This window comes from Triturus cristatus, chromosome 2_2 (assembly GCF_964204655.1).
Source record: "Triturus cristatus chromosome 2_2, aTriCri1.1, whole genome shotgun sequence".
In the NCBI taxonomy this organism is placed as follows: Eukaryota; Metazoa; Chordata; class Amphibia; order Caudata; family Salamandridae; genus Triturus; species Triturus cristatus.
Genome location: NC_140582.1, coordinates 1,115,120,661 through 1,115,192,749, shown reverse-complemented (window position 1 = coordinate 1,115,192,749; position 72,089 = coordinate 1,115,120,661).

Sequence of the window (72,089 nt, the reverse complement as noted above, 5' to 3'; positions counted from 1 at the left end):
AAGGCAGCAGGTCTTTGAAGCTTCCCCTTCGTGGACCCAGCCTTTCCTGGGGGAGGAGGGAAGGCACTTCTGTCCAGGATGGGTTTTGTTTCTGGACCCAGAGAGTGAAGGCTCTCTACCCAGGGCTCTAGAAACCTGTCTGGTGGTAGCAAATGGCAGGCAGCCATTCAGGAACCATACCAGGGCTAGTCGTTTTTCAGGGGGCATCTCTAAGATGCCCTCTGAGTGCATTTTACATTAATTTCCACACTGGCATCAGTGTGGGTTTAATGTGCTGACAAGCAAACTTCCCAGGTGTTAGTAAATCTTTTATATAGCTGTGTAGTTCATAATGACCAACTCCCAGACCATATACTCTTTTTGGCTTTACTACACTATTAATGTCTAAGAATGGACTTAGACACTGTAGGGGTTCAGGGCTCATGTACCCTCATCTGAGGCTTGTGCACCCTGCTAGCGGGGTGGCTTACCTAGGCCTCAGGCAGTAGGTTGTGGACATGGCACACAGAGATGTGTGCCATGTCCAATCTTCACTTTTCTCTACATCAAAACACGCAGCCGACAATGGTAGTGTGTGGGTGTTAAGGTACAGAGCCTCTAAGGGTGGCACAATAGGTGCTGCAGCCCTTAGAAGCCTTCCCTGGTCACAGTGCCCTTGGTACCCATAGTACCTTTTACAAGGGGCTTACCTGTGGCCAGAGATGTGCCAATTGTGGGTACAAAGGTACAACTTTGGGAAAGAACACAGGCCCTGGGAGCCTGATTGGCAGGGACCCATGGCACATAAAGTAAGGGTGCATCAGATATCAGGCAAAAAGTGGGGGGGTAACCATGCAAAAAGGGGCACTTTCCTACATCTTGTTACCTTGACTCTGTGCTGGTACAGTCCTGAAGAGAAACCTAATTACTTTTTAGTTTCTCAGGCAGAGCCTGCAGTGCCACTTTGGAGAGTGGGCGGGGGCCCACTCAGAGACAGTTAACAGCTTCATCTGCAGAGAACTCATCTAAGACAAGGGCATAACAGAGGCCTGTGCAGCCCTTGCGGTACGGGGATGGGCCCAACACTTCCGGCGCCCCCAAACTTCAGGGGGTTCCATTTAAGCCAAAGCCGATGAATATATGTGAGATATGGGAGACTCAGGAGCCCCTCATCACATTCTGCAGGGGGCCCCCATCATTTTGGGTTACACCATGGTATATGTTGCTGTGTTGTGGGCAGGGGCGGGAACAGTGGTGTAACAATAGGCCCCGCCGTCTTCACGGTGCAAGGTGGCCCTGTACTCCATGGGGCCCCCTTAGGCACTCAGTACTGGGGGCGTGCCCCCGGCCTAAGAACTGCTGACTGGGTCCAGAGCACGGGGGGGGGGGCCCTCATATACTTTGCAGGGGGGCCCCCGCAAGTTTCATTACGCCACTGATGTGGGATTAGTGGAAGTATAGTCACTCCTTTTATATCATAACAGTGTAAGCATCACTAATAATCCTAGAAATACAATCCTTCAGTTTTTAACATTCATAGGATCTAACAAGAAACTTGAAACATTTGAGGTAATAAAGGCTGTGGTGTCGATGTTTCGGTCTTCAATGGCCAGACAGGTCCGTGAGACCATCCTCAGGACTCAGCGTTGTAGAATAAAACAATCCTGTAATAAACATACTAATCATTACAACCTGTGACACTAGATATTGCCTACTTACAATAAGACAACCACCAATGTCAAATGGAAAATACAGGGCCAAAAATCCCATACTGAACTTGCCATCAAAGTGCTCTTACTTATAAGACGCCTAGTGCAACCCCTAGTGGAAAAGACCTCTGGTGAACCAAACCTTATAACCCATCGTGACCAATCAATAAAACACATACCTTGCTTTCTGTAAACCAAATTAAAAAGGAAGAAGTCTCCAATCTATATATAACTACGGAAGAGAAAACCAAATATAAACTTCCTCCTGCAGCCTTGTCATATGTTAAAAATTGGTAAAAACACAGCAGTTTACCCGATTCCAACTTAATTAAAAACCATCTCCTCTGCACAATATAACACAACAACAAAACAAATTACCATTAGCCCTCATCTCACTACGTCCAAACGAGGAAAACAAAGTTAATTCCCCAGCATACTTACTTGTACTCGCTGTTTAACTGGCCGACTCAACTGTCTGTTCCGAAAAGCAGATACAGTATTCACCTGCTGACTCTAAAGGATAAAGTGTGCCGTTTCCTCAATAGCGCGCCATAGTTAGTCTCAGCGTTGTACATGGAAAAAAGTTGCGTGAAGGACCATAAAAAAGCGGCGGCCATCTTAAAGTGGCTCAACACAAATTAAATATTATAGAAAAACGGATTATAGAAAAATAGAGTTTTTTTAAAATCTCAGGACATTTATATACTTGATAAAAACTCAAAAGAACAGTACAAAGTTCCTTATGCAATGTCATCACCAAACATAAATTAGTGCAAATGAGTATCACCAAAGAACCAGGCAGCCATATTCAAGTAGGTTGAACAATGGAAAAAGTAGATATTAGTAACATATATTTGTCATTGGTTGTATTTTAGTTGAACAAAGACGATCTTATAACTATAGATACTATTCAAGTACTCTCTTATAGGTAGGAACCACATTACGAAAAATCCTTAAAATAATCAAACTCAAATGCTACCATTCTGTCAGGAAAGGGATGAAAGTCAATGTGTCATACAGCTTAATTATAACAGAAAGTCTCCAAGAATGTAAAATCATTCATGGGCTGTTAACACACATATCCAAAATACAGTGTCACCAAACTTTAATACAAAGATCCACATTAGGGAAGGCATTATAAAGTAGCTACTTTCTGCCATTCCACAAATTGATTGAGAACCTTTTCCACAGTTTTTGCCCACCAAATCCACCTGTTCTCTTTCATTGTAAGCAGGCGATCTACATCATGTCTGCATTTTAAACATTTAACCAAGTCCAAGCCAAACCATTTCATTTGGATTGGAGCATGCACCTGCAGCAAATAGTGATCGACCTATAATGCATTAGCCATTTTGCACCTTATATGTGATTGATGTTGCACTATGCGTTTTTTTGACTTCTTGTGTTGTTTTTCCTATATAATATAAGGAACAAGGATACTCAATGCTATAAATAACATTTCTGTAACAACAGTTTGAATGGTGTTTCAAAACCCACTATTTTTCATTCAAGGTACATGTTTTTACTGTGGCGCAGGCTGAACAATTCCACCAAGGGTAATGACCAGCTACAGGTTTTAGGCCCGAAGATGTTGTATCGATTTGGGTTCAGGATCATTATATGCCTTGCCCAGATAATCTTTCAGCTTATTGGGCCTGCAGCACTGATTAGGTCGACCACTTAAGTAGCACTTTAAACATGTCTCAGGCCTACCATTGCAGACCGTGTGTGCAATTTTGAACTTCCATTTCAACCTGGCAAAATAATCTTTTTCCAGGCCCAAACCTTTCTTTTAATACATATTAATCACCCTTTGGGTAGGCTTTGGTCACCCCAGAGGGCAGGGTGTATGTAAAGCAGGATATGCACTATGAGAAACCAGGACCTGTTTGCAGAGTCACCTCAATTCTTGCCCCCATATTGACTACTAGATGCTGGTTTTCTGACACTGATTGTGCCCTGGAGTATGCTAACCAGACCCAGGGCCTGTGTCTGATTAAATGTACATGGTAATTAGGTATAATTACAATTGTTACAGTCAAGCTACCTGTAAGTCCTTTATATATGGTAGGGTCTGAAGGCTCAGTGGATTTAATGTACTTGAGTGTGCACTACTGTGGTGCCTGTTGTCATTTTAAAAGCCGGCCATGCATTGCATCCTGCTTTTGTTAGCTTAAATTATATGCAAATATGACATTTGGAATTAAAGGTACTTCCAAAGTCTCAAACTACCTTATTCTTACATATAAGTCACCCCTAATGTCTCCCCTAGGTTGCCCAGGGGTAGGGTGCCTTGTAACTATACGCAGGGATATTATAAAATATGTTTTATAGGCCCTGGTGAGGGAAAGATTGCCAATTGCATTTTTCCCATTGTAGCACAATGGCTCCATGGGCTAATATGAAAAGCATATAAAGAAGTTGTAGAACTTTCTTTTCTGTAAGCCAAAATCCAGCCTTCCAGCAGCCCTGATCTGATTGGTCAGCTTCTGTCAGGCTGAGCCAAGCTGTCTTAATGAGGTGTGAAGTGGGCTGCCAACAAACAAAGGATTTCCTGTGGAGGAGAACTGCAAGCTGCAGAGCAAAAGGCAGAAAAGGGGTGGAGTAGCCAAATATGTCATCAAAGAGGGAAATACAGTTTAGGGCAGCACAGGCTAACCCCCACATCTTGCACCCACATCAAGAGAGGAGCCCCTGTAATTAGATTAGATGAGTGGCTGGAAGGGAAGTGTTAGTAAAGCTTTGCCACACCAATGAGATGGCTTAACCAGTTCTTAAACTCCAGGAAAAAGTTAATCCACTTTGGAATTTAGAAGAATGATGCTACCTGGGTTAAGAATATGCCAATGATATTCCATACTTTGGAAGAACTGGTCATGCCTGAGGATGGTACCCTGCACCCCTTTGGTCAGGGGTGGCATACGCTTGTCACCCAGGAGCACTGGATAGAAATGGAAGAGCTGCCTAGCAACTCGGGACTGCACCTGCTACACACTTGGAACCAAAGCCCTAAGGACTTTGTCTTGCAACAGAAAGTGGAAGGAGTGGATTTCCTGAAAGGAACAGGTTAACTGAGCTCACCTGCACAATTTTCACCAAGAAATTCCCAGCCTGACGTGCGTCCAGTCAACATTTTAGGATTTGGCCAGGTACATTGTGGGAAGTGTAGTCCTATCATCCCTAGGGGCATCTCAGAGAGTCTAGACCCCTGGATTGGTGTTGTAGACACCTTGAACCCTCAAGGAGACCTTCTGAAGAAGACGCAGAAGTTTGGAGAAATTTGGAGCAACTATGGTAAAAAGCTCAATAAGTGAACCGACCAGTTGTTGAGAGTCAAGCAGGTGACGTCAAACCATGACCCGGCCTGGATTTCAGGTTCATCCAGTGAAAGCTCTGGAGCTCCAGCCGTTCACAAGACTTCCAGGAGTTGACCAGGGCCTGGCGCTGAGCAAGTCAATGATGTTAATGTGGATCCAGCCTGATAAAGTGCCTTTGCTCGACAACAAGAGGAAAAAGCTCAGATAAAAGTACAAAGGATACAATAGGACCCATGCCTCCCACTTACTGAACCTGACCAGGGCTCCATCGCAGTTGACGATGAACTCTGAGTTTGTCCAAGTTAAGCAGGACCAGATGCCCGAAAGTGGTGCTTTGGTTTTTAAAGCAGTAGAACGTTTATTCTTTAAAAATTAATTTCTCCAGTTCCCTACATTGGATTTTCATTGTTTTGGTATCTATTTGTTCATAAAAATATAACCTATTGTTATGAATTGGTGTGAAATTGTATTGTGTCTTACATTTTTTATTTATTTGTGTTTTAAATGCTTTGCACACCTGTCTGCTTGTTGCCAGCTACCAATGGTTGAACAGGGGAATAATTTATTGAGACCTTGACTGAACCATTTGTTGTGTTTGTGGCTTTATTACTAGTGATAGATCCCTACTTATCAATACTAATAAACCATTTTCTGACATGTGCTTTTAACTTTTACATGTCGTAGTAGTGAAAAACTCCTACATTTATTCTTTTACTACTGCAAGGCCTACTTCTCCTAGTGGATAACATTGGAGTTGTCTTTTTACATGTTTTAAGTGCATTTTGCAAATGGGAAAATATAACTAGTTTATGTTTTATGTCCCTGGAATCACAATTCAAAATCCTAGCTTTTCATGGAGTCAGAATCTAAATTGCAATTCGGGAAATGTCACTTTTAGAAAGTTTGTATTAGGCTACATGAGCAACCCTTAAGTCCATGGGACTCTAAGTATGAACAATAATCAAGCAGCAATGGTATACAATGGAAAGTGTCCAAAATGGCCACAGGAAAGGAGCTCTAAGATTGGGCACTGGGATCTCATCCCCAGTGTAAATGCCTATTGCCCCCCATGCCCCGACGAGAACCAGGACTCACCAGAACACAACAGAAGGGGGTGAGCCAGAATCACGTCGTACCCTCTACAGGAAACAACAATCCGCGCCTCGATACCTCCAGGACTGCAACTGATGCCTCGGCGGGATTGTCTTGGCAGACTCCACATTAGGCGATTCTAGGACAGCCCCTCATTGGACCACCGAGAGTCCCGAAAAACAGCTGACCACAGCAAGGCACGGCAACTTCAGAAATGAGGAGAAACAAGCACCGAGCCAATTCTGATCATCGTGGCATAAACGCAATTGCCTGACCTAAGGATTGCTGTCCGTGGCACCTACACAGAACTCTCCCTGATGAAAACACTGCGCCGGTCAGTACCGGAACAATCCCAGAGAAGTGGTCTTCTCAATTGACCACCGTAGCAATTCGCCTCTGACCAAAGCATCGAAGGGAAGCGTGCCCTTCAGAAAAAAAGGATTGCTGACCCTAAATTGGTGGCTCCCTGAGTTCATCTACCTCGGACGCACGATCTTTAACTACAGCACGAGGAGCGATACTTTGCCACGCTACGCTTCTACCCTGCTGTCCCAGATGTGCTCACTGCCTGAAATCACTGGGGTGCCGGGCACTTAGATGGCCGCCCATCAGGACAGAAATGACTGATCCAAAGATGGTGGTGAAACAAGTCTACATACCGTCAAAGCGATCCCCATAACAGTGCGAGGAGCAATACTGGAAATACATAAACCCATATATATTACCCTAGAAGAACTGTAAACATCGGTCCCAGAAGCTCCCGCAGCCTTAAAATCACTGGGGGCCTGGCACTTAGGTGGCCATTCATCAGGACAGAAATGCCTAACCCAAAGATGGTGGCGCATCGAGTATTCATACCAGCAAAGTGCAACCCATTACAACAGCGCAAGGAGCAATACCTGAAATATACAAACCCAAACGAAGAAGTGGAGGACAGTTGGAAAGGAGCTGCTTGATGAGCTGCAAATTGCTGTCTGATGAGCTGGAAATATAATAACCCAAACTAGGAAGTGGAGGCCAAAATAAGAGGAGTTGCTTGATGAGCTGCAAAATAGCTGTTTGATGAGCTGCAAAGAGTCTCCCCATCGTGACAACAACATCCCCTCCCACTCCCATCGAGAACAAAAATTCAGCTCCAGTGAATCTCCGAAAAAGAACAAAGACAGGGGCTACTCACCGACACATTGGCACCTGAAATACTTTGTCATGAAGCGCATACTCAAGAACAAGAGAAACAGGTTATGTGACCTCGCTGCCTGACCTCGAAAGAGCAGACTCCAACCCACATCAACCACTCATTACTCCGATCAATGCCCTCTACCCCACTCACTACCTCCACTGCCCTCATCATCCCTCTGATCATGTCAACAGCCAATCACAGATGCGCGGACCCCTAAAAGCGGAAGGCGCACCACACTCCATCCCCTCACACCACGTGATGCCTGTCCCCAAAATAGTGGCTCCCGACCAAATTTAACCTACACCATCTGGATTAGCTCCTGACTCCCCCCACGGAAACGTAACTAACCTGTCCCAAAGGGAGCTATCCTCCTGTCCAACTATGACAAAATACCATCTGCCAGGCCAACCTCCATCAGCCTCTCCACACCAAATTACCCAAAAACACATGGTCCAAACTCCTTCTCTATCAGTTTCCCCCCCAATCTCTCACCAACAGCGAAAAGAAACTTGAAACACAGGCTGATTAGACAGCACCCAGAAACACTATTCGCGGACATATATCATTGCTCCTCCAAAGGACAGATGAAAATGGATCTCATTTTCCATACAGAAAGAACCGAAAATTAGAACTCCATTCTCAGATCACAGTTCCACATATCCAAAACAACTAACACTCCTTACAGCTACAAACTGATGATCTCAGCCCCTAACCGCCCTATGCGGAGCGGAAACACCTGTGCAACCATCTACTCTAACGGCACAGTCCTAATTCAAGCCAACAATAACAACCTAGATGCATTTGACTCCCTCTTCCCCTCGCTACGAAATGCCAACCTCTCACGCACATCTCACGCCAGACCTACAGCCTAACCCTGTACAGCCTAACCCACCAGGACAGCCCACAAACGAATCCCACGTACCTATGCCAACTCCGTCAACCTTTACTGCTAGACACCAACCGCACCTCTGTCCACCCCGCACAAAACATGCACAATACATTCCCCCTTTCCAATACGAACTGAGGTATGCCATGAATAAGGCTCTCCAACCCCCTCCCGACTGTCCCCTACACCCTCCCCCTTCATATCATCACCTCCAACAAACTACAAATGACCCCAACCCGCAGTCAACGACTCCCAACTACTTCTCGCTACCCACACGCAAGGGGACGCTGAAATCACGACACGATCCGCCTCTCCCCATACCCGCGGCCCCACACAGAGTCAATACTGACAGCTCAAACACCAAAAGACAACATAGCAACGACCAGCTCTCTCCTTCTCGGGATGACCCCGCCCAGAACACTCCCACCCCCACCTCAGAGGAGATGACGTTAGAAACTTTAATTCTAGGCCTTAACGAGATCTTACTGAACCTCGCCACACTCCAAAAGCCTAGCCAACGCCCTCACCTGACTCCCACATTTTCTAGCTCCACACACCAAAGGCCTTCCATGGCTCTTTGCCCCAGTTGGATTTCAACCCCACTCTTGAACCAGACACAGAGACCCAAAAGAACAAGAGCTGCAATGTCCACGAGCCAAGCATCGGATCTTGCCTCCTCGTATGACACCCCCTCTACTGACACCCCAAAATCCAAGATCCAGGTTATCACTGGATTCAGAAGAGACTACTCCCCTCCGAGATCCCTAAGACCTCCTGCCTTCCTCACTAACATCCCCAGGCCCCCCTTAATGAAGAAACACAAAAAAGAGGGGACCTCCATCAACTGCATGCTCATAAACTGTAGATCAGCCACCAAACATGCAACAGAGCCGGCAAAATCCTTCCACACCCATGACATAGACATTACATTCGTCACCGAGACATGGCTAAATGAGGTCTCTCCTCCAATCATGGATATGCTTGTGCCCCCAGGCTTTGTAATCATCAACAAAGACAGAAAAGACCAACGAGGAGGGGGTATAGCAATCATACACAAAAATAACATCTCTGTGACGGAAACTGACACCTTCAACTACAACACCTTTGAATGCCTAACCACTAACATCAAGACAAGTGACAACAAAACACTACTCTGCCATCTCCTCTACCATCCGCCAGGCAACATCACCGCATTCGGTGAACAGCTGTCTGACCTGACTGCTCAATGCTCACTCCGAGACTCAAACAACTTAATTCTAGGAGACCTCAACCTACACTGGAATGAAGAAAACAACTTGATAATCTTAACCCTGAATGATTTTCTACACATCAACAACTTAATCCAGCACTGCTCAGAGGAAACTTATAACAGAAGATCAATCCTAGATGCCATTATTGCCCAACGCGACACAGTCACGATCAACCACATCCTGCCCGTTGACTGGTCCGACCACCACACCATCCTATTCCACATCAACCAAACGATCCTACACCAACCCTCCATGCAAGATCCCCCCAAATGGGTGAGAAATCTAACTCAGATTCCCCTGGCTAACTTGGAAGAAAGGGTAAGCTCTCTCCTTCCCATCTACACAGTTGATCTCTCCACAACAGATCTCACCTCTCACTACAACACAACTATGACATCCATTCTGGACAAATTAGCCCACTTGAAACTGAAAAGATTCAGGAACATTCCCTCTAGATCCTGGTTCAACACAGACAGAAACTCTGAAAGAAGACATCTAAGAGCTACAGAAAGACTCTGGCAGAACAACCCTTCCACAATCCTCCGCAATCAACTCAAAACAGTACGCAGGAAGTACAAAAAACACACCAAGAACGAAAAACTTCATTTTTCTGCAACGCTCTAGACTGCGCAAAAAACAGGCCCAAAGAATTCTTCAACCTCATTAGGCAGCACACTTCTGACCCCTCTGCATCCTCAGTTCGGGCATCCAAAGACATGTGCAACAACTTTGCCAACTTCTTCAACGACAAAATCACCAAGATTGAGCTTTCACTGAATGAGAACTGCATTCCTCATGGCAGAGCCTGGCACCAGGGACAGAAGACATCACACCCAAGCACCCCACAAAACTCTGGAAATCCTTCAACCATCCCGGAAGCGGAAATAGTCAAACTGATCTCCACCTCCAAACCTTCATCTCACGTCCTAGATCCTATACCTGACCAACTGGCCCAAAAAATTAAACTCTCCCTATCCCCGCTCTGGAGCAAGATAATAAACAGCTCCCTGAGAACCGGAGTCATTACTGAAAAAACAGGCTTGGACACCAATGAATTGAACAACTTCAGACCCATCTCCAATCTCCCTCTCCTATCCAAAATCCTGGAAAGGTGCGTTCTCCTACAACTGACTCAACACATGGACAGCATTAACCTTCTAGACCCCCACCAATCGGGCTTTAGAAAAGGCTGCAGAACAGAGACAGTGATCCTTAATGTCATAGGCGATATCCACAAGTCACTCGATAAGGACCAATGCCGCCTTCTCATTCTCCTGGATTTATCGCAGCCTTCAACCCGGTTGACCATAATCTACTCATTAAGGTTCTTCAAGAAAAGGGTAGGTGCAGATGAGGTGGTTTTACATTGGTTCTCCTCCTTCCTCCACAACCGCATCCAAAGAATAAAAATCAAAAACTTCTTGTCCGACCTACACCACGTTAGGTCTGCTGTGGTTGTTGTTTACTTGTTTACCTTTTATGCCACTCATGAAACGCCCTGACTTATTCCATCAATCATCTCCGATCCGTGTACTGAGTGACTGTGAAGATACTATGTCACTGTGGTCATCATGATGGTGTTATTCAACTCAGTCTGCAGTGTACCAAGTGAGTTCCCTTCCTATATTCAAAATGCAATGTATCGGCCTGCAGTATTATTAAAAATACATTCAGGGAAAAGTGACTTGAGTTACTTTTAGTGATTAGATTATTACATAAAGTACACAATGAAGTAACTTCATGCACAACAAACAACAACAAAAGCACTCAGTCAGCGTCCAATGCATGGCATCATTCATTACCTGTTCCTTCTCATCTTCAGTTAATGGGCAGTCTCTTTCGGATCAGAACGGAGGATAGCTATAGTAGTCATCATCAATCATGTTCCACTTCTTTTGGAGGGACTAGGAAATATTTTCTTTTTTCTTCTATTTTGCATCATCCAATCATCATCTGTCTTCTTGAGGGCAATGGATTTAGGGAGATTCAGGAGGATGGAGGAGCAGGATTAGGAGGAGTATACTGTGAAATGCAGACAGCTGAAACTTGTATATGGTAATAAAACAATTAGAAGACGGTGGTGATGGATTTGTTGTGATTCAATGTTTCTAACCAGAATGACAGACACACAAATAAAAGAAAATAAGGGCAGAAGACAGTAAGAAGTGCAAGCCTAATTGTCAGGGAAGTATAGCTCGTCCTCAAACTCTGGGGGTTTAACCAGAAGTAGGTAATCATCATCTAACACACCACTTCCGTCACCTGAGCCTCTGTCCTCATCTTCCTCCCTTGATTCATGTATTGTGCAATTAGGTGGTAGAAACTGCTGATTCATTTTGATCATGGTTAACCTCTCCACGTTTTTGGGCGAGAGACTGGTCCTTCTCACTGTTACAATGGAAACAGCAAGACTAAAAACACGTTCAGAAGAGACACTTGCGACAGGGCAAGCCAGATAGTTATCGGCAGCCTGCTGAGCAGTGGCCATTGGCCCCTTTTCCCATACCAATACAGCAATGGGTTTTGATCAATGTACACCTCTGTTGGGTCGTCCAGATAGGCCTGGACCATCCGCTCAATGTTCAGGGGTGCTAAACTTTTTTCGGGCTCTTTTCTCGTTGCATCAGCACTGGACTTACCAATGCCTTGCTGTAAATACCAATCCTGTAACGATTTTAGTGGGCCAAATGATCCAGTTCTTGCTGTTGTCAATAGTGTTGGTGACTGTTCTGAGCCAAACGCACTGCCCTCAGGCTCCGAAGTTGAACTTGACGCTGGATGCCCTGCTGCAGTACTTGTTGTGGGTTTATCTAGCGGGCTTTTAATTAAGGGTGGGCGAATATTGCGTAATCGCGTTACGCAAATCTTCGCGACAACGGCAAAAATTATCGCGAACGCGCGGAAATATCGCGAATACGCGGAAGTTTTTGTCCCGCCCTTTCGCGATGTTTTTTTCGTGATCGCGTTGGAAATGTGTCGCCAACTTGCCCATGCGGTCGCTAATGGGCGCAGCCATCTTGTTTTCACTTGTCCCGCCCGCTCGTGATGCTATTTTCTGGCAATGCATGCTCGCGCTTGTTCGCTCTAGGTATTTCCTGTTTCGGAACGCGAATTGCGTGTTCGCGATGCTTTTTGCATGCTAAGGGGGAAAATATCTTGCGAACTTGCCCATGCGGTCGCAATGGGCGCGGCCATCTTGTTTTTCACTCTGTGCTATGGTTCTGGGGCCTGCTTTTCAATCCTCCCTAAATCTTTTCAATCCTTTGCTTCTGAAACCTTTTTTTTGATCATTTTTATTTATTATCTCTCTCTCTATTTTCCTGACTCTATATTTTTTGTTTTTTAACTACTTTTTCACTCTTTTTCTATTACCTGCTTTTTTCATTTCTTTTACCTACTTTTTTAATTTTTACCTTTTCTTTTCTGCCCCCGCCTACCCCAGAACCATGGCAAAGGGCCACAGGGGGCATTGCAGCCTGAGCCGCAACGCCTTCCTTGCGGAAGGCGGCGCCCACAAGGGGTGCAGGCACGGGCCATATTTGGGGAGTTGGAGTTGGCTGCACTGTTTTTTTTTGTGCAGCGCCACCTCCCCTTAACCCTGGCAGCAGGCGGCAGGCCTGGGTCCGGGTACGGGCTCCGGGAGCGTCGGCAGCGGTGGGGGAAGGTGCGCTGGGCAGTGTTTCGCTGCTCGGGTGTCCGGCGCAGTCAGAACCAGCTGACACACCGGTGGTCCAATATCCTGGACCGGGAGCAGGACCTGCTGGACCTGCTAGGAGAGGAGTTCCCGGGTCTTGGTGAGTAGCTATTTAATTATTACTACTTTGTGTCTGTTCTTCTGCTGTGTTATATATTGCGAATATATTTTTTTTCTGACCAGCTAGAATGTTGCTGCTTACATACATTACAGGTAATTTATGTTTAAAAGTCTTCTGTGATTGTTATGACACTGGTGCTATGCGCTACTAATCTTGTTATTTGCAACTTTGCGTTTGCGCTCGTTTTGCGTGATTATGTAAGAGTTTATTTTAGAAAAGTTAAGTTAGGTAATGGTAGAGTGACTCTTGTCCTTCCTTTGTCCTGTCACTAAGAGATAGGGGTGGATTGATACTTAGGTTTAGTAACTTATTATAAGTTTGTAATTTTTTAGTGGTCTGCGATGCCCCCTCTATTACGTCACGTGCTGCTGAGTGCTGCTACTGCTTACCCCAGTCCTTAGTAGAACCTTTTGTAGTTTTTTCAGTGAGTGCTAATAGGCTTAGCACTAGCAGAACATCTGCATCAACGAACCAACAATTTTGTGTATGCAAAAATACAGGCATATGTCCTCCATTTATGCATTTTTGAGGACTAAAAGAAGTGGAAATGCTTACTTAATGTACAATTAGCACACCTGGATTAGGTGGGCTCGGTCAGGTGGTACGTACTACTTAGGCTTAGTTAGTATTCTGTAATCACAATGGAACACTGGATTAGTGTAGATGAATAATAACTTGTCGGTCCGCGAATCCCGAGATACTACTTGTCGACCAGATTAGATAGGTCAATTTTATTGCAATTGTTGTTTACACAAATATTTTTTTGACAGTCTTATAAAAATATTTTATTTGTTTCACACCAATCATCAATGTTTGTCTCTTCCTTTCTTATATCTTTCATCATCAGCACCCAAGGGCAAGAAGACGGGGGCAAAGTCGTCTGGAGCAGTTCCAGTCCAGGAGGACCAGAACGAGGGCTCTTCTGCTGGCCCCAGTAAGTCTTCATGTTTTTAATATTAATTCTTATTCACTAACTTTTACTGCACCGTATTTTTTTTCCCGATCTATTGTTTCCGTTTCCTACTGCTATTTTTTACCAACAATTACCCTTCGATCTAGGCTATCTGTTTCTAGATTCTTGTTATCCCTGCCTCTAACTGCCTCTGCTATGACTCTCTGTACTACTACTATTAGTCTGTCTGTAGCTAAGCATGCCCAGTTGGCCACTCTTTATTTAAAAGGTTTTAAATAAAACTCAGATTCACCAGTAGCTCTAGCCATTGATGAGTCCAGTCCTTTGGGTTGTCTTCTTGTACTCCTTCTATTCTTCTTAATCTTTGAGGCTTTATTAATCTTGATGTTTTTCAACAATTCCCACCAACAAAATGCCCAACCAGATTTTATTATTTTGATAGGATAGAACATACTACTACTGTTGTAGGGATTTTCCACACACAGACCATTGCAGTTGCACAAGAAAATAGGATGTTGGTGATGGGAGGTTGGACCTTCCTCACACTCACACCTCAGTCAGAAAAGAACCCACCACAATCCCCTGCCCGACTAGTTATAATAGTGTTTTATTACTATTAGCTCTCCGAACCCCCCCAATAACCAATGAGTAGACAACCTAGAACATAACACTCCCGACCTCTCAGTTGTGGAAGCAATGCACAAGCACAGTTTGCACACTGTTCCTTTCGCTCACTCACTCGTGTAAGTCCATCCACATCAAATACCACCGAGTCTATGTAAGTTCAAAATTTATTTTATTTGCAACTGACAAGCTATGCACGTTGTTCTATAAGCAACAGCAAAATCCATAAGATTAAAACTATAAACATTGTTGCACTTAGTTACACTTACAAAAAGTACAAGTCCATAGAACGAAGAAAAAAAAGCGAAATCAGGATTAATAAGTGAACAGTTGTAGGAATAGGAATATAGTTTATATAAAATTATAAATGAAGATCTGAGCGAATTATGTGGACCTGTCACCTTAGAGAAGCTAGTACTGGTTACATCATAAGCTCTGTAAAGCTCTGGTTCTCAGAATGGAATCTTCCGTCTGTTAGGAGAAAAATGGTGCATGTTAGTATATTGCAAGCCTTTCTCAGTCGTTGCAAAAAGTGTAGCATTTTGGATAAGCAATATGGACTAACACCAGAACTCCATAACAAAGTGGCTTGTTTTGGTTGACCTTGTATGCAGCGCTTAGACAGTAGCAGTATGAGCTCATATGGGCTCAAAGGCGTCACTCTTTATACAACAAGCTGCGAGGTAACGACGCGTGTGCTAAAATAAAAGACACAAAGGTAAAATGGTAGCATGGCTCGGGCTAACTAAGCAGAGACTAGAATCACTCTAGGGACCATATAACTACTAGTGTCTACTCTACTACTACCTGATTTGTATTAGTGATGTATGTTGTATATGTATGTATTACTATTAACTCATTTTTCAATCTTGCTAGTGAAAAATAGGGGGAGGTGGATAATGACACCTAAAAAATGTGTAATGGTTTTTCAACGCACACTACCAACCACCAGTGCCAGGGCCAGCGGCGACGCAGCTGCTGACGGAGGAGAGGAGGAGGTGGCAGTTGCAGGAGGAGCTGCAGGGGTTGAGCCAGCGGTGGTAAGTTAGATACCTAATCCTTACTTATTGACACTCACTGCAAGGGTGTACTGTATGATACTAGTGTACAGTTGACTTACTAAGTAAGAGGTTGTTGTGAACGGTTGAAGACACCCTTTACTTAGCATTAGTAAAAGCATTAGTGGCGGGAGTGTTGTTGAGTAACCAATGGCCTCTTCTATCTGATGATTTCAACTCAGCTGTGAAAGTTTTATGGAGAAGACTAAAAGTCAGATCAGATGACCTTGATAGATGGGTTGAACAAAAAGGGAAAGAAGAGTGGAAGGGAGAAGGACGGGCGAGATTTAAGATTTATGACTGGCAGAGAAGGATTCGTGGGATGCATGCAGTATGCATACTGGTGGCTGATAGGAATCAGATGCATGGTTGGTTGAATGCCTGAAACTCCCACAATTGTTAAAGTCCAAGAAAGTTGGAGGATAGTACATATATACCACAAATGTTATGTGCTTACTAGTGCTACCGTGACACTATGTGTAGAAATATTTGTCTTGCTGCTTTGCTAAGAGTATATTTTACAATAGTCTTGTTTTTTCTTCTTATAGCTACTCCTTCCAAGGGGAAACCTGACCGGAAGGAGTTGGCAGCCAAGTCACGGCATCAGAAACTGGAGGCAATACAGAATGAATATCGACGGCTGGTGGTCCTGGAAGAGGAGGAGGAGGAGGCGGCAGCAGCTGCAGCCTCCTCCAATGCCCAGGGTCCCAGCCACCGCGGTGTGGTACGTGAAATTGAATTAATTGAATTAATGAAAACATGTCCATTATTAATTATGCCTCCCCCAAACTTCTCTTACCTTTGCTTAATGTTGAACTTAGGCACATTGATGGCTGCATGGTAATGATGGTTTTCTTTCCTAACATGCCATGGTTGAGGTGGTGGTAGTAGTAGACACTGGCAGCAGCATTTGCCAAAATAGAAAATGAGACAGTCTGTAACCTGAGAGAGAGTCTTCGAGGAGTAGTAGAATGAAGTACAGTACAGAACAGAACTTACTGCCAAACAATAATATTCCCAAATACAACAAAACATAATGGTGGTGGAGATAGCCTAGTAGTAGTACACAGCAACTCTAGTTGTGTCGAGTCACTTGACTAGGCCTACAGCACACGGACACAAGCGTAACTGTTAGTGCTGTGTAGGAGGATGACAACGAATGAAATCCATTAATCCAATCAATGACGTGAATTAATGCTGCTGTATTAGCCAGTTCCTTTGGTAAAAAAATTACCTCAGAAATATACTGCTCAGGTGGGCAAGCAGAAGAAGATCCCCGCCCTGCCTTGAAATTGAAGTACTGTTGCTTTTGCCACATCCGCCCCAGCAAGCATGTGATAAATTATTGATGTACATTTAATGTAGTCATACCTCAATAAGTCACACAGCCCAGGGGAAGAGGGTTAGGATTTGTTGAATGGTTGGGAAGGGGGTTTTGGGGAAACGTTTGAGAAAGAAAAACAGTATGCATGGACAAACATCAAACGACAGAATCTTTGTAGACTACCATATCCATATCAATATGTTAAGGGAGAAAAAGGATATAAGGCATGCATGATGATTGATGATAAGGAGAGACCCGGATTACATACAGTTTGTGTTCAGTGTTACCGGGCTTACTTTTACAGACAGCAAAGAAAATTTTAAAATATCTGTAGGGATGAATTATAGACAGAGAGCAAACCTAATAATAACAGTAACTAATAACAACAAGAACACACTGTTGTAATGATTGTTGACAAAAACATTAATCTAAATATTTAAAAGATGAAAATTGATACTGTTACTGTGTTATTCGGGTCAAATGGTGAGTTGAATCTCAGCATTCCTCTTGGTCCTCCCTTCCATGGATGCTCCGTCCAATCTTGGGTGACGCCACTGCTTGCCTCGCAGATGTAGATTCATTGGTAAGGTAAGTGTGCATTGTTGTTTTCCCAAGTATAGCACAGGGTAGGCCCGGCCTGTAATTGTAGATGCAAAAACAAAAGGGATATTGAGATTGAAACCAAGTTGAAAAAAATGGACAAGTTAATGTTGTAGTGCAACAAGAACACTTTCCGAGGCGGCATGGATGCATAATTTCTACTCTAGTCTGTTTCCAGCATTAACCTACAATACCAACAGGACAGAGCAGGCCCACGATGACGGCACCCTTTGCACATCCTCCATTTAGCGTACATTTTTTGAAAGAGTTGGACAAAGCAACATAGCATTTTACAATTGACCGCAGTCATACCACCGCTACACTTGACTCCACCGCTACACAGACATTTAGGTCTGCTGTGGTTGTTGTTTACTAGTTTACCTTATATGCCACTCATGAGACGGCTTGACTTATTCCATCAATCATCTCCGATCCGTGTACTGAGTGACTGTGTGAAGATGCTGTCACGTGGTCATCATGATGGTGTTGTTCAACTCAGTCTGGGTGTACCGAGTGAGTCCCCTTCCTATATTCAAAATGCAATGTATCCGCCTGCAGTAGAAGTACAAATTTGGTATTAAAAAAATAGGAAGGGAAAAGGGACTTAAGTTACTTTTAGTGCGTAGATTATTACATAAAGTACACAATGAAGTAACTTCATGCACAACAAACAAAATCACTCAATCAGCGTCCAATGCATGGCATCATTCAGTACCTGTTCCTTCTCCTCTTTAGGTAATGGGCAGTCTCTCTCGGATCACAAAGGAGGATAGCTATAGTAGTCATCATCAATAATGTTCCACTTAGTTTGGAGGGACTTGGAAATATTTTTTCTTTTTTCTTCTATTTTGCATCATCCAATCATCATCATCTGACTTCTTGAGGGCAATGGATTTAGGGAGATTCAGGAGGATGGAGGAGCAGGATTTTGAGGAGTGTACTGTGATATGCAGCGCAGCCAGCCAAAACTTATATATGGCAATAAAACAATTAGAAGACGGTGGTGATGGATTTGTTGTGATTCAAAGTTTCTAACCAGAAAGACAGATACACCAATAAAAGAAAATAAGTGAGGGAAGGGAGACAGTAAGAACTGGAAGTGCAAGCCTAATTGTCAGGGAAGGATAGCTCGTCCTCAAACTTTGGGGGTTCAACCAGAAGTAGGTAATCATCATCTAACACACCAGTTCCGTCGCCTGAGCCGCTGTCCTCATCTTCCTCCCTTGATTCATGTATTGTGTAATTCGGTGGTATAAAGTGCTGATTAATTTTGGTCATTGTTAACATCTCCACGTTTCTGGGTGAGAGACTGGTCCTTCTCACTATTACAATGGAACCAGCAGCACTCAAAACACGTTCTAAAGAGACACTTGCGACAGGGCAAGCCAGATGGTTTATTGCCAGCCTGCTGAGCACTGGCCATTGGGCTCTTTTCCCATACCAATACCTCAATGGGTTTTGATCAATGTACACCTCTGTTGGGTCGTCCAGATAGGCCTGAACCATCCGCTCAAAGTTCAGGGGTGCAAAACATTTTTCGGGCTCTTTTCTTGTTGCATCAGCACTGGACTTACCAATGCCTTGCTGTAAATACCAATCCTGTAACGATTTTACTGGGCCTGAAGATACAGCTCTTGCTGTTGTAGATAGTGTTGGTGAGTGTTCTGAGCCAAACGCACTGTGCTCAGGCTCCCAAGTTGAACTTGACGCCGGATGCCCTGCTGCAGTACTTGATCTTGGGTTTATCTAGCAGGGATTTTAATTAGCAGCCGTTCATTTTCCAACTTACTCGCTGACTCAGCTATCCACGTTTTGCACAGGGCAACATCCATTTCTGAAAACGGAATTCATGTCTTCAGTGCCCATTTTGTCCGTGGATCCAGAATTGTGGCACAAATGTAATGTTTTTGTGACAAAATCTTATTTTGCACCCTGTATTGTCAGCTAAGCGACGAGCTAAGCTCTCCACCAACTCATAGGCTTCTTTTTTTTCCTCTACATCTTTGTATGCTCCTGACACCTCCTTCAGCTGATGCTCTAGCATTTGCAACAATGGGATAGCTTGGCTCATAGTACAGTCCTCCTTGCTGACTTCACGTGTGAAGACCTCGAAAGGAAGAAGCATCTCAGTCAGGCATTTAACTAGGCACGATTGGTCCATCTGAAGGCTCATGCCTTTCACAGTAGCATCCCCTCTTCGCATGACATATTCACTGATTGGCCTGTACTGCTCATACAGATGGTCAAGCATGTAATAAGTTGAGTTCCAACGTGTTGCCACCTCCTGGACGAGTGCTTTGACTGGCATTCTATAGTCACGTTGAATGATCCTCAGCTGCTTCCGAGCTTTAAAAGAATGGCTGAAATTAGTGCATATTCTTCTGCAGATGGTCAATAAGTTGCTGACTATGGCTTAATTTTTCAGAAAGTCTTGAACAATAATGTTAATGCAGTGCGCCAAACACGGAACCCTGAAATAGGAACCAAGCTCCATGGCCTTAAGTACATTACTGCCATTATCCGTGGAATCAAAACCAATCTTAGGCCCTCTTGGGCGCAGCCATTCAAAAACCTTGCTCTGAAACTCTTCCAATATGTTTACAGCAGTATGAGATTTCTCGATGGCGAACATGGATACAGTTGCATGTTTCCGAGTAGCTTTAAAAATCTCAGCTGCGTCAACAGCACCTTGAGATAGCTTATCTCTAACCCCCACAAATGAGACCCAGTGTGCAGTGATGCACATGTAATCAGTGGTTCGGCAACTGGCCCACATGTCTGTTGTTAGGTGGATATTGTGAACAGCACTCTGCTGCAAAGCATGTCCAGCCAATTCCAGCACATCATGATGTAGTGCTGGAACAGCAACTCTTGCAAAATAGGACCAGCTGGGAACCTTTCATTTAGGGCAGATGGTTGACACAAATTCAAGGAAACCCACCCCTTCCACAAATGAAAAAGGGAGAAGGTCCAGCGCTAACATTTTAGCCAGCTTCGCATTGTACAACCATGCCGTTGGGTGGTTGCGTTGGTACTGCCCCTCCAACCTAAGCATGCTGTCAATGGTAGTCTGGATTATTTTCCTTTGTGGTGCAGTTTTCTTCAACCCAGTTAGGCTCAACGACGCACTTTGATTCATAATCATTGCAGTACTACTTGGTCGCCTTGATGTCTGACTCAGACTCTTATTGCGGTGTCACTGAGATGTTGCTGAGGAGGATGTGGGCGGTACTACTACACTACTGGGGACAGGGCTAGAATTGTCCCCCTCTTGTTCACCTTCCACCACGATAATATTGTCCCCTGATTCTTCATGCCCAACAACAATGGGTTGAGTTTTACTTTGTTCTAAGCAAAGTAGGTGAGCCTCCCACACGATAGTGTGGTGTATTTTGAGATGACTTGTTTGGCCTCCGGTACCATAGTTTGTACCAAGCTTACCCCGCCTAACAGCATGGCGACACATTGAGCATATAGCAATGTTCTCCTCCTTACTGCTAACCGAAAAGAAGTCCCAAACTGGGGAGGAGAACTTTCTGGTGCTGCTGGATGTGCCACTTTGTTTCAATACCAGATGAACTGGAGGGTGTGCTTGGAATGTGACTCTGAGCAGCTTCACTGTGACTTCTACCACTACCTACTGAGGTGGTGGTTGAGCTGGATGTAGGTCCCTGCCTTTCCTTTGCAAATGAAAATATGGAAGCTGGAGGTCGTGGTGGTGTTACCTGTGTTGGTGGTATCCGTGCTACATCCCTTGCAGCCATTTTGGATAGGGTAATAATGTTGGTCTCCATATCCTTTGTGCCGGGAGTGATGTCCGTGATGATTGGACCGTCATCATCATCATCTCCCTCTTGTACATCTACCTCCATAACTCTAAGGCTTTCTGGAACCTTCCTTTTCACTAACCTTGTCTTGTGGCGTGCATCACTCTCAGACTGAGCTGGTGGCTTCCAAGTGGCATCAAGATCATCAGAAGCGGGGCTTGAAGAAGAAGATGATGGAATAACCCTCCTTTTCCTTGCTGGGGGTCTGAAAGACAATGGATCTTCTGAAACAGTGGCTTGACCCTCTTTGTCTGCAGGAAGCTCAATTTCCTGAAATGCCCCTACTTCAGGAGGAACAACTACTATTGTGGGCTGATGTTGTGGCGGTTCTTGCGGCTGCTGCAGTTCTTGCGGCTGCGCCGGCTGCTGCGGTTCTTGCGGCTGCGCCTGCTGCTGCTGTTCTTGTGGCTGCGCCTGCTGCTGCTGTTCATGCGGCTGCACCTGCTGCTGCTGTTCTTGCGGCTGCACCTGCTGCTGCAGACTTATCTGCTTAGTTGCCGCATGCGTTGATTGTGTACTACTTTGCGATACTGACATTTCAACATTGCTGCTCGTTAGCAGACTGGCTATCTCTGCGACACTCATGAGCTTGGGCCTCGGTTGGTGGGGTTGGCCCACTGGTGCGGAGGTGCTGCTCCCAGCTTGGTTCCCGCTGGACAACGCTGCTGCAGGCGTAATTTTTTTGTTCACAAAAAACACATTTGCTGGCACACCAGTCGTGGTTAGTGCCTCTTGCTTTTTGTGTTCCTTCTTCTTCTCACTGGCAACTTTCTTGGTACTGGAGGACCTGGTACCTTTCTTTGGGGCCATCTTCTTCAGATGTCAAACAGGACGCAGGTGCACAAGTTGCAGAGATGTCTGTGGTCACACATGGACGTGATGTGGTGCGCAGCAGGACTTCTGTCTGGCAGTACAACGGATGATGTTGATAGTTACCTCTACCTCTGTCTTTTTGTGCACCTAAAAGCAAATAAGCCAGGAGAAGAACATCAGTGAAATGTTGCATTTGTTATTGTGGTTCAATTACTACTAGTATTAACAAACAAATAAAATATATAGTGTTTGTGAGACTTTGGCAACAAGAGCTATGGTATACTACTTACTGTGTACAGTGTACACACTACACTCTCAGGAAGGATAGGAAAGAATAAGAGCAACACGCAAAATACAAATGTAATGGAAGGGAGCTACTGCTGGCAAAGGGGGTGGATGGAAGCAGTAAGCCAATAGGGAAACCATGCAGGCCTATATGGCAAAAGCAGCACACTAATAATAACTCCCAACAGAAAAGGCCACCAGCCACATGGACACTCACAAATCACAAGCAACAAGCAACGTGGGCAGACAAGGCCACACAAGCTTGCAGGCCTAGGCTTCAAAATGGCCACCAGCCACATGGCCAGGCCCACCCAACTACAAGAAACAGAAGACAGCCAATGCAGGCCTGTTGCAAAAAAAACCCTGCCTGCCTTCAAAATGGCCGCCAGCCTCCTGACCAGGCCCACAACAAGAAGCGTAGGCCACAAAGGAATACCATGCAGGCCTATATATGGCAAAAGCAGCACACTAATAACTCCCACCAGAAAAGGCCACCAGCCACATGGACACTCGCAAATCACAAGCTGAAAGCAGGAGGCCTGGGAAACAATGAACTGACAAAAGGCCTATAAAAGAAGCCAGGCAAAAGATGCATGCTAAACCACACTGCTGTGCCTTTTTAATGCAATAAAATGCAAAATCAAAATTCCACAGGGCAAAACAAGGTCTGCAGGGTGCACACCAACACACCAGGCACACAAAACAAAGGCATTTCTTTAACACACACCCAAAAACTGAAATACCCCCCAAAAAACACATTTTCCAACTCAATCCAATGCCATCCATGCCCTAAATGATGTTTGAGAAACATTCAACACACACCAAAGAAACAGTTGCTTCATCATGCACCCACCCATGACTAGCTCTGGGCATACTGGCTACCCCCAACAATTAAAAAAAATGATAAGTACCAAAATTGTAGTTGCCGCAACTGCAATGCCCCCAATCAAACAGACACAACACCAACTTACTTGTAAAATATCAAATTCAAAAGTCCTCAAATCCAATGATAATGATATAGCAGAGACAAAGAGTGATCCTTCCAGCTCAAATCCGACGGCAGAATGAACAGGAGGTGGACAAAGCACTGGGAGGAGCCTGCTGGACAGGAACAGGAAGTTGGAGACTCTGCGGCATTTCCTCCCTCTCCCCCCAAAAAGTTTTTTTTTTTAAAAGGACTCCTTGCACAAAAAAGGACAGCCAAATATCAATCTGAGGATTTTTTTTCATCCAAATCATCATTTACAGAAGGTTTTATGCTGCTAGAGTTAATATACTTCTCCAGATTGAAAATTTGGTGTGTTCGCGATTGCGAGCTTCACCACACTTCCGCCGGATGTCGATGGCGCGTCCAAAATGACATGTTCGCGATCTCATGCTCTCTGTCGTGGTGGAGATTGATGTGTTTGCAACCTCACGCTCTCTCTGACGGTGGAAAATGCCGTGTTCGCAATCGCAGACTCTCGCGGTGTCTGATGGGAGGCAAATGACGTGATCGCGATCGTGAACTCTCAAGGGATAGCGCGATTGGCTATCAACATCTCATGGAGCAGGTGACCGGATTGGAAAACTCGTCGGCGAACGCGGGGATCCCGGTAAGGCGATCGTGCGAGCAAGAATGCATTTTCAAAGCGCGGACATGAAAAAAATCTTTGTAACGCGGCAAATTGCAGAACTTTTCGCGCACTCCGTGGAACGCGAAAATGTCAAAATATCACAAATTCCGCGAGCGGAATGGAATTTGACACCCACCCTTACTCTTGGTACAAATTTTGAGAAGGTAAAAGTTCAGATAGACAAATTTGTAACTGTATCTGATCTGGGCTCCATCGTGGTCGGTCTGAACGTTTGCATTTTACCCGTTCCAGAGTGATTAGATAGCAGTGCTTTGTGCATTTAGGTACTATTTTACACTTTATTCTTCAAAAATTCAGAACTCCAGTTCTACTGATTGGATTTTTGTTGCTTTGGTCTTTTTTCATTTATTAAATTAAGCTATATTGTTGTGTTGTGTTGTCACTGTTTTACTGTTTGAAGTGTTGCATACACATTTTACACATTGCCTTTAAGTTAAATCTGACTGCCCTGTGCCAAGCTACCGAGTGCTTCAGCACAAGTTAATTTGGAGTTTGCTTGTGCCTTACCATGACTAGGATTATGGTAGCTATTTGACCATGGTTCACACCCCAGTCAACCGGTAACCCAATTTCTAATATCCGAGACATGTTTAAAAGGCTATTTAAGTTGGTGGCAGAATGAGGGCTTCAGGCCCACTAGTAGCATTGTAATAACCGGCCCTAGCTACCTGCAGTACTACTTTTCTAGGGACTTATAAGTAAATTTACTGTGTCATTGGGTTTAGCCAATTTCCCCATGTCTGAGGGAGAGAGCAAAAGTTCTTTTAGCACTGGTTAGCAGTGGTAAACTGTACAGATTCCTAAATCCAATGAAGAAATGTTCGGAAAACAGGAAAATGAAGACAAAAAATGTGGGGATGACCCTGCAGAAAGGGCCAAGTCCAACAGACCTGCTTAGGTGGATCCTAATGAGGTGGCCTGAATCTTCTGTGGCTGGAGTATGACCTCAAAAAGGAGAGTCCTCTAACTCCTACTGACAAAGGTGCCCTGTATGGGCATAAGGGAGACCCTGGTGCATGCAGGGTGGAGAAAATGAGCATAATGTGCAGAGGACTGTAGAATTCTTCTGGAAGTGACTTTTGAGATGAGAGAACAAACAGCCTGGACATGCAAACGATCTTGGCTGAGGAGCCAAGTTGTGGGCACACACCTGAGATTTCCATCAGGGAGATTAGACGGTAACAAGAGAATGTTAGAGACCATGAAACTTGGAAAGAAGATTACTGTGGCTCGGGCGTTCCACCAGGATTAAACCGAGCCCAAGAAAAAACAAATGGCCCAACAGGGCCAGTGAAAACAGCAAAGGAAATGTGGTCCCATGGGGCACCGACTGGGATTGAGCACACATGGTATGCTATTCATGAAATGTTCAAACACACATGGAGGACCAAATCCCCAAGGAGAAAATTGCCCAGGTCGACCATATCACATACACTCTTATTCTATTTAGAAAATCCCTGGAGGCTCCATCTCCCTAGTTACTGATACAATTACAGAGTAGCTATAAATGAAGCAATGAGAGCCATCACACTCTTCAAATGCCCCAAGGGGCCCTCTTCTTCCTGTGAACAGAATACCTTTGAGCACCATCATGCTCAGTTTCTCTGGAGGCTCCTGATGAGAGTCAGAGCCCTAGGAGCATCGTGGAGTGGTCATCTTCCGCTTTCGTGCCCATGTCCAAGATGAACAGGAAGCTAATGGTGCCTGTATCTTCTACTGTGATTAAGTGGGTTATTAGTTAGAGTGGATGCTACCCAACACCATTAATACAGGCGCTATTCTTGATAGGTCCTGTTAAGGTTTCAATAATTTTCTATGGCTAGACTTCACTTAAGAGAATGTGAAAATGTGTAAAGATTTTAGAAGTACCAAAACACTTCAAAAGTGGAAAACACAAAACAATTAAAATCCCACTTCTATCTATAAAAAAATAGAATATTTTAATGACCAAAACAAGACCAAAACCGCACAAATGCAGAAAAGGGAACCTGAGATGTACATTTTTAAAATGTAAATAATTTTTTTTTCCAAAAAGCACAAGGCGTCAACCCCGGGCAACTATTCATTCTAGACCAGGTCAAATCCAAATTTTAGCTGAACTAGAATGATTACCGTTTGGATAGAGAGACCACGATTGTCCTGGCAGAAAGTTTACCTGATGACTTTTATTGAGCAAAATGGATCTCCTACAAGTCCTCTTTGGGCCAATCTGCAAGCAGTATCCAAAGTAGGCCTCGACAACAGTGGGCTGCTGATAAGTGGGGTTCCAGTGCCATTATCGATGTAGTAGGGAAAGCTCTGTGGGGGCGAAATATGAAGTCTATGCCAAGAAAGGCTTCAACGTCGATCATATGCAGCTTGGCATTGGTCCCGGTAAAGCCCTCTATGTTCGGAGTTAGAAACCTTTCTGGAAGTCAGATTTCCTTCAGTGGGGCAAACCAGACAACTTAACTAATGTCAACAGCTGTGACTTCGATTCCTCTGTAAGTTCTCCATACAAAAAGTTGGTAAAAGTTTCTAAGTCCCAGCATTTGCAGTTTGGACGGAGGAGCACATTCTAACAATAGTAAGCTTTTTAGTACCTCAGGAACACATTTTGGCATCAGGACTCATTGAAACAGAAGCCACCAGCATGGTCCATGGCAGATCCAGTTGAAACTGGTCAGCTGGGCTCCTTCAGGAAAGTGGGTTTCTTGCAGCTTTTTTGTCCCTGTAGCTTAACAGGAGGTCAGCCAAATGACTCTTGAAATCCACTTCTTTGTCCTGGGTACAACTGGGAGCAGGTCTAGTCCCTAGGATTATCCTTGTTGGTCTCACTAAAAGTTGCAGTCCTTCCCTGTCTTCCACAGGTCAAGCAGTATTGCTGTGCCACTCGCCATCTAAATCCAACATGGCAGAACCTTTCCTGCCTTGTGCAGTGAGCACATCCTCCCCTGTGATCACTCAAAACCAGTTTTGGAGGCAGCTCATTTTCCACTGGAATGAGCTCCTGGCCGGCTAGAAGGACAATCGAAGGAGCAAGCCAAGACGTGAATTGCATCTGCCTGTGTCGTTAGCCTTTATGATCTGGATACACTTTGTGCCGTATATTAGCGACTTATAGGTAAGATAAATATGCTAATTTGGATTATATCCAACTTTGACATGTGTTGTGGGTCCAAGCACATGCACTGGAACTAGTTAGCAGAGTAAAAAAACCACAAGCATCAGTCCAGAATTGGAAGTGATCATGCAAACTTTTCCTGTACCATTCATGGAGATATGGGTGTTAAAGAAGAAGCAAGCCTGCTGCCACGTCATTTCATGCAAGAAGTATATTAGTATTTCTATTATCAATTTTGCTCTGTATTTTTGTTGATAGGTTAGTTATCTACTACTTTATTTTTTGTGTGATTTATCCGATTTTCTGTATGGGATTGTGCACAATTGAATATCAAAATAAAATTTAATTTTATTTGACACAGAAATGTAATAGTGTTAATTAATTGTTTGAAAGAAAAAAGGAATAGTTCAGAAGGCGGATTCGTATACTTATGTTCTTGGAGCTTGCTGCCTCTCCATAATGTAATGTAGTTGATAATTATTCAGTATAAAGAAATAGCGGGTGCATGCAGAATGTTGGATACAGCTATGGGTGATGCTGATTGCTAAAATTATCACTATGTGGGGGTGCGGCCAAGTTGGTGGCCAGAGCGAATGTGGCTTGAAGAGCTCCACAGATGGCCTATCCTGCCCATCCCGCTGCATTCATTCCTGCACTAACTAGGCCTGGGTGGTAAATTTCGTTCCGCTCGCTGAATTTGCGATATTTTGACATTTTCGCGTTCCGCGGAGAGCACGAAAATGTCAAAACTTTCGCAACCTGCCACGAAACGGAAGTATTTTTCTTGTTCGCACATTAAAAATGCATTCTTGCGCGCGCGGTCGCGACTTACCGGGTCCCTGCGTTCGCCAACGAGTTTTCCTATCCATTCGCGCACGCCACAAGATGTTGGATTGTTGGTAGCCGGTCGCGCTATCCCGCGAGAGTTTGCGATCGCGAACACGTCATTGCGATCGCGAACAGGAAATAAGCATCGCAAGTTGGAGATATATTTCCCCGCGTCGGGAAAAGAAATCTCCACATCTTCGCAAAAGTTTCGCATGCTCGCGGAGATTTTGCGCCATTTCGCGATAATTTGCGAAAATCAATTTTGTAAATTCCGCCCACCGCCCCTAGCTCTTCGGCATGGGTGGTGGCCGTAAGGAGATGTGGACTGCAGCGGATAGCCCGGACCCCTACTGATTCAGTGTTGTGGCCTAATTGGGAACCAGAACATCATGCAGGTGTTTGGTCAGCCTGAACTGGTGGTCGGGCGCCGGCAGAGAGTCCTGTCTCCCCACTGCTGTGGTACTGTCGGTGGAGCTGACCCCTGCAAGCTGTTTCTAGCGCTGTGGGGTGGGGGGTTTAAAAGGAGTGAAGAGGACACTTTGATCGATGCCCCGCATCAGGGGCTGTTGTCTTCCCTTTGAGTTGGGTGCCAGGGGAGCTACGCTGCTGGGTGCAGCCTGCAGGAGCCAGGACCGACTGCAGAAGGATCATAGATCCACATACTGGTCGACCGCTCAGGGGAGGGACCATGCGTGGAGCCCAGTGCCTGTGTGGTCTGCACGGGTCCCAAAGGAGGTGTGGCGGTTGGACTCTCTGATTCTACAGCACAAGCCTGGAACTCGTGCTGGCCATGATGTGGGGAGTAGGCTCGGGGTGCAGTGAGGAGTGGCCTAGTCCTGGAGGAAGAAGCCCAGGCCCACGGAACTCCCTGCTGTTGATGGGCAGCTTGCACTCATTTTAGTGGTCGCCAGTTTCCCTCATTTGTGTTCTAAAGGTGATTGTCCCTGCGCAAGGGGCTCTACCTGCTGGTGGTGGGGGCCCTTGGTCTTGTATGGCCCTCATAGGGTGTGACCGGTCCTGGGAACTCACTGCAGCCATTAGCTGGCTGCTGCTATCTTGACTGACCCTGGTTGGACTGCTTCCCACCTGCCTCCCCTGTACTTTCTCCGGGCACTACCGGTTATTCACCACTGAACTCAACTACAAAAAAGGTTTGCTCCATACTTACTTGACAGTGCATCAAGCAGATTTTGGGGATACAAACTGCTCCTCAGTGGGCCATATCAGTGGGCTGTGCTAGTCCCTAGTTTTACTTAGCTGCGGTGGATTTCCTTGACGCAAGGCCTACCTCTACACCACGGAGTGCCGCAGGGATGACGGTAACTCATGTGTAGCACGTTTGATCTAAAAACATCTGCCCCGCAATCTGGAGTGCCCCACCATGGGAATGATAGACACAGAGGGGGGCACAACAAATAAAGATGGATCAATCTATGGCCCAGGTGTGGTGCGTCAAGGGCAGATCCTCTACTTGAGTCCCTCCCAGAGACTCACGCAGATCCTCTATGTGAGTCTCTCCCAGAGAGTGAGAAATCGCACAAAGAGCCCTCGGGAGCTCAAATATTTGCAGCCATAGAGGCATTCAGTGCAGCTGTGCAAGCCAAGATCAACGCAGTGTCCCTAGATGTTGGACTCCTGCGAGTTGACCTCTGCACTGTGGCAGAATGGTCCCTTGCTACTGAACAGACTGTGGATGTATTGCAGGTTGAGCAGTTGAAGGCGGCCCTCACTGATTTGTCCGCTAAATCAGGGGTTTTGTTTTGTAGAGCAAAGGACGCGGAGGCCTGCTCCTGGAGATGTCATCTCCATTTTGTTGGATTTCCAGAAAGGGCGGTGGCGGAGATCTGGATCTCTTTCTTGAATAGTGGATACAAACTGCATTCCCTGTGGCTAAATTGTCCGTTATCTTTGTGATTGAATGTGCACGTTGTGCAACCACCACCCCTGACAGGATGGTTCCCTGGATCTGGAGCGGGCAGACTCAGACAGCGAAGGACGATGACTGCTCAGAGTGGGCCTGCTGTTGCTGCTGGCTGAACGTGAGGCTGCAAGATCCCTGGTGGAGGAAGGCACTGCCTGTAACTCTGAAACTAGTATGGGAGATGTGGTGGAGGTGACCCCTCAACCTGATAATCCTTGAATAGGCCAAGGAACAGTGGGTCGCATGTGTATGATATTACTTGCTGAAAGGGAGGGCCATATGCCTGACTCTGGTGAGGGAAGCTGAGGCGACCGGCACATAATGTAGCATTGGTGACCGGAATTGTAGACTACGTATGATGCGACTGTGATGGGTACCAGTATGAATCGGACGGGTGTCTCTTTGCTCCTTCCCTATTATCGTCCTCTCTCTCCTTCCTAATCCCCTTCTCTTCTTCCTTTATCTGTCGGCTGCATTGTTGTGCGACAGGGTATGTAAGGTGTGTGTCTGTGTGCATGCTTCCATGGAAGGTGTGGCTAAGGTTGGGAGGAAGTGACTGGAGCTGGACACAGTGTGGCTGCCACTGGCACATCTACTCAGCCTGGCACTGTGCTTTTCAGTGACTGACTGTGCAGAGTATGAGACTGGGTTGCCTAGTATAGTTTGTTTCCCACTGGTTGACTGGGATGGTGACAGGTGTTGATTGTGGTTCGAATTGTCACTATACACCCGTTATCCTCTGCCATCGTTGTGTGAGTAGAGATGGCATATGTGTGCTGATGTGAGTTGAGGTCGGGTTGGGCATTGAGGGAGTCCACAATGATTGGTGAGGCACAAATTGTTCTTGTTATGTTTACCAGTAGGGTGAGGGATTTCATTTATTGCTATTGTGTTTTTTTGGCAGCAGCGCTATTGTGTTTTTTTGGCAGCAGCGACGATGGCAGGGCAGCAGGCATATCAATTTAAATTTGTAATGTGGAATATGCAGGGGCTCAATTGCTTTGTGAAGCATTATAGGGTACAGACTTATCTCCGCAGACAAGAGGCACATGTGGCATTACTACAAGAGAGACACCTGTCAGACCCACAAGAAATGGAGGGGACAGATGTTCTTGGCCACTTACTCCACCCTTGCCTGGGGGTTGATGATTTGGGTGGCCCTGCAGGTCCCGTTCCTGGTGTGTGGTTGCACGGCAGATGTAGAAGGAAGGCTTTCGGTGGTGCATGGCATGCCGGACGGTGTGCAGATATGCCTCCTGAATGTCTATGGCCCGAATATGGATGATGGAGGTTTCTATTTAGCATTGGAGAAGTTACTGCTTCCGTATGTAGAAGTGCCAATAATATTGTGTGCTTAATGGGAACCTAGTTAGGCACTCTCCGCAGCCGCACACCAAACCCAACATGACGGCTGCTCTGTGGGAAGTGATGGTTTCTTTGCACTGTGTCGATATTTGGCATGAAACACACCCTGGAGTACAGAGATATACCTGCTACCAGCCGTTTCTAGCAGGCTTGATTGCTTCTTGCTCTCAAGTGAGGCTGCTACATCTGCTGTACATATCTGCGTGTTAGGATGTTTCCTGTCAGACAATGCTCCGGTGCTGCTGGAGTGGGGTGTAAGTGGCAGTAGGCCAAGGGTTCTTTTGTTGCACCTGCACCCCAAGGCCCTCATAGACACCATGTTCCAGGAGTAACTTTGGGAGGCTGTTTGACACTAATTGGTCATTCACCGCTGGCAGAGGAGTGGAGTGGGATGTGCTAAAGTTTGTGACATGAGGGGAATGCCTGTCCAAAGATGGGGGTACTAGGAGTCGACTGGAAATGGAGCTTAATGAGGCAGAGGATGCGCTGGCCGGGTTGCGGCACAGGGGCGTGTGCTGGTGTCGTGTGGGGAGTCACTGCTACAGACCCAAAATCAAGTTGGGGAAGTATGGGATAGACTGGATTGCTTCACCAGACAAGAATATATTCAGTTGTTGCAAAGGGAGGGTGACAAGTCAGGGAGGCTGCTGGCATGGCTGATAAAGCAGGAATGCCCACCCCCACTCATACTGATACTTAGATACCCAGATGGGACCGAGGCCGTTACACAGGCTGGCATTAATTCTTTATTGGTGGCTCATTTAGCTGTGTTAGAAATGGGATCACTGGTTGGCTAGGGCTTGCGCCAAAGCCAGGCAGACACCACCACTCTAAGTCAGGGCTGGGGAGTTACACGCCAAAGATAACCCCTGCTCACCCCCTTGGTAGCTTGGCACGAGCAGTCAGGCTTATCCCGGAGGCAATGTGTAAAGCGTTTGCGCGCGCACACAGCAACAACACCCTAGGCCCACCACAAAAGAAACTCCACACAAGGTTATATATGAAAAATAGCCTTTGTATTATAATAAACACATTAGATGATAATCACATAATTTACACTGTGCCAACTGGCACTGGGCAGAATTTTACAGGGGGCTATTTACACAAGACAGGGCCACATGGACCACTGTCAGAAGTAGCACAAATCACCAAATGTAAATGTAGAACATATACTAACTGTAACGCAAATTATCACTGTAGAGCACGACCAGTAACTACTGGTGCAATAATGACTTCAGCATTATCACAATAGAATCAGGTGTAAAACCTATCCTGTATACCTCACAGGGGCATAAACACATTATGCAACTTCTCATAAGTCTAACGCATTAGACCTTACCTCCTAAGTATAATTACACTAGGGTCGTATATCACACAGGGAAGTATAATCTCCCTAACACCAACCTAAACAGGTAAAACAACCTCCTATGCAGAAATCATATCTAGAGGCATAAAACATAGGGTGTGCAAAACATACTACACACAGTACATTCCCTAACACCATAAGCTTTCACAAAGGGTGCGCAAAACATACTACACACAGTACATTTCCTAACACCATAAGCATTAACTCAGGGTGCGCAAAACACACTACACATGGTACATTCCCTAACACCATAAGCATTAACACACAATAGTACTTCAATCACATTAGGGTCCATGTGAAGTCAAATGAGGCATGGGCTCTCAATGGCCCTGGAAATAATATGCCAAAACGTTGGAGCCACCTAGGCTCTAAAAACAACATGTCCCCCCAGTACTGTGGAGCCACAGAGGGCTCTGCAACCAAATAACGCCCCCAAGAACGTGGAGCGCATTGGCGCTGTAGATAAATATACACCTGGTGGAGCCACGCACAGGCTCTAAAAATGAACATGTCCCCCAAAACGTGGTAGCTGCAATCTAACCATCGGGGCAGCGGGAAACAAGGAATATGGGCAGGGCACCTCTGTGCCCTCTGGGACTTGGAAATGACTTGCCCCATCGTTGGGGCAACCCGCTGCCAGACGGGGCCGCCCAGGAAACCGGAACACGGTGCCTTCACTGGCACCTGAGCAAGATATGCTCCCGCCTAGAGCGGGAGCAGGAGGCGTCCAGGTCCCCCTGCCCAGCCCCAACTCACCGGGCTCCTAGGCATGGGGGATTCCTCCTCTGTGGTGGCAGCACTTCTTGTGCGGGGCTCCCTGGACTCCTGGGAGCCCCGCACTGCCGTTGGCGGCCTCAGCCGCCTTCTTTGCTTCACCCGGGCCCCCTCCTGGGACCCGGGGCTTCCCTGCATCCGGGCTTCCCTCCATCCGGCTCTCCCCTCAGCATGGGAGCCCCGCGTCAGCGTTGTGCCGGCTCTTTCCGTTTCTGTACGGTGGCCCCGCCCACAACCAGGCAGGCCGCGGACGGCAGCGGCGATCTCAGGGCAATGAGGGGTAGGCTCCCTCAGTACACAATAGACACAATAGCAAGCGGGGTGGGCACCCGCGCACCTAAATAATTAAATAAGCGGGGTGGGCTCCCGCTAGAGGCGAGGAAAATGCTGGGTTGGCACCCGCGATTAAAATACAAAGCTAGGCGGCCATGCGGGGTGGGCACCCGCAGATGGACACGATGCGGGGGAATCCCTACACCGGAGATTCCCTCTCCTGGAAGGGCAGCTCAGTGCTGCGGAGCCCTCGTGCTCCTTTGGGGGATAGTTAAAATAAATCGTAGCGCACATGAGGCGCTAGCTGCAGAAAGACAGTCTCCCCTAAGAAAAAGATAGGAGCAAGTCCAGCAAGAGTTCCTATAGGGATCAAGGGGTAATGCAGGGCAGAAGGGGCCCCCAAAAAGAAGTCCTCCAGGTATCCAGGGGCAGGGCCCAGGGAGGCAAGCCTTCCCCTGAGCCCCAGCAGCAGCACGCCCCTGGCAGTTTCTAGTCCAAGAACAAGAACATTTTCATGGGGTCACAGCCCCTCTTTTATACACAGAATCCTTTGTCTCCAAAGGTGCAGGGGAGGGGCGGACCAGATGCAAATGGTTCCTGAGCACTTTGTCTTGCTCACCCCCTCTCCTTATTCACAGGACAGGCCAGGGACATCAGATGCACCACAGGGTGTGGAGTCAGCATTGTTCGGGGGAAAGCCCAGCCCTATTCAGGTCCCAGGTGTACTCCTCCCTGCCATCAACATGCATATCTCTCCACTCACCACCGGGGCAGACCCATCCTGACTCCTGGAGCCAGACACACCAGCCAATCACAAGCCAGACAGTCACTGCACATTTATTACACAGACATGCCAGCTTCTAGAAGTGGCACTTCTACACTAGACACCATAACGCCGCACACATCATCGCGCAGCATTCAATCTCACGAGTTCGCACATACCAAACTCGACCCTGCACTCCTCTCACATCAGGACTTAACACGGTCACTCAGATCCCCCATGCATTCCTATGAGAGGGCAGTTCAGTCTCACTAAAACATACACAGAGTGCACGCACTTTCCACTGGGACACAGTGTGAAAAGCACCTAGAGGCCTAAAACCACTAGTACAGCATAGGAAAAAGGCTAGGATAATGCAAAAAGTTCTAGGGGTGAACTTGCCAGAAGGGCCAAGTCCAACAAGCTGCAATCTGAAGGGAAGGCTCATGTGACGACCCAATTGAGATTGGTGGGTTTCTGAAAATCCTACCGCTTTCCCACCTTACTGAGTTACAGATGGGCAACCTGGGTGGGGCGACGTGAGGAGCTGCTTGAAGCAGTACAGAACATGGCACGCTGTAAGTCTCTGGGGCCCGATGGTCTCTCGTTGGAGTTCTTCCAGGCGGACACTGATGTCCTGCACCCGTGATTACTGGAGACCTTGCAGGAGGCCAAGCGACTAGGGGCTCTGCTGCCATCCATGAGGGAGGCGCAGATTGGTATACTCCCCAAACCGTGTAAAGACATATGTGACCCTGGCTCCTACAGGCCTTTATCAATGTTGGGGTTGTATGCCAAATTGCTGGTCAAGGTACTGCCAACAAGTCTGGGCAAGTAGTAATGCACCTATGTCCATGAGGACTAGTGTGGGTTCATGCAGGGCAGAGGGCTGCACATGAATATATGGCAACTCCCACATGTACCGCACTCGGTGGCAGATGCTAATGTTCGGGTGGTAGTAGTCCCCTTGACATCGAGAAATCGTTTGATACTCTGCAATGTGAGTATCTATGAAAGGTCCTGAGGAGGATGGGTCTGGTCCAAGAGTTTATATCCTGGGTCTGTCTACCCTATTGTCAGCCGAGGGCCCATGTCCACAATGGCCGACTGATATCAGAATGCCTCTCTATTTAGAGGGGCACAAGACAGGGATACCCATAGTCACTGTTCCTTTTCACTCTGGAAATAGAGCCACTGCCGATCGGCTGCGTCAGGATATGGCCCAATGGGGTATCACTGTGGATGGTCATACCCATGTAGTTTCCTTAAATACCCACAATGTGCTGCTGTACGTTTGTCACCCAGAGGGAGCTGTGCTGGCACTCCTGGATGTGCTAGCCTCATTCGGAACAGTTTCAGGGCTCCATGTTAAACAGCAGAAATCAGTTATCTTCCCTAGCAGCGTTGGTGTGAGGAGATGCTGCAGGCCTTCCCGATGTGGGGTTCAGAGAAAGTGTGACCACTTTGGTTACCTGGATATGCTGGTGGCCCCCCTGCTGAATGCTCAGTATGGTAGAAATATGGGAGCAGTCTTCACGGGTCTGGAGGAGTCTATTCGGTTCTGGAATCAACTACCTCTCTTGGTTATCGGGCAAGTGGCTTTGGCGAGGATAGTTATGCTTCCCCATTGCCTTTGTGCTCTCTAGAACTCCATTTGCTGTTTCCCGAAATCTGCCTTTGACACTTTGAATAGTTTCCTGGTCTCCCTGGGTTGGGCAAGAAGATGCTGTAGGGTAAAACTGGAGGTGTTAAAATTAAATATGGATTTGGGGGGCTTGGGTCTCCCAGACTTTTTTCGCTATTATCTCTGGGGCAGTTGCAATATGCAGAGCAGTCAAGTGTTGCAGGCCCCAATGTGGAGAAGGCACTGTTGGCCAACTGGTGTGTGGAGGCAGAGCTTCTGAGATACCTTATGTTGGGCTCCCGGACTCCCTCAAGTTACCCATTTGTGATCCATCAGGCTTTTACCCTGGTCATCCGTAGGGCCCCATGCGCTCGGTCACTCCCCCTCCAATGGCATCAAGGCTTCCATCAAATACCATCCATCATGGGCCTCACGAGGTGGCATTAATGAGGATGTATGACAGCTGGGGACTTGTACATTAATGGGACCTTCCTCTCTTTTAATGAGGCAAAGGAGTGTTTCCAAGTGCCGGAGATTCATTTCCTAAGGGATTCAAACATGTAGTGCACAGCTTGCAAGATATGGACCACGTTTCCGGGCTCCTCTAGGGGACTGATCTCCCGCATATATAAGGACCTGAAAGCCGAATTAAGGTGTAAAAAATACAGGACAGATAGATGGCTGATTTACCATCACTGCAAGTTTTAAGTTCACCCTGTTTTTTTACTTGCATCGCACATATCTAATGCCCCAGAGATTGTCATGGTTCAATGCGGGGCGCTCTTCGGTATACCCCCAGTGTGGAGTGGGTCCTGCCACCCGAATTCAGGCATATTGGAAAGAGGTGAGCAGCTACAGGTGTGCCTGTTGAGGCATCAGTCAAGCATTGTCTCCTGGGTTTGCTCCAGACTCCCAAGATGTAAACTTGTGTGAGATATAAATATACTCTCTTGGGACTTGTATTAGCTAAGCACTGCATTACTACACAAAGGACCCACTCCATGCCCACCCGGCTGGATAAGTAGAGGGCAGACCTGCGTGAGTGGGGCATGGCCGAGAAGTGCGGACTAAGATCAATTGGCTCTGATGAGAATGCAGAATGTCACCTGGAGCTGTGGGGAGATATGTTGGAGGGCCACCAGACGGATGAGGGTCCGGGCGAGGGGGCAGAAGCCACTCCGCTGATAATGGACCTTGCTACTCCTGCGCTGATTTTGGAAGATGACTCCTTGCTTGGCTGACTGAGCCGATGTAGGTCTTTGGCCATGTGTGATGCGTAGGTGGGAGTGCTGAAGATTGCGTCAGACAGCGGGTTGTGCCATGACCTGGAGTGCGAGTGTGGGGGGATGAAAAAGGGCCGGTTCCTTACATACACACCTCTAATTGTTATCACGGCCCAGCTGAACTATATATATATTTATTTCAGCAGACTGTGCTGCTCTTCATTGCTACCCTGGGTAAGCGTTTCACTTACCCCCCTCTGATGTATTGCAACAGCGCCCCTAGAGAGTTGAGGGGCTTTGCACATGTCCATACCAGTTCCCCTGCCTGCCGCTCAAAGATCTTTTTAGTTCTCCTTTTTTCTTTTTTAGAGACTATCGCCAGTCGCTGCCTAGTTCTTATTATAGTTTCTGATTGTTATGTTGGTTTCTACTGTGCATAATTTCTCTCTATGGGAGTTTTTCTGTATGACGCACAAGATGATGTATGCCCACCACACTTATGAGCAGAGCATATGGGTAAACATTCAGGCCTTTGTGATATCCTGCACTGCTTACCTGGTGTGTAATCTAATTTGTGGTTCTTTATTTTTCCTCATTGTCTTGCAGCCTGATAGGCCAACATGAAATGTGACACCAGTGAAGTATTGAATGCACCACTGAAGGTAGATAGACTATAGAATGTGGAAGGCTACTCTTTGGTGTGCAGAATCATGAAGACAATTCTTTATTCTGCAAAAACCCTCCAGCTGAGTTTTAAGCCTATGTGAAATGCATTTCTTTAAAAACAAAAATGCCTCATCCTGAGTGACTCAAGCACCAGTTGCTCACATTCAGTGTGATTGCATTGTTCTCGTGTTTCCACAATAGCATTTTCTACCTGAAGAAAATCTCAATTACACAACATGGTGTAATGGGGTACTCTTTTTTTTTCTTTTTTAGAGTTTTATGTAGCGCGAACTAGACCCGAGACATCGGATATCAGTGCGCTTTACATGAGCACCAGTTTCGTTACAGATGAACACATTCATTTTTGCTAGGCACGGGGAGATCAAGTTATTTGCCCAGAATCACAGGATGTTGAGCATCGTTGCCGAGACTTGAGCCCGGTTCCCCAGGTCCGAAGCCGACCGCTCTAGCCATAAGACTACATCCTCTCCCATTTTGTGTAGCAATTGTAATGTAACATGATGAAAATAATATCAAGTTACAGATGTGCAAAAATAATTTTCACCTGGACTTAATTGAAGCATCAGCTGGTTGCCTATTTCTGAACTATATACTCTGCTCTCCCATAACTGATATTACCGGCCCCATCAAGAATAAGAGACCACTCATATTAAGGGACAGTGTCGAAGCTGACAGAAAAATATTTAACTAGCTGAGATCAGGATGTAGGCCTGCTCAGCATGTATTGCAACATCTTGGAAGACTCACATATAAACCCTTCATCTCTAGTGACTGTTTTGAGCTTCCTTTAGACAGATGATGCTCTCCTTTATATATTAAATTAAGTGGTCAAGTCTGTGAGATTCCATGGAGTTCCGCGAGAGGTGGAACTTTGGCACGCTGTGCTGCTCATGTGTGTTTTTTGTGCCAGGAGCTTGTTCTATGGCGTAAAACCAGTGCAAATGCCACCATGCGGCACATGAAAGGGCGCTACTTCTTTGCTGCCACTTGAGAAGATTTTGTACTCGAGCGGCAGCATTCTCACAGTGACCAGCAGCTTTCTCAACGCAAAACTATAGCAAAATGCCACCCCCCGTCCGCATTGAGAAATCTCACGGGCAGGTGTTGTAGCGCTCAAATATCACGCTAGTAAATGCGAATTCTTGCTTACCAGCTTAACACTGGCATGCCACACGTGACGAAAACCTCTGCCACGTGACTGTTGGCAGAATTTTGCTGGAACTCTACGCTCCAAGGCTGTGATGCAAAAATGATAAACAACGATAATGCTAGGCAAACAAAAGGAGGCCATTATTATTTGCCTTAATTTTATAGGAACAATTGCTTTGCCTATACTTCAGATTGCATTGATGTAGATTTGTATGTTTCTTATTTAAACTATGAATAGTATTGTTGAGATTCAACATCTGATTGACTTTTCTTTACACACCCACACCACGCGCCAACCTCAACCACCGTGAGAAGTATTGTTGGACGACTGCTGAAAAAGTGACATTAGAAAAACTTATGCAGTAGAAAACATGCATTAATTTCGCCACTGGTTATTACTTTGGGTTGTGTCCCATTCCATCATTTTAGCTACTCCGCCTTTATAGATTAAGACCGGCCATATGCATATCGGTCAATCAATCAAGTGGATTTATACAGAGCAGGTAATCACCCCGAGAGCGTATCCAGGCACTTGAGGGTCATGCTGGTTCAGGTGATTTAGTTGAGCAGCCAGGTCTTGAGTGCTCTCCGGAATTCTACTACGGAGATGGAGGTCGGTAGATGCAGCGGGACGTTGTTCCAGGTTTTTGCACTGAGGTACTATAGGGAGCGTCCTCCCCTGATTCTTTGTGGATGTGGAGGTGTGGGCAAGTGAGAGGGAGGAGGGGCATAGCTGTCTGGCAGGGTGGAGAAATTCAGGTGACTCTTCATGTAGGCTGCTCCTTGGTTGTGCAGGGCTTTGTAGGCATGCATTATCAGCAGCTCCTCTGTATGGGGAGCCAGTGGAGGTTCTGATGTGGGGTGTGATGTGGGTCCATTTGAAGAGGTCGCCAATGAGTCTGACAGCAGATTTCTGTATGGTCTGGAGTCTCTGCAGAAGGTGTGTGGTGATCCCAGCGTAGAGTGTGTTGATGTAGTCTAATCGGCTGGTGATTGGGACCTGAGTGACGTCACGCTTGGTGGTCATAGGAAGCAACTTGATGGCTTTACATAATATGCGAAATTCTGAATGCAGGTAAAGGTGCCCGCGTTGAACTGGGACTTTATGGTCAGTTTTGTGCCAGGATGATCCAGTCCGAACTGCAAGGCACCTTTCCTTGAAAATGAGAATACACTCAAAAATATAACCTTGGCATTCTGAGGTAATAAACCTCCTAAAGATTATACGAAGTTATTAGCAGGCTGGTAAATAAGGTAAAATGCTGGAAACATTCACCATTATGCCAGAATGCTGCATTTTAATATTGAATTAATAGAGAAAACCGTGAAAGAGCTGTCCTGTGATGTATGATCTAAAGTGTCTTTTTTTGTCTGTCTCAAAAAGGCATTTTTCACTAAAAAAACGTCAACTTATCCAGCTCTGTGAATGCATTGGCACTCTATAAGCTTCTATCCTGCATGCCAAAAGCAGACTGAACTTTTCTAGCAAACAGTATGATTTATAGGCATCCAAAGTGTCATGATTTTTAATACCAATGAGGTCATTCAAATGAATATGTATGCTCACAAAGTAGCATTTCACAGTATTGGCTTTCAGCAATCTTTGGATGAGCAATTAATAAAGTAACACATTTGTAAAAACAAGCTATAATTATAAACGCAAAAAATACATTTGGCCATTAATAATTTCTGACGGTGGCAAAATATTCTGCATTGATGTCTCGCGAGGCCAATGAAAATTTGCATCTTTCTCTTCGTGGCTGGAAGCCAGGCATTTTTGCCTGCTGAACAAGCCAGCCTCCATCCGCCCCGGGGATGAGAAGTCCTGACTATACTTACAAAATGACAGTGTTGTATACTGCCTGCTGAGCCAGCGTGCCCTCTTTCAATGCCGCCTGCTCGTTGTTATCATCTACTTCGAGCCAGCTCTCACTTACAAACCCATGGGTGAGTAAGGTTATATTTCTGTATCCGTATAATTTGTGAAGATACTGCCTAATTACTGAACGTAGTGGCGTACTGCACTGTCATAGCTCCAAGCTGCCATTTGCAAGGGTAAAGGACAGGATGAATTTCGTTTCCAGTTGCTTGCAACGAAACTATGAATGCATTACATTATAATGACATAATAAATAATAATAAATTTCAATACAAAATATACTTTCTCAGAATGAATTACTTTAGTTTAAATACTTTGCATCTCCTGTAACAGTTGAGTAAAAGCGTTTTGGTTACAGTAGTGATTTTTAAGGAACATTATTGTATTTTAAAAGTTGACACTTAGAATTTTTTTCACATAGAATCACCAATGTTATCCTATGGCAGAAAATTCACTTAGCAGGTAAGTAGTGTTATCTTTACTTTTTCTTACTCAGTAGTGGATCCTGGATCCAGCACTGGTGAATCTCCTGTAGACAATTGAAAGAATGTGTTTAAGTCATACAGACGATTTTTTAGGAATATTTTTAGTTTGTGAAAATAGACAGAAACTTTTCTGCTGAAAACCACACAATGGAATCCTATTGAAGGAAATACAAGTTACTGGTAAGTACGCTTAGAATTACTTTTCAGGGTCAGTGCTGGGCTAAAACATGCAGCAGTGGGTTCTCTCCTGATAACAGGTGAGTAAATCGGAATTCGTAGTTCGGGTGATTTTAGAGGAATATTTGTACAATGGTGAGGGAAGGGGGCGGGGACTGAGGTGACGTGTGCAAACACGCCCTGTGGCGCGTTTTAAGTTGGGTTATTAAGTCCCCTTGAATCCTGAGGTCCCCTGGCGGCCAACTAGCCCACCAGGTACCTCCAGTATGCGCCAGGGAGCTGCTTTGCAGAGAGGTGTTCATAGGCCATGCCCCTTTTTACAACACTCTGCAACGCAGCTCAGTGGCGCTTACTGGAGGTACCTGGTGGGCTAGTTGGCCCCTAGGGGACCTCTGGATTGAAGAGGAATGAATTCCCCAACTTAAAACGTGCCACAGGGCGTGTTTGCACGCATATCACCTCAGGCCCCGCCCCCTACCTTCACCACTGTGAAAATGCGCCGTGGCGCGTTTTAAGTTGGGGTATTAAGTCCCCTTGAATCATGAGGTCCCCTGGCAGCCAACTAGCTCACCAGCTACCTCCAGTATGCGCCAGGGACCTGCGTTTCAGAGAGGTGTAATGAGGCCATGCCCCTTTTTACACCTCTCTGCAACGCAGCTCCGTGGCGCTTACTGGAGGTACCTGGTGGGCGTTATAGTTAGCTGGACTTTTCACTCGTACAAAACCATTGAAATTCCCCCGTTATAGTTATTTCAGCTAACTATAACTCGCGCGCCCGCAATGCACTGCTGATGACGTCACATATTACATCACTCATGACATGGTCAGTGACATCACTCATGACATCACTGATGACATCTTAAATGTAAGCGCCACAGAGCTGCGTTGCAGAGAGGTGTAAAAAGTGGAACAGCCTGGACCACCTCTCTGCAACGCAGCTCAGTGGCGCTTACTGGAAGCACCTGGTGGGCTAGTTAGCCCCCAGGGGCCCTCAGGATTGAAGGGGAATTATTTCCCCAACTTAAAATGCGCCATAGGGCGTGTTTGCACACGTAACCTCAGGCCCGTCCCCTCCCTTCCCCACTGTGTAAACACGCCCTGTGGCCATTTTAAGTTGGAAGATTAAGTCCCCTTGAATCCTGAGGGTCCCTAGGGGCAAAATAGCTCACTAGGTATGTCCAGTAAGCGCCATTGCAGAGAGGTGTAAAAAGGGGCACGGCCTGCACCACCTCTCTGCTACGCAGAGCAGTGGCGCTTACTGGAAGAACCTGGTGGGCTAATTTGGAAGGGGGACTTAATTGGCAACGGGAACCCCAACCCCCGGGTCATGGCCTTTTTTTACAATTCTTTAGGAGGGGGGCTGCGTTGCCCCCCTTCTCAGGCCACTTATGGCCCCAGGGACCCCATCCCCCCGGGCCGGCCTTTGTTTTTTATTATTTAAAAAAAAATATATATTTATAGAAACACCTAGGACATGCTGGACAAACCGTATGTACCTACCACCATGACGATTTGCGTGATATTAATTAAAAGGTGACTATGCATACAATGAATCCACGTGGAATGTATTTACACCGCTAGTGAAGCTCTGACGTGTCTGATGTCCTACCGTGCCTAATCCCAGTGCCCCCGCCGGTGGGTACTCTCCAAGTAGACACCCTTGTCGTTTATTTATACAAACATGGGTAGCTATTGATGGACACATTTAATACACACGCACACCAAGCCATTCAAAGGGAATACGACAAAAATTCGATCAAACTATGCAAGAAACCCCCATCACGGTTAATAAAAACGCACATCAACCGCTGGATGTGTAAAACTTTTTATTTTACTCTCTGGAAACGAGACAAACCACACTTGAGAGTCACAGCATGCTCCTGGCTGAGCCCAATGCTGTGTTACACCCACCAGTGCCCGCCGAGTCCCACACACCTCTGTGTTGTATTCCACCAGCTAGTGCGTATGCTATGACACTCTCTAGCCCATATGCACTGTAACACCACCCCGTGAATATGTCATGCCACACTTGCCTTCGCACAGGTTATATTGCCCCATCTAACGTGCCTTCCTCGATGCCTATGTGATAACGCACAGCGCTATGCCATACATATTACAATCTGGGATCCATATCTTTGTCACATATTTTATATTACAACTTTAGAGACTAGTTAGGTTACACAACACTGCCCTGTGCATATTACACTCCAAGGTGCATATCGCATAGCACGCGCTAGTGTCTGTGCTATCTTGCGCTCTCCAATGAATCTGTCATTGCGCACAATGTATTGCATATTATATTTCACGTCCAGGTTCATCTTATATCACACTTTTTGGTGCATAGTTTATACCATATACTATATCTAGTTTTCATTTTCAATCGTTCTCTCAGGACTATGTTCTATATAACACTGCGTCCACCAACCCTTTTCACGGGCATTACATTTTGCGATGGGGGGTGGAGGGTCAGGGGGAGTTTCAGCCAAGTGAGCCCGGAGTCACAGTCACAAACGTCCTCTTCTTCCTGAATAAAAGTGAGATTATGCTGCATACTTGTTCATATTTTAAGTAGTTCGCACAGACACACATTTTAAAAACAATAAAGTTCCTAATACCCACCTTCTCTGAACAGTTAGCTTGCTGCCCCATCCACCTCCTCCCTATCCTCTGTTGTCTGAATCCATGGACTAGCCTCCTCCCTCCTGCCATGCAGGGTCTGATGTGCTGCCACTGCCCTCCATTTAGCATGATGTCCCAGTCCACTCCTTCTGCCCTCCATTGCCCAATTCTATGGCCCATCATTGACCTCCTGCTTAGCCTCTGTGCTTAGCTTGCTGCCCCTAGTCTCCTTCCCCCTGCTCTCCGGTGTCTTTATGCATGCCCCTGCTCCATCCTTTTTGCCCACCATGTTCCATGGACCTGCCACTCCTATCTATTCTGAATGTTCTGTTGAGCTGCCACTCCCCTCCCACCTGCCTAGCATTGTCAGAAGACTGTAACCTGTCCCTGCCACCTCCACCCTGAATGTCCACATGCCATGCCCCTATCCCCTTCCTCCTGTCCTCCATGGTCCATTTACCTGCCACACCCTTCTGCCCTCCCTGGTCTGTTGTGCTACAACTTCTCCTCCTGCCTGCCCCGCGCGGTCTGTTGTGAGGCCCCTTCCCCTGAACTCGCTTGTCTGTGCCCGCGTCCTGACCCTCCCTTCTATCCTCCATGGTCCTTTGTGCATGCCCCTGCACCCTCCTTCTTGCCCATCATAGCCATTGTGCTGCCACTAACCCTCCCGCTTGCCATGCATGGTCTTCTGTGCTGCCATGGCCCCTCCTTCCCACCTTCCCTGTGTGGTCAGCTAGCTGCCCCTGACCCCCTCCCACTTTCCCTCCATGGTCTGTGTGTATGGCATCATAGTCTCACTGTTGCTCTCCATGGTGTGTCTTGATAGCACTTAAATCAACCTTATGTAAGAACAATCCAAGGTTTACATTACGTTGGGAAGCCATTCTCAACAAATGTTCACTCGATTTAATACTTTTAATTGTGGAAGAGCTATCAAAATTGCTGGAAGAATTGACCAAAGAAATTGAAACCTTAAGGCAAGATATTTCTACAAACCTGTCTGACACAGATTGGAATATGACACTTGCAAACATCAACAAACAACTTGATGTATACACAAATGAAATTAATGAGAGAAAAACTAGAAAATTTAAACGTGATACAGTGGACTACAAATTGGGAGAGGTCTACACTTGGGCCGATGTATATGCCACTAGAAGACCACAACGCAAACAGACAGGTCGCACTTTTGAGTCAGATGCTACATCTTCTGAGGATTCTTCCACCAACATTAGACCTTCCACTAGTTTACTCACCAAAACAGTTACGGAAATTCCAGAATCAACAGATACATTACAATCAACCCGCAAAGAACCTTCTACCAGTGAAAACAGACAACATTTTTTAGGATCAGGTCCAAAGCCACCAGGAGATCCAGGAGGAAAAACCACGTCCAAAACAATAGCAAAAAGTACACGCAGTCAGAAAATCTCGTAATCAACATTTCCAGTTACACTCTTACACAATTTCAAATACAAACCCTACAAAAAGGCACTTCATTTGTACCCACTTACCATTCCAACCAGCTTGAAAAAGAAATTAGTCTTTTTAAATTCATGAGATCTTTGAGATTAAAGCACTTCTTTCATAACATCATCAAAACATCGGATACTCCCCGTGAAAACACTTTGCTTGGTTTAAGAAACAAAAGTACATTTATGGCTCCTTCCAGCCACAAAGCACTCGACGCTTTCGAAACAATTGTCAAAAAAGACCTAAAAAACATCACCTATCACACCAAAAGTACTTTTGCCAACCTCACACGCAAAGAATATGACACTTTAAAACAACTGGCGAACAAACCTGAAATTACCTTCCGAGAAGCTGACAAAGGAGGTGCCCTGGTAATTATGGATTCTACTTTCTATCTGGAAAATGTTAACGAGCATGTTCAAAACTTTGATATTTACATGCCTATAACATCTGATCCAACCAAGGAATTTACCAACATTCTCAAGACCATTATCAACACTGCTCATGAAAATGGTACCATCAAAGACGATGACAAAAAATATCTTATCAAAGAAGATCCTGCTATTCCATATATATACATGTTACCCAAAATCCACAAGCATGCTACTAAACCCCCATTCAGACCCATCGTTTCTACAATAAACTCAATCCATGAACCTGTGGGAAGATACCTGGACAAACATTTGCAACCGTTAGTACAATCCATGTCAACCTACATTAAGGATACCACCAACTTTCTTAACATCATTGAATCCATACAAAATCAAATTACCCCGGACATTACATTAGCTACCATCGATGTGAAGTCATTGTATACTTCTATTCCTCATGACAAAGGACTTGAGGCAATTGAATCTTTCTTACTCTTGACAGACAAACCTAACAACCTGAAAATCTTTCTCATGGAACTTATTCATTTTACACTCTACCACAGTTATTTTGAATGGTCTGGAACATACTACATGCAATGTTCGGGCTCATCTATGGGTAATTGTGCCGCACCCACGTATGCTAATCTATATATGTACCGTTTTGAACTAGATCACATTCTCAGCAAACAGGACTGGATAAACAACCTGATCCTATACAAAAGATACATAGATGATATCTTTATCATCTGGAAAGGACCACCGAGTTTATTGGATCAACTCATGGATACACTCAACGCAGTTGATCACCGAATTGAATTTACCCATACCATCAGCCATGATTCAGTTACTTTTCTGGATACTCTTGTTACGAATACTGGAGATCATTTAACTACACAAGTATACACCAAACCGACTGACCGGAACAACCTGTTACATTATGACAGTTTTCACCAGCCTTCTCTAAAAAAACATCTACCATACTCTCAATTGCTAAGATTAAAAAGGATTGCCAGCTCAGATGACCTCTACGAATCCAGCAAAACTGCTTGCATTGACAAATTTAAAAAACGCAATTATCCACCTACCATTCTGAAAAGTGCCATTATCAAAGCAGACACTTCCACTCGACAGGATTTGCTTCAACCTAAATCGCGAGCCAAGCAGGACACCAGATCTGTGTTTATCTCTAAATTCTCTACAAGAAGCCATCAAATCAAAAAGACTATCTTAAGGTACTGGCCGATACTCAGTAATGAAACAGATTTTCAACACATTTTTGATTTACAACCTAGATTTGCTTACCAAAGATCTCGCAACTTGAAACAACTCTTGTCTACCTCCAAAAATCAAATCATTACGGATTTCAAAGGCACCATCCCCTGCTTGAATTGTGGGAATTGCAACTCTATTTTTAAAGGTAACAGCATTTCACATCCTCACAAAGGTTTTCCCATCAAACTAATGGTAACAGCCACGTGCAACACTCAAAATGTAATTTACTTGCTCAAATGTCCCTGTGGGCTTGTCTACGTTGGGAAGACAGAGAGAAAAATAAGAATCAGACTTAATGAGCACAAAAGCAATATACGTACCCATCAGATAAAATCCCCTATTGTCAATCACTTTGATCTTCTACAACACAATATTTGCCAATTGCGCTTCTTGATTCTTGAACAAGTTCCTCTCATAAAAGGACGCAACAACACACAATTTCTATTACAACGCGAAGTTTTCTGGATCAATAAATTAGATTTGATTCATCCCAAAGGACTTAATGAACGTTACGATCTTGGTTGTTTTTTGTAATGGTCTTTGATTCCCACACGACTTTCAGCTTTTAGAACATATTAATGTACAATTGTTAAGGATATCATCCCATGAGACCCGGGATCCTACAATCTCATGTTTTCCTGATGTTTAACATGTATACCCTATAGACTGAGACAGAACAGTATTGTTTTTTACCATGTTTGTTACTTACTTTATTTCGTTTTATCACAGACAGGTCCTGTTACCTTACACATCATACTTTGATAGACTCTCGTTTCTTCTGTCACACACTTTCCAGTACTCTAACATAAACGCTTCCTGCTATCTTTATTACAGTCTTAGCGTACCGCACTTTTACGTTACTAACATTTGGGCACGCTGGCACCTTATACACACTTCTCTTATGTTTTATGGTTACCTCATTCACATTTCCTATTCCATACGACTCTTCACCCGCCCGTTACACACATACATTGGTTTTATTATTTTTGGTACCACGTATTTACTTTCTCCGTAGTTTCCCATATATATGTGTTTTTTTCACTTTCTTTTCAGATCCCCACGAAACATACACGAACAATCGCTGATACATTGTATCTGACTTGTATTCTCCCCTTTTTGATTGGTTTTTACCGTCCCATGACGCACTCATTCGCTCCCCACACGCTTTGACGGCACACTGACCAGCATAATCCCTTATGACTGGTTGTTAGGCTTCACGCTATTCTGATTCGCCACGATGCTCACGTGACATCCTTTAAATACTACGCGCGTTAAACAATTGTTTCACCCGCTGAAACGCTGACACTTTGGGCTGCACAGCTTTGACTGATTTGAATGATCCATATCACGTAAGTGTTTTGCGTTAGATTAAATACCATCACGCTCTCGAAAATTCGCTTATTCGTTTTTCCGTTTGTTTTTCCTTTCACTTCGCTAACTTACGTACTCTTGACCTCTCTTCTACCCGGTACTTAATCCTCATCACAGATTTCACTTTCTACATCTAACGCACTGTTCACTCGCTATCACTTTCCATGTTCTTTTCTAATTTTCTGATGTATTTTTTGAGTACGTACATTTCCGACGTCTTTTTACGGATATTCACGCAACTAGACCTTGACAACCACCTGGCAGTTTCTTTTTATTTTTATTTCTTGCATGTATTCACTCTTCACCGTCTCTTATCCACTCTTTAGGATTCACCTTCTTATTGTTCGTTACTCCATGTTACTGTTCAAACACCCACTTAAAAGGACCGATCCCTTATTAAACAACACCATCTCTTTCTTTTAACAGCACCATTGTCATACGTTTCTATTCAGGTTTATTTCACTTACAGCCACTCTAACACTTTTTAACTCAGTGACTTAAGTTTTCTCCTATTGTTGTTTTGATTGATTAATGTATGACATACACAAATTTATTGATTAAAGCTGCTTCCTTGTATCCTCCTAATATAGTGCCGCCCCTGACGAAGGGCCACATTGGCCCGAAATGCATTGGGCTACATCGAGTTATGAACTATAATATACTCGTTTGTGATGTTGGAACTTTGTGAAAATTATACTTTTCAAAGGATTTACTCAATTTATTCACTTGAATAAACCAACGAACCACAGAAATTTAACCTCGCTTGATTAATTACTCCACTGGAGTGCAATTCGAGTGACACGCTCTTGGCTAGAACGTGCTTTTGTGTCTTGTTTCTAGTGCCCATCCTGCCTGACCTCCATGGTCATCTTGCTGCTCCTGCCCTGCCCCCTTGCCTCCAGCCCTCTGTTTCCATGTGCAGACCCCTATTCCCTCCCTCCTGGCTTGTCTGTTCCATTGTAATGCCCCTGATCCATCCCTCCTGCCCTTTATGGTCTGTTATGCTGCAGCTTTCTCTCCTGTCTGTCCATTATGGTCAGCTAGCTACCATTGCCTCTTTCCCCTCTGTTCTCTGTTGTCCATGTGCATGGTCCTGTCCCCTCCGTATTGCTTTCTATGGATTGTTGTGCTACACTCCCATCCCGCATGCCCTGTGTGGTGTATTGTGCTGCTGCAAACCCTGATGCCTGCCCTGTAGGGTCAGTTTGGTGCACCTCTCCATGTCCCTCCTGTCCTCTGTTATCCGAGTCCATGTCCCTACCCCAATTCCTCCTGCCTACTATTATCCAATGTACCATACTTGCGAACATTTTGAACTTGGTAAGAGGGAGATTTTGAAAAAAAATTGGGGTATTGATTTTCCCCTTTGAATTACATTGAAAAAGAGGAGATTGTAGACAGGAGACAGATCAAATAAAGCCCGTTTGAGCTTAAAAACATTGGGCGTTTCCTGGCTGAAACGGATCTGTTGGCATGTATGGTTGTACTACCACTGCCTCTTCCTTCTGCCCACAATGGTCTATTATATTGCCACAGCCTCTCTTGCCAGTCCTGTACTGTTGGTTTGTTGCCCCTGCCCCCCTTTCCACTGCCCTCCATAGTCTGTTGTGCTGCCACTGCCCTTCCTGCCTGCCCAGTGTGGTCAAATTGTTGCCTCTGCACTCTCCTACCTGCCTTCAATTTTCAGAGTCCGTGCCCCTGGCCTCTGCCTCTCAACAGTACCCCAATGAACAACTAGATTGCTAATATTCTATATTTATTACAAAAGTGTGGAACGCCTGACGTCATCTTGATGTAATCAAAACTGTAAAACCTAGAGCATTTCCTTTAGAAATTACATATATGAGGACATATTGTCTGAGTTTTCAAATAGGGACAAAGAACTTTTAAATTATTTGTAATCTTTATGTTTTTTTATCCAGTTGACCACTTGATTAAATGTTGCACTTAGGGGAGAGCTGCAGACTTTGCAACTGGGGAACCTGGTTGGAGTTTCTGCTTCAGCTCAACATTCTGTTATTCTGGTCAAATCACTTACTCTCCCCATGTCTACAACCAAAATTAATTTGATCTTGTGTGATGTAACCAATGCTCATGTAAAGCACTTCAATACCTGACAAGTCTGCACTATATAAAACTGCAAATACACAAAAAATAAGTGTTTTGCACACTTCTGTCATTGTGCTACATGTGGTCTACAGCTGGGTGATATTTGTGCTGCATTTGGGCTCTTTTGTCTCTGGTGGCCATCTTGGTAGATTTATTTGTTATGAAGTTTCATAATTTCCTCATTTACTGCAGTCTCCTCAGAAGGAAATGCTTTCAGTTTTTTACTTTGATTCCATCAAGAAGGTTTTCAGATATGTCACACATTTGCCATGAATTCTGAATGTTAGCACTCTAGTTTCTCATTAGATGACTGTAGTAAAGCTACTGCTCCCCACAGAAGTCTGCTGCTGGTATTAAAAGTGCATGTTTCAGTCTGCATATCAGAATTTTTTAATGAATGAAATAGAAGAGGATTTGAGAAGTCACTCAAAATGTGCCCTAATTTTTCTTTCGTCAGCACTAATCATAATTTCTATGGCAAAATGAACCCCCTCATTGTGTTCCTTTTTAAAATAAATGTTTTAAGTGTTACCAGTTTATTCTAATCAAGATGGCTTCAGGTGTTCCATACTTTTGTCATAAGTAAGACAGTAAGCGCTCTAGTTGTTCTTAAGAACACTCTGGGACTTTCTGTCATTGGGCTATACTTGGGCTACATCTGGGTGATATTTGGGCTACATTTGGGCACTTTTGTCTCTGGTGATAATATTGGGAGATTTATTTGTTATGAAGTTTCCTAATTTCCTCATTTACTACAGTCTCCTCAGTAGGAAATACTTTCAGTTTTTTACTTTGGTTCCCTCAAGGAGGCATTCAGATGTGTCACACATTTGCCATAAATTCTGAATGTTAGCACTCTAGTTGATCATTAGATCACTGTAGTAAAGCTACTGCTCACCAGGGAAGTCTGCTGCTGGTATTCAAAGTGCATGTTTCAGTCTGCATGTCAGAATTTTTTAATGAAATAGAAGAGGATTTGAGAAGTCAAAATGTGCCCTAATTTTTCTTTCTGCAGAACTAATCATAATTTCTATGGCAAAATGAACACCTCATTTTCTTCCTTTGTAAATTAAATGTGTTGTGTTACCACTTTATTCCAATCAAGATGGCTTCAGGTGTGCCATACTTTTGTCATAAGTAAGACTGTTAGCGCTCTAGTTGTTCGTTAGAACACTCTGGGACATTCTGTCATTGGGCTATACTTGGGCTACATCTGGGTGATATTTGGGCTACATTTGGGCTCTTTTGTCTCTGGTGGCCATCTTGGGAGATTTATCTGTTAAGAAGTTTCCTAATATTCTCATTTACTACGGTCTCCTCAGTAGGAAATACTTTCAGTTTTTTACTTTGATTCCATCAAGAAGGCATTCAGATGTGTCACAAATTTGCCATAAATTCAGAATGTTAGCACTCTAGTTGCTTATTAGATCACTGTACTAAAGCTACTGCTCACCAGGGAAGTCTGCTGCTGGTATTGAGAGTGCATGTTTCAGTATGCATGTCAGAATTTTTTAATGAAATAGAAGAGGATTTGAAAAGTCACTAAAAATGTTCCCTAATTTTACTTTCTGCAGCACTAATCATATTTCCTATGGCAAAATGAACCTCCTCATTTTGTTCCTTTTTAAATTAAATGTTTTAAGAGTTACCACTTTATTCCAACCAAGATGGCTTCAGGTGTGCCATATGTTTGTCATAAGTAGGACTGTTAGCGGTCTAGTTGTTCTTTAGAACACTCTGGGAAGCTGCAGTAGAACACAAAGGAATCAACTGAAGTCTCTGCCCTTGTTGGATGTACATGTTTTACTGAGAATGTCATACTTCATTCTCACATGACTGAGAAAGATAATGTGAATTTACAGAAAATATGCTCTCAGTTTAGCTTATAGATCACCTTCCAAACTTCTGTGGGAAAAGCATGAGAAAATAGTTTTCTCTCAAACATGATTCATGATATCACAGCAGAAGGCTTTTTCACATGGTAAAATCACCTTAGAACACACCACAATTCCTAAAATGAGTATGGTACCATCAACAAATGATTTATAATGTAACTAAAGTCTTAAAACCTTCTATTAACTGCAATGCTTTTTAATAAGGTGCTATCATGTATATTGGTCCCAAGATGGCTGCCAACACTTCTTGGATGAAGTACTGACAGCCAATCAGATCTTAAGATGAGATGTGTGGTTAGGCTCTGCCCAGATATATCTATCTTTTTAACTCTAATTTTCTCAGGAACTACTGAACGGATTTACACCATTTAAGCAAAAGGCACAAGTCTAAACTGAGGACTACCTCCTTGCCAAATTTTGTGTAATTCCGTTCAGCAGTTCGGGCTGTAGCTGCGTCAACAGGTCCTATGTAGGCCTGGGCGAAAATTTCGTTCCGTTCGCGGAAATTGCGATAATTTGACATTTTCGCGTTCCGCGGAGAGCGCGAAAATGTCAAAAATTCCGGTTTCCGCAGCTTGGCGATAATTTGTTTCTTGCTCGCGCTGTAAAATAATACATTCTCGCGCGCGCGCGATCACCTTACCTGAATCCCTGCGTTCGCCGACTAGTTTTCTTGATCCGGTCGCGTTCTCCATGAGATGTTGTATTGTTTTTAGCCATTTGCGCTGTCTCGCGACAGTTCGCGCCCGCAGTGACGTCATGCGTCGCGCGATCACGTCTTTCTTCTCGCGATCATGCACCGCGAGAACAACTCAAAACAAGATGGCCGCGCCCGCAAGCAACCACATGGGTAAGTTGGCGACCCGCAACCATGCAGAAAATCTCGCGAACATGCCGGAAAAAAACTTCCGCATCTTCGCGATATTTCTGCTTGTTTGCGATAATTTTAAACATTTTCGCGATAATTTGCGAAGGTTAATTCCGCAAATTCCGCCCACCCCTAGTCCTATGGGAAAATGCATGGGGAAAACACGTTTTGGGATCCCCATTTTTTCTCGGCCCCCGCTTGACGGATCACTGTGAAATTTTCAGGATAGGAGCGGAACAGAGCTGGGCAAAAGTTTGGCAAATTTTGCGAAGATTTGTCAATCGGCGCCAACGTTATTCCAAATAGAATGTTGCGGATTTCCTATGGAAAATAGGTCCTAACTATAACCACCTACTGGCGACTGCCAGTAGGTAATATATGTATACTATCAACTGGCGGTCGCCAGTAGATATAGTCAGGACCTAGTTTCCATAGGAAAAGCGTTTTTTCTTTTCCCAATAACTTTGGCGCCGGTTGACGAATGTTCGCTAAATTTTCAAAACGTGTGGTCCTCTCCAGTTAGCTCCTATCCTGAAAGTTTTGGGGTGATTCGCCAAGCAAGGGCCGAGAAAAAAGGAAGGTCCCAAAACGTGTTTTCTCCATAATATTTTCCATAGGAAACTTTAGAAACAGCTACAGCCCGAACTGCTGAACGGAATTACACCATATTTGGCAAAAAGGTAGCCCTTGGTTCAGAAAGAGCCCTTTTTGTTAAATGGTGTAAATCCGTTCAGTAGTTCCTGAGAAATTTTTTAAAAAAGAGGTCGGAAAATGAATTTCCCATAGGAAACTTTAGACACGGCTACAGCTCGAACTGCTGAACGGAATTACACCAAACTTGGCAAAAGGTAGTGCTTGGTTCAGAAAGCACCCTTTTGTTTAAATGGCGTAAATCCGTTCATTAGTTGCGGTGAAAATAAAAAAATAAAAGTTTCGATATATAGAGGGGCGGTGGATCCGCAGACCCTCCCGACCACGAGCTTTATTGTAATTGGCTGTCAACACTCCAAACCAGGAAGTGTTGGCAGCCATCTTGTGACTCGGTAGAACCGAGTCACAAGAAAACAGAAAAACAAACGCATAAAACAAGAAAAGGGGGCAGGGTAGAAACACCCTGACCCTCTAGTCCTGCTTACAAGGACCCCCAGGGCCAAAAAAAGAACTTTTTAAAAAAAATTGGCAAAAGTCACGGAGGATCCGCGGATCCTACCGCGAAAATAAAAAAAACAAAGCGCAGGCTTCCGCACTTCGTTATTAATTAGCCCCCGGGTGGGCAAAGTCCTGGGGGCATGTTATTTTGTGATTGTGGGGGCGCAGGGGGGCCCCCGCAGCCCCACGGACTGCCACCCCTGGGGCTTGTTTATTTTTTTTTAAACCTGTGTGGGGGGGCTCAAGTCTCCCCACATGCCCCAGGGACCGCCACCTCCCTGGGGCACTAACTATGTAAATTTAGGGGTCCGTTATGGACCCCCGAGCCTTGGGGACCACCACCTCCCTGGGGCTTTGCCAATGTTGGGAGAGGGGCCGCATGGTCCCCCTCCAGGAGCCCTTGATGGCCCTGGAGACCACCACCCCCTAGGGCCGACGCCTGCAGTGTCCCGGGGTGCCCACCCCCGGTACACTGCTGTTTGCAATGACAGGGCGGGAGCCGTGCGGCTCCCGCCTTGTCATTGCAAACTGCTTTGCTTCATTGAAGCGAGAGCAGGGAAACCTACTCTCGCTTCTATGAAGCAAAGCAGATTGCTTTTCCAGAAGTAGAGCTGCATGTCAGCAGCTTCCCATGTGGAAAACCAATGCCGGCTCCTGCAGGACGCAGGGAGCCGGCGGGACCATGGGGGCATTGGGGCTCCCCCCATGGTCCCCAATGGATAGGGCCTGCCCTGGGGATGGGCTCCCCGGGGCTAGAAGTGGCATGTGAGGGGGGCCACACAGCCCCCTCCCCAAAATTAATAATTAAATAAAAAAAAAAAAAAATAAATAAAGGCTGGGGATGGGGTCCCCAGGGCCAATAGAAGCCTCAGGAGGGGGGCCACGCAGCCCCCTCCATAAAAAAAAAATGTGGCCATGCCACGGGGATGGGGTCCCCGGGGCTGGAATTGGCCACAGGAGGGGGGCCCACGTGGCCCCCTTCCTGTTGATTTAAAAAAAAAAACATTTTTTGAAAGGGGTCAGGCCCTGGGGGATGGGGTCCCCAACAGGGTCTCTGCAATGCAACCCTGTGGCACTTACTGAAGGTACCTGGTGGGCTAGTTGGACCCCAGGGACCCTCAGGATTCAAGGGGACTTAATCCCGCAACTTAAAATGCGCCACGGGGAACATTTGCACAGTGGTGAAGGGAGGGGGCGGGGCCTGAGGTGACATATGTGCAAACACGCTCTGTGGCACATTTTAAGTTAGGGAATTAATTCCCCTTCAATCCTGAGGACCCATGGGGGCCAACTAGCCCACCAGGTACCTCCAGTAAGTGCCACAGGGCTGCGTTGCAGAGAGGTGGTCCAGGCCAAGCCCCTTTTTACACCTTTCTGCAACGCAGCTCTGTGGCGCTTACTGGAGGTACCTGGTGGGCTACTTGGACCCCAGGGACCTCAGGATTCAAGGGGACTTAATCCCCCAACTTACAACGCGCCATGGGGTGCGTTTGCAGAGTGGTGGAGAAAGGGGGCATGGCCTTTGTCTACCTCTCACCAATCCCACTGCGTGAGGCTTACTGGAGGTAAAAGGTAGGCTAGTTGGCCCCTAAAGGACCCCCAGCAGTGAAGGGGACTTCATTCCCCATCCAAGAGCATGCCAGGGAGCACGTTTGTAGAGTGGTGGGCAAAGTGGGCGTGGCCTGGTACGAGTACTTGCCAATGCTGCTGTGTGGGACTGACTGGAGGTAATAGTTTGGGAAGTTGGCCACCAAGGATGTCCTTGGGGGCCAACTACCTCTCTTGTTACCTCCAGTAAGTCCCACACAGTGGGATTGCTAAGACGTCTTTGGAGGCCATGGCCCCCTTTCTCTACCACTCTGCAAAAGTGCCTCGTGGCAGACTACGGGATGGGGGATGAAGTCCAAGTTAGTCCTGAGGGAGTTTGGGGTCCAGGAATCCCTGCTGGTACCTCCTGTAAGTCCAACGCAGCGGAGTTCCTGAGCGTTGGTTGGACACCCAGCACCCTTCCTCCACCACTCTGCAAACGCGACTACTAATTAAAGTAGCATAATTTTGCACCTCTGACTTAGAGGTAGTTTTAGTCCCCCTGCCCTATTATGTACTAGGGCCTTACAGTGGAGGTCATGCTAATCACAGGGGTACCCCAACGCATAGTGTTCCCTAGTGTATGTAGGTGTTTTCACTGTATTTTAAGTGTCTTTTAGCATAGCACTGGCTCTAGGCCTGGTTAGTCAGAGTCAGTTACCACCAGTACCCATCTGAAAAAGTTGTGGGCACAGGATGATTTTGCAACAAGGCCTCTATCTGCTCCTCTGTTGGTTCTTTCTGAACATGTCTTGCTTCTTCCTGCACTTTTCTTCCTCTTTGTGGACTTCTGTTGCTTCTTTCTGCATTTCTTTTGCTTCTTTCTGTGCGTTTTTTCTTCTTTCTTCACATGTCCTATCTCTGTAGGCATAGTTAGAAACTAGCATTTAAAAAACCTTAGAAATTCACTGAAAAAACCATAGGTTTTAGGGAAAGTTATTTATTTGTACATTTCACTCGTACAAAACCAGATAAATTCCCCTGTTATAGTTAGTTCAGCTAACTATAACTCGCGCCCCCGCAATGCACTGCTGATGATGTCACATATTACATCACTCATGACATGGTCAGTGACATCACTGATGACATCACTGATGACATCTCAAATGACATCACTGATGACATCATCCATGTGATAATGTAATGCATCTTCTCACACCCTAATATAACCTTTGGTACACCCACTCTAAATTACAGACTGCCATTCTCAAAACCATAGACACTCCAACACCAATAACTACATACCAACTCACTGATTCTTAGGATTACACACACATCTAGTCACTCACCCGTACAGTCACTCATAGTTATGGTCACTCAGTACAGGACTATCAAATGCACTCCTACACCGATATAGACACTCACACGCCACAACTCATCCATAGAGGTACTCACAAACCTAGTCAGTCATGTAAATAATTAATCACACTGCCATTTACTCACCTATACAGTTATACACGCACCAGCTCACTTACTCATACAAATACTAGCACATTCTTATGCTCTTATACAATCACTGATACAAGTACAGACTCATCCATACAGCCACTCTCACAATCACACACTCTCACTTATAGCCATTTATTTACTGCAACACACATATAAACTGCCATACACACACTCACCCACCCATAAAGTCCATCACAGATGCACTCTTGAAACCATGCACCCAGTGAATCACCCACTCACACATCTATGCACAGAGTCACACACACCCCACCCACACAAACATGTCCGCTGCACCCCAGGACGCTGATGCACAGACCAGGCCTGCCCGCACCAGCGCACCACGGCCACACTGCTCAGCTGCCGGCACCGTCGTGTGTCGAAGAGGGCCCAACATGTGCCAGTGCAAGCTCCAGGCCCCAGTCACGCGAGCTCAGCAGCCTCCATAGACCCTCGCTGCCCCCGACGCTTTCCACATCACGCCTTACTTATTGACATGCTCCATCGGCGTCCTCTTCGGACCAGTAGGTCCCACATGTGGAAAAGTGTCCTGAGTCCTGAATGGCAGTGACCCCAATTCCATGGCAGCAGCCACAGCACCAGACTCCCTTCGATCAGTGTGGCATATTTACATTAAGCAGGCCTGCGACACAAGATGCCACTAACCCTGTGCGCCATGAGTGACTGTTATCCGCCGGTAGAACATCATTGGTGTCTGAGCCTGTGGCATGGGGGTTTTCATCAGCAACGGGCAGGTACAGACTTGGTGTCGGGCCTGGGTCTGTGGCATTCATATGCGCCATGTTGCCATACACAGCTGGCATGTGCCCTCGACATCATGCCCTGGGGGTAGGCCCCTCATCCTCCCCCGTGATACTCTGTGGAAGGCACATATGACGCATACGAGACATTGCTATGCCCTCATGACCCTACCCCAGTCTCCTGCAGGTCAGCGTCCCATGTCAATGGGCCCATGTCGGCCGCTGTGCATTTGGGGCCACTAGCCCTGTGTGACATGAGTCATTCCCCCTTGTTGTACGGATATTGCATTACTGAGTGCCTGATGGCTGTTGGAGTTGTTGCCAGCACCAGCTACTCCCTGAGGGCTGGCTTACACTCACTCCACACAAGCCAGCACAGGCGTCACTGTATTGGTGGGCCTGCCATCACATCCTGCTGAACCAAGTATTGACTCTTTTCTCCCTGCACTGTCACATGTGATCAAGGATATGCACTCTGCCCTTGGATGATGACACCCCTCCAAGACCCGAACACACCAGCCCAGAGGCAGTACAATGCGGCCCACTTACGCACCAGGAGCATCGTTGAACGCACATTTGGCGTGTTGAGGTCACGTTTCAGGTGCCTGGACGTCACAGGTGAAAAGCTCCTGTACAGCCCGGACATCGTGTGCAAGATGATCGTTGCATGTTGTGGGTTGCACAACGTCTGTGTTCGCACCAATGCCCAATGGATCCCAGTTCCAGAGGTACCAGACAATGATGGTGACGATGGGGCAGGTGGCCCACATCCCACTGCAGCTGCGGCAGGAATGGCCCGTAGGAACTCCATCATTGACACTTACTTCTCATGAGAACATCACATTGTGGCCGTCCATGGCAATCGTGTAATAATTGAGGATGTCCAATAGTGCTGCATGTGTGATTAAAACATATTTGCCGGTAAAAGGTTGTACATGTACATTGTCATGTTCCATGTCCCTGCGATATCTGGTGTGATTTGCCATCGTGTGCATATTTGCGGAACCTGTAGTGTCCTGTGTTCTGTTGTGGAGGGGTTGCTGTTTGTACTGGGATGTTGTCAATGTCGAGGTGCTCTTCTGCTTATGTGCGTTTGCGGCACGGTGGGCGAGTCGCTCCTGCGGCTCTGATTTGTCTGCCACTGGTCTCTTTCATGCGGCATGCCAGTGCTTGGATGTTGTGGTGTACATGTTGTCCTCTGCAGTCGGTCACGGTGCATCCGTGGTACTCCGATGTTGATGTTTTTTTTTCTGTGGCATTTTCCGTATGCTGTTCTTGTGCTTTATCCCGCATTACGCGTGTGTATTAATGCCCTCGCGCTGGTTGTCACTGTATTCTTTTCACGCTTTGGCCAATCACAGGTTTTTTGGTCGTGGTGGTTGTATCGCAGACATTGTCCGCGGTTTCGGCAAACTATAGCATGGTACCGCCTTGTTGTGAATTCCACGTTGACATGGGGTTATTTTCCCACAATGGGCTGCGATGTTGAGAGTGGCGTTAAGCTACTATTGCGGTAGTTAGCACACGTTCTTGTGAATATGCCCCTTAGTTTACTATTCCAACGTGTCTGACAGCCATTTTAGTATGTTAATTATTTTTTTTATACTGTGTGGGTAGGGGGTTGCCTGAGTAGGTGCCAGACCCGCATAAAAAAATAATTTAATACATTAAATAGTAAATAATGAGAGGCAAGGACCACTGCCAAACCATTGGTAAATGTGTGTTAAACTTTTCATTTATTTTATTACCATCTTATTTTCTTTAAGGAATACCGGCTGCATTTGAACAAAAAAATAATTGCTGTATTTAAAAGCAATCACAGGTAAATGGAATGGATTCTTTAAATGTTTGTGTACATTTGTGAAAACTTTCGGACGTCATTCTTTGCACTTCTGTATGCAAACTCATTCACCAGATATCTCAAAGAGAGCTTCAGATCTGTTTCATTGGATCTTGTACGTCTCTATTTGACAATGTAAGTTGCTCTTGAACCTTGAGCCTGTTACAGGCAGGTCGCTCCCCACACCGCAGTGCTCCACCAGTTTGTGCCTGCACTACCTCCCTCACTGCTACCACGAGTTTGCGCCAATCCTCAGCTCGTTTTTTTTTCCCCCTCCGCCTGTCTGCCGCTTTTTTCCCTACATTTTCTCTCCCACTCTATTTCACTTCTATTGCTTATTTCTTTTTGCTTTTTTAGCTCTTTGCTCCTATCTCTCTTGACCCTGGTCTTTTGCCATCTTCCCCTTCCCGCCGCTGCATCCCCTGTGGCCCTGCTCCCCTCGCTTGCGCATTCGCTGCCCGCATCTGCCTCCAAGCTGCTCCTCCCTCCCACCTCCCCTTTTTAATGGATGCTGCTGCCTGGCTGCACGCAGCAGACGTGCTTCTGGCGCACCAAAGGTGCGCCTAAGGCTAGCCTGTCTGTGCCAGGACCTCTCCCAGCACCAGACCCCCTGGCCCCTGCGCGAGCGCCACAACATCCGACGCTGCTACGACGCCAACTCCCTCCACGAACTCAACACCGGCCGATCATCCACCTGCTTCCAAGCCACCCGGAAGAGCACCTATGGACCCTTCACCTGCTGAAGCTGCAGCTTCACCAGCCACCGAGCATCGGCACACCCTGCCCCCCACCAGGGCAGGAGGCTACCATCTCAGATGCTTACTTCTCAACACCCGCTCCATACACAAGCACACCATCGAACTCTGGGACCTACTCTACTCATCCTCCCCAGTCATCGCCTTCCAGACAGAGACCTGTATGAACTCCTCTTTGGTGCCTGACATCACCATAGCCATCCCGGACAGCTACAAGGTAACCCGCAGGGACCACACCAACAAGACGGGAGGAGGAATTGCCATCGTCCACAGGAATACACTCAGAATTGAGACCAGCACTGAAGACACCCTCAGCACGGCCGAATACCTGCACTTCCAGATCCACATCGAACACAACACCACCCTCAGAGGAACCCTCATCTACAGACCCCTCCAGGACCCGGTCACAGTTCAGCGACACCATCACCGACCTCGTCAGCACGCACGTCCTTGCCTCCACAGACTACATAATCCTCGGAGACATGAACTTCCACCTCAAGAATGCCAACGACAGTAACTCCACCACCTTGAGTGACAACCTCGTCAACCTGGGACTCAAACAGCTCGTTACGACACCCACCCACTCTGCCGGACAGACGCCCGACCCCATCTTCTCTGCCAGCAACCACGTTACCTTCAGCCACACCACCGAACTCCACTGGACCGACCACCACTGAATCCACTTCTCCTTCATGAAAAACGCCACGCACAACCACCCGCGACGAATCCCACGCCGCAGCTGGAACAAGGTCATCGAAGACCAATTAATCACCACCCTCGCCCGAGGCCCACCAACCGACCCCATTGACACCGACACAGCCGCCCGCAACTTCAGGCAATGGATCGATGACTGCACCAACACCCCCACCCTAATTAGGACACCCTCGAACAGACGCACCGACAGGAGGGCCACCTGGTTCACCACGACCTCAAGGCTTCCAAGCAGACTTGGAGAAGAAGTGGCACCACAAACAGACACCGGATAACCACACAGCCCTCAAGAACGCCATCCGCAAACACCACCAACTCATTTGTACCACCAAAAGGACCTCCTTCAATGAAAGCATCAACAACAACGCACACAACAGCAAAGAGCTCTTCAACATCGTGAAAGAACTCGCCAACCCCAGCTCCAACGACATCCCGTGGTCGCAAGACCTCTGCGACTCACTAGCCACCTTCTTCCACCGCAAGGTCGCCGACATCCACGACAGCTTCAACACCCAGACTTCCCTACCAGACGCCGACATCCACGACAGCTTCAACACCCAGACCCCCGCCAGACAACAACACTTCAGACCCACTGTCCCCCAAGCACACCGGCCTCCTGCTCTCCTGGCACCACGTCAACGACGACAACACCATCAAAATCATGAACACCATCCACTCCGGCTCACCATCCGACCCCTGTCCCCACCACACTTCTTCAACAAAGTGAGCTCCATCATCGCACCCTAACTGCGGAAGATCATCAACAGCTCCTTCGATATCGCCACCTTCCCGGAGAGCTGGAAACACGCTGAGATCAATGCCCTACTCAAGGAACCCGAGGCGGACCCAAAGGATTTCAAGAACTTTCGGTTCATCTCCCTGCTCCCGATCCTGGCAAAAGTCAACGAGAAGACTGTCAACAGACAACTGACCCTCTTCCTAAAGAAGAACAACATCCTGGACCCGTCTCAATCTGGCTTCCGCAGAAACCACAGCACCGAAACCACCCTCATTGCCGCCACCAACGACATAAGGACCATGCTGGACAACAGCGAAAGTGCAGCCCTCATCCCCCTGGACCTCTCGGCCGCCTTCGACACCATCTGCCACCACACCCTACGCACACACATCCACGGCGCAGGGATCCACGACAAAACGCTGGACTGGATCAGCTCCTTCCTTACCGGCATAACCCAGAGTGTCCACCTCCCCCCTTTCCGATCCAAAGCCACCAAGATCACCCGTGGCGTACCCCAATGATCATCCCTCAGCCTGACCCTTTTCAACGTCTACATGGCACCGCTCGCCAACATCGCCGGATCGCACGACCTCAACATCATCTCATACGCCGACGACACCCAGCTGATCCTCTCCCTCACCAAGGACCCGGCCACCACCAAAACCAACCTCCATGAAGGAATGAAGGCAGTCGCAGAATGGTTGAAGACCAGCCGGCTGAAACTGGACAAGATGGAGGTACTCATCCTCAGATCCACCCCCTCCACCTGGGAAGACTCCTGGTGGCGGGCACTGCTGGGAGGTGCACCTACACCCACCAACCACACACGCAACCTAGGGTTCATCCTGGACTCATCGCTCTCAAAGACCGAGCAAGTCAACGCGGTCTCCTCCTCCTGCTTCAACACCCTCTGCATGCTTCGCAAGATCTACAGATGGATCCCCACCAGAACCAGAAGGACGGTCACCCAAGCCCTCGTCAGCAGCAGGCTGGACCACAGCAACGCCCTTTACACGTGAACCACGGCCAAACTCCAGAAAAGACTTCAACGCATACAGAACGCCTCCGCCCACCTCATCCTCGACATCCCCCGCCACAGCCACATCACTGCCCACCTGAGAGACCTGCACTGGCTCCCTGTCAACAAGAGGATCACCTTCAAGCTCCTCACCCACACCCACAAAGCACCCCACAATGGCAGACCAGCATACCTCAACAAACGACTCACCTTCTACACCCCAAACCGCCAGCTTCGCTCTGCTGACCTCGCCCTTGCCACCGTCCCACGCATCCACCATACGACCACCGATGGCAGATCTTTCTCCCACCTCGCCACCATGACATCGAACACCCTACCCACGCACCTGCGACAGACCCAGGACCTTCTGACCTTCAGAAGACTTCTCAAGACCTGGCTGTTCACTCAGTAGCAGCACCCCCCACCCCCCAAGCGCCTTGAGACCCTCACGGGTGAGTAGTGCGCTCTATAAAAATAAATAATTGATTGATTGCATGTCTGGTTCAGTTGCATTGCTGTAGAGTGATGTGCTTATCTGTATTACTGCACATAGTGCTAGGGATATTTATTTGTTATAAGGAGTAAAGCGACTCCTCTTTTTTTTTAGGTATCCCTAGCTTACTCTATTCTGGGAGTCTCTAAAAGGATGTCGCAAACATTTCTTCATTGGTATGCCATTTGTTCAATTTAAAAGTCACGCATCGCTGGAGTCGTGTCGCAAGCACGACGCAACTCCAGCAATGCATGGTGAGGCCTATAGTCATTATACTGCGTCACTCTTTTCGCCTGCTTCAAGCACGCATAAGGTTTTGATGCAGTAGATTTCACTGCATCCCTTCTATGAGGATTTTCTGTGTGGGAACACCTACCCTGAATGCATTATACCTGATGCAGGTATAATGTGACGCAGGGCTTTACATGACACATCTCCCTAGAGGCGTCACTTTGTAAATTGGCCGGATTGTTTGCGCCGTCACTGAGTCACAAAAGTTACACAATGGTGGCGCAAAAGTGATGCAAGGGGCTTGTAACTCTACCCCTAAGGATTTACCCGATTGATGCAATGGCAATTGCCTAATTTTACTTGCCACCTTTCAGCTTCCAGTTTGCAAAAGTCTCTTTTAATGGCGCCAAACGATATAATGTCCTCTGTGTTGAACAGGTTTCTTTGCCCAGTTAGCGGCATTTCCACAGTTAGGAAAACAATCCACTGTACAAGAAAGGGATGACGCTCAGATTTCCTACTATGGGGTGAAAGGCAAAGGATCTGAGGTGAGACGAAGCTGTAAGCCTGTCTTGTTTTGCACTGACAGGGTAGCCTTGTCTTATTACTGCTGACAAACGTAAGCTCCAGCCTTGATGCCAATCATCTACTTATAAAATTGCCATATGTGTGCACATACCATGACCACATCTATGAAACACAATACTTTGTTAAATCCGGACCTTTCCTATTCAAGGACCAATATTAGTTGGAACTCTTATTAATATCAAACAATATCAGCCAAGCTCATTCCACCTTTTTTGGAGCCTTACAAACCTTGCTGTCCTTGTTTTCTTTTCTGAACATTGAAACTCATAGAGCATTTCTTTTTAAATAGATTGATAGATACTGAGATGTGGCAAGTAGAGTACTTGAAATTATAACAGTGGTTTGGGGAGGAAGGTGGTCTGTGCCACTTAGCAAACCTTGACACACAACTCTTGTGTCAGGGCTGTAGGTCATTCTTATTCTCATTTTACAGAGGACTTTAGTTAGCTTGACCAGACACTGTATGGTGTGAACCATATATATATCATATATATTTGGGAATGACGCATGGTGTCCCCTTCCCAAGCTATTTAAGGGTCCTGTGGACCTCTTGCTGTGGAGCCTCAGCGTAAATGTGTCCAGGGGACAGATATAATGTGGTTCCCTGTCAAGAACTTCAACTTCCTGTCTGTGCTCCCGCAGACAGGTAACATAGCACTGCTACCGGGTGGGAGCAGAAACAAAAGCTGCTCCTGCTTGGTGGAAATAATCTAGTGGAGCCAGTTCCCACCACACCTGGGATAGTTCCTGGCAGGGGAGCCTACGGAGCTGAAGGGCCATGGGCATTCCCTGATGGCTCTTTAAATATTTAAAATGCTGTGGGTGCCCCTGCTGGGACCAGGGCACCCACAAATGAAAAACAAAGTCCAGCTCCCACTGCAGGAAGAGTGTTGAGAGAGCAGCCTGCTGGGCTGCGGGGGTCATGGGCCTTCCCCTGTTGCTCCCATCTTTCAAAAAAAGAGGTGGGTGTCTTTATGGGACTAGGTCCCCCCATAAAAAAAAAGGAAAAGTGTGGCTTTCACCCACCCATGCAGCATGCAGGGAGTCAGTGGGACCGCTGGAGTCCTGGGTATCTACCCACAGCCCAAACAAAAAGCAAGCTGTGGGTGTGTGGAATAGGATTGGACATCTACAAAAATATAATACATGAAAAATCGAGGAAAAAATAATAATTGAGTGGCCGCAGCTGCTCATTTATTATTCACACTGCTGGCAAGGAGTGCTCCACAATGGCTTTCATTAACAAATAATATACTTCATGTGGTGCCCCAATGTAGGCAGGGGCACCACTCCCATGTAATTATAATGTTGTGCGGCTGCTGCAGGGAATTCAGTGGTCCCACAGATTATTTTTTTAAATGAGCCGTATGTTTCCTAGAATGTATTGTAAATTATGCTTTAAAAATTCAGAAATTCACTAAAAAAAATCAATGGTTAAAGTGATGTTATAGTTAATAAAAAAACACTGAAATTCACCATAGTTTTTTTCCAGAGTTTTATATAGTGCAAACTTGACCCAAAGGTATCAGGTACCACAGTGCTTCACATGAGCACCAGTTGCGCTACACAAGGACACATTCATTTTTGTTTGGCACAGGAAAATTAAGTGATTTGCCCAAAATCACAGGATGTTGCGCGTCATTCCCTAGACTCAAACCTGGTTCCCCAGCTTTGAGATCGACCGCCTTAGCCGTTAGGCCACATCAAGTAACTATAAACTCACTCTCTCACCATGCAATGCATATGTCCTCACATATTATATCACATGTTCCATGGCATCATTGATGACATCCCCAAGGAAATCTAAAATGGTATAATTGTAGAAAACATTGGGGCATATCCTCAAGGACGTATCGCAGAGTTATCGGCACTTTATCACAACCAATTTGGCCATAAATATATCGCCCCATTCACAAGCCGGTGCTAACAGCCCATATACCACCAGTTTACCTGCGTTAGCAGCCACTAAAACATCGCCACAGATGACACTGGCAACTAACGCTAATAAGATGCAGAGTAGGCTTTCCCGTGCAAAAAGCCGCAAACACACCACTTCACAACATTCTGAACGACCAGCCAGATCGGCGATAAGATCACAAAACATGCGATAAGGCGTGGTAGCTGCAGGATTTTTACACCTGCTCTGAACTAGTGTAAAGTCGGATGACAACCAGCACCAGAAAAGGGAGACCAGCCCAGAGCCACACCTGCAGAACTACAGATGCCATGGAGCTACTCATCATGCAGCTCGGAGCCCCAACAGGGCCACAACATGCACCGCCACCACCCCCAGGCCCGCTACTGCCCACCGGACCCAGCCGCCCTCCCCCGGACCACCACAGAGGCGGCGCAGAAAAAGACAGCGGACCTTCAGGAAACGCACCAGTCTCACAGACTTCACACCAGAGAATGTCATTGCCCACTACAGACTCAAAAGGACAACCATCCTCCGCATCCTGAACATCATTGCCCACAGGCTGACGGTACCAACACAGCGGACAACCAACATCCCACCTCAGACAAAGCTGCTGGCTGTGCTGCACCTGTTGGCCTCTGGTACCTTCCAACCAACAACTGCCAGAGTCGGAGGAGTCTCACAGCCAGCCCTATCCAAGTTCCTCACACCTGTCCTGGATGCCATCATCAGCTTGGTACCCCAGTACCTATACTTCCCCCACACTGCGCAGGAACAGCTGGAGACCAGGCAAGGCTTCTACACCATAGCTGGATTTACGCAAGTGTTGGGGGCAAATGACTGCACACATGTCCTACTTGTGCCCCATGCCGACACTGCACACAATTACCGCAACAGAAAGCACACGCAGTCCATCAATGTGCAGCCAATAGTGGACCACTGGGGACTCTTCACCAATGTCGTCGCCAATTACCCAGGCAGTGTGCATGACTCATACATCTTCTGACAGTCCATCATGGGGAACAACCTTTACAACGCAACTTTTACAACGCACTACACTTACAACGCATTTTTTACAACGCAAAATCCATTACAACGCATTGCATTACAACGCATGACACTACAACGCATTTTTAAAAACTACCTTTACAACGCATTCCATTACAACGCATACTACCTTTACAACGCATACCATTACAACGCATAATATTACACTACACTATCCAACACTTACCCTACTGTTGCACCCCCTGGAGTTAGAATAGTAATTTTTACCCCTATACTATCCAACACTTACCCTACTGTTGCAACCCCTGGAGTTAGAATAGTAATTTTTACCCCTATACTATCCAACACTTACCCTACTGTTGCACTCCCTGGAGTTAGAATAGTAATTTGTACCCCTATACTATCCAACACTTACCCTACTGTTGCACCCCCTGGAGTTAGAATAGCAATTTGTACCCCTATACTATCCAACACTTACCCTACTGTTGCACCCCCTGGAGTTAGAATAGTAATTTTTACCCCTATACTATCCAACACTTACCCTACTGTTGCACCCCCTGGAGTTAGAATAGTAATGTTTACCCCTATACTATCCAACACTTACCCTACTGTTGCACCCCCTGGAGTTAGAATAGTAATTTTTACCCCTATACTATCCAACACTTACCCTACTGTTGCACCCCCTGGAGTTAGAATAGTAATTTTTACCCCTATACTATCCAACACTTACCCTACTGTTGCACCCCCTGGAGTTAGAAAAGTAATTTTTACCCCTATACTATCTAATACTTACCTTAAATGCAATTTAATATTATGCGTTGTAATGGTATGCGTTGTAAAGGTAGTATGCGTTGTAATGGAATGCGTTGTAAAGGTAGTTTTTAAAAATGCGTTGTAGTGTCATGCGTTGTAATGCAATGCGTTGTAATGGATTTTGCGTTGTAAAAAATGCGTTGTAAGTGCATGCGTTGTAAAAGTGTGTGTTGTAACGACATACATCCGTCCATCATCAACTGGCGCATCCAGGATGGCACCAACGGAAATGCAGTGCTTGTTGGTAAGTACCAAATGAACACACGACACACCTCAACTTCACAATCATGAAACTCACAACTCTGGGAATGCACACGTTACAAACTCACATACAACATGCCAAACAACATGCACACCCACCATACACGACAGCACAACGTACTGCGGTAACCTGGGCTAGCCATGTACATGAGTCATCAACGGCAGGGCACCTCAGCCACACAATACCAGAGTGTGGGGTGAGGTGGGAACCAGGCATGTGTGAAGGAGGCAAGTGATCCATGAATGAGAATGCACACAATGTCAAGTGTGGCATGGATGTGCTGGACAGACAGCAGTATGCAGACCACAGACATATCCATGTCGACGCAACCATCTCACCCCAGCCAGTGGGGAAGATCTCAGAGATGTAGCCCGTTACGACCCCCCCGTAAGAGTGTGCGGAGTGGCCTGTCCCGGCGTACGCCAGGCTAGCATAAGGGTGTGAATAAAAAGCACATAGCCCAGGGCGTGGTTCTCTTCCGAATGGCCAACGTGTTTGCCAGGCCGGCGTCTCTCACCCTGCTACAAGGCCGACGCCGTGAACGGTGTTGCCTGCAATCCAGTGATCCTGCTGCACCCCAGGCCGCTGGTCCCCAGACCTCGTCTTGCCCGCCCCTGCGCATCCAGGCCTCACTGCTCACCTTCTGACACCTGCGTGTCTTCAAGAGGGCCCACCACATTGCCATGCAAGCTCAAAGCCCAAGGCCTGCGACCTTTGCAGCCTCCTCAGACCATCACGGCCTCTGTGACCAAGACCCACAGTACTCCTTTCTCATTGATGTACTCCACCGGCATACCCAGCGGACAAGTAGGTTACACATTTGGAACGGTGTCTTGATTACACAATGGCAGAGTACATATTTCATGGCTGTGTTTATGTCACTATACTCCCTTTGATGTGGTGCCACCAACTCTGTGCATAGCATTCCGACCACACGTGTCTGTGGGCCCTTGCTGACTTCTGCCTCCGGCCTACACTGCGGTCGAGTAGGTAGGTCACACATGTAGAACTGAGTCTTGATTATGCAATGGCAGTACACATCATTGTACACAAGGAGAGGAGTAAGAGGAAGACGTGGTTCAGTCCTGATGAAAAAAGGATCCTCATTATGGAGGTGATCGAACACTACCAACAACTGCTCTGGTGTCACTAACTCTGTGCATCGCAAGCCAACGACACACGGCTGTGGGCCCATGCTGACCACACTGCGGTCCTGTAGGTCACACATTTGGAACTGAGCCTTGATTTATTTATGGCCGACTTGATATCAATGTGCAGGCCTCATCGCAGACTGCATCCCCTTCCAGCTCTGGTGCCACTGACTCTGTGCCACGGGAGTCAGGGACACTCTCTGGTTGAACTTTGGTGGCGTCTGAGTCTATGGCCTGGGTGTTGTCATCATCAAGTAGCTGAAACTGACATGGTGGGAAAACGTAGACTGTAGAATTCAACGACTCCATATTGCCTGTTTCTGCTTGATTCTGTCCTCTGCATCATGCCCTGGATGGACACCTTCCACTGTCCCCCGTAACACCCTGCGACATTCACTTTTGACATCAACGAGGACCCGCTCAGCTCACGTGGCCCTATCTCAGTGCACCGCAAGTCACCATCCCTTGCGGGTGTGCCTGCCACAGTGCATCAGGGACCACTAACTCTGTGCCGCTCAAGTCATGGACCCTTGTTGTTTGTACTTTGCACTTCTGATTGTCTGATCACTGTTGTAGTTGTTGCCAGCACCAACCAACCCCTGAGGGGTGGCTTACACTACGCAACACCCATCCAGCACAGGCTTCACTGGACATGTGACCCTGGCAATAAAAGGTGCAGGGTGCATGTGCCCGTAGCCAGTTCCACAAATGATCTCAGTGTGTCCGTGTGGTCATTATGTATGCATGCGCGCCCCGGCCCATACCACATTACATTGTGCTATTTACAGCGGGTGCAACATTATCACCTCAGGGAGTGTGGTAGACCAGGGACATGTAGCTGTGGCGGACCCCCCTGTGAGCTTAAGAGAGTGGACCGGTGTACGGCAGTACGGCATAGGGGTGTGGTCATTCAACAGGTGGCTCTGTGCATGGATGAGTTTGGGACTTGCCAAGGAAGTTGCTAATGCGTGTGTCTCTGGTGTAGTGTCGGCGCAACCCGTCACGCAATATTCAATGTTGCTATGTAGCATGCCCCCAGAGTGTGGGCTCGGCTGAAGGGGTTAATGAAGGAGTGCAGGCCCGCTCGGGGTCCGGGATCAAACATGCCAACTGTTGAGTGTGTGTTCTATTTCTGCTGCATAGGCCATAGGTCTACCCTCAGCTGCATGGCGATCTCAGCAAGGCATGAACTCTACATCTGTGTTAGCCCTGTCCTTACCATAGGCCTAAACACACGTGGCCTCCCACCATCAGCGCACAGCATCACTGTGTCGTTAATAGGCTTGTGGACATGAGCAGACAGGCATGACAATGGTGTGCCGTAGGGGTGCAAGTGATGCAACCGCACTGCGCCCACTAGTGAATAGGCTTGGGGGAGGGAGGAGCAGCAGTGAGGCTACGTAATACACATTGATGCCGCTCATTTGCACCAAGCAGTGCATCATACAGGAATCACAAAGTCACACATCACACACCAATGAACCAGTGAGCCTGCCAACACATCATGCAGAACCAACTATTGTCTCTCTGCACTGTCACAGGTGACCAAGGATATGCACTCTGCGCTTGTATGATGACACCCCTCCAAGCCCCGAACACACAGGCCCAGGGGCAGTACAATTTGGCCCACAAACGCACGAGGGGCATCGTGGAATGCACATTTGGCGTATTGAAGTCACGTTTCAGGTGCCTGGACGTCACAGGTGGAAGGCTCCTGTACA